We start from the raw sequence: 51846 nt of genomic DNA, 5'->3' as shown, positions 1-51846 counted from the left end.
AGGCTGAGGCAGGAGAATTGCTTGAACCCGGGAGGTGGAGGTTGCAGTGAGCTGAGATTGCGCCACTGCACTCCAGCCTGGGCGACAGAGCGAGACTCCTTCTCAAAAAAAAAAAAAAAAAAAAAATTATTACAGGCGTGAACCACTGTGCCCAGCCTTATTTTCCTTTCTTCTCTTAGTGCTTCCCCTGATTCTGGAAGCCAAGGCAATTCTCCTGCCTCAGTCTCCCGAGTAGCTGGGATTACAGACGTGCTCCACCACGCCTGACTTATTTTTGTGTTTTTAGTAGAGATGGGGTTTTACCATGTTGGCCAGGCTGGTCTCGAACTCCTCCTTGGCCTCCCAAGGTGCTGGGATTACAGTCATGAGCACAGTCATGATTACAGTCATGAGCCTGGCTGATTTATCCATTTTATATTTACCTAACTAGATTTTGATATTTTGGTTATCATCTGATATAGTAATATTTTACGTAAATAATTGTTCAGTAACGCTGGGTGTGGTGACTCACTCCTGTAATGCCAGCACTTTGGGAAGTCGAGGCGGGCGGATCACCTGAGGTTGGGAGTTCGAGACCAGCCTGACCAACATGGAGAAACACTGTCTCTACTAAAAATACAAAATTAGCCAGACATGGTGGCATGTGCCTGTAATCCCAGCTACTCGGGAAGCTGAGGCAGCAGAATCACTTGAATCTGGGAGGCGGAGGTTGCAGTGAGCCGAGATCGTGCCATTGCACTCCAGCCTGGGCAACAAGAGTGAGACTCTGTCTGAAAACCAAAACCAAAAACAAACAAAAAACAAACAAAAATTATCGAGTAACCAATAAATTGGTTTTTTTAAAAAAAAACAAGTAAATTTTTTTCAAACCAAAATATCTATAAAATCTATAAAAGGTAAAATTTAGGCAACTACTATATGGTACCACTGATGTTTTATTTTTTTGAGTTGTTCTTTAGTTCTAAAACAAATAACATTGGGAAGGAATACATTTCAACTCTAAAGATATTAAAATTCAGTAAAATATTTCCTGTATGAACTAAAATGTTTGCTTAACAAATACAAATATTATATCATACACTCTATCATTATTTTGAATGTTAAGCCCATGTAGATACTCTAAGTGTTCTCATAGAAGAACAGAATTGGAGTCCAGGTGCAGTGGCTCAGGCCTGTAATCCCAACACTTTGAGAGGCCAAGGCAGGTGGATCACTTGAGGTCAGGAGTTCGAGACCAGCCTGACCAACATGTATGCACCCTCGCCCCTACTAAAATTACAAAAATTAGCCAGTTGTGGTGGTGCACTGTAGTCCCAGGCTTTGGGAGGCTGAGACAGGAGAATTGCTTGAACCTGGGAGGCAGAGGTTGGAGGCTGGAGATCATGTCACTAAACTCCAGCCTGGTGATGAGGGAGACCCGCTCCAAAAAAAAAAAAAAAAAAAAAAAAAAAGGACAGAATTGAAGTAACTCAAGTTCTACTTCTTGGTCTTTGCAGTCACTGTGCTTTTCCTGCTTGTGTTGAATCTGTTTACACACAGGCATGGGTAGCACCCAGGAGGAGTTGAGATGAGAACCAACTCTGAAGCCACCTCCAAGGATTCTAGACCTTCACGAATTTACTCATGAAATGAGTTAGCTGGGCGAAAAAATGAGTAGGCAAAATGATGGCATTGTACCCTACAAATATAGAATTATTACTTGTCAAATAAATAAATACACAAATACGTATTTTTAAAGGACAAATGAACCTGCTGGGGATCACCCGTATAACTGGGAGTTCTGAGAAATAATTTCCACATCGAATATAATGTCTACTTAAAAATAAGTAATAAACATGTTAACTTCTATTTTGCATATGTTATTATTTTGAGACAGGGTCTTCTTGTCGCCTAGGTTGGAGTGCAGTGGTGTGATCACGGCTCACTGCAGCCTCAACCTCCCGGGCTCAAGCGATCCTCCTACCTCAGCCTCCCTAGTTGCCGGGACTACGGACATGTGCCACCATGCCTGGCTTCTTTCTTTTTTCTTTGGTAGAGACGGGGTTTTACCATGTTGCCCAGGCTGGTCTCAAACTCCTGGGGTCAAGCAATCCTCCGGCTTCAGCCTCCCAAAGTGCTGGGATTGCAGGTGTGAGCCACCCCTCCTAGCCTTATCATTGTTTTTAAAGTCTTTTACAGAAAGTCACTGGTCTCAGCAGGGACCAACTCTTAGTAACTCTTGCTCTTTACCTCCTGGCCACCCTGGGAATCCTTTTCTTGTCTGGGGGTGTGGTGGGGGTTCTGGAAGCCTGGCTCTTACACAAAACCAGCACCTGCAGGTCTTGCCATTCCTCCAAAGCACTGGGCTTTTGAACTGTACAGCCGGGGAATGACTCCCCCTTCCTCTATCACAGCCTTTCCCTGGGACTGCTGTGGCTTCCAGAATCAGGGAAAGCACTAAGAGAAGAAAGGAAAATAACGCTGGGCGCGGTGACTCACGCCTGTAATAACAGCACTTTGGGAGGGCGAGGTGGGCGGATCACCTGCGGTCAGGACTACAAGACCAGCCTGGTCAACATAGTGAAATCCCGTCTCTACCAAAAATACACAAAAAATTAGCTGGGCATGGTGGTGGGCGCCTGTAATCCCAGCTACTCGGGAGGCTGAGGCAGGAGAATCACTTGAACCCGGGAGGCAGAGGTTGCAGTGAGCTGAGATTGTGCCCCTGCACTCCAACCTGGGCAACAAGAGTGAGACTCCATTTCAGAAAAAAAAAAAAAAAAGAAAAAGAAAAAGAAAAAGGAAGGAAAATAAGAGGAAAGACAGTGTGGGTTAATGTTTCCAAAATTTCCCAGTGCAAGAGGATGGCTTGGACGGTCTCGGCAGCTACCTCTGGCTTGCCCCAAATCTGAACTCCTGGGAATTCCATCCTCCAGTCACTGCCCTGGAGGGAAGTAGGGAAGAGCTACTCCACCCTCTGCTCTGGAGAAGAGATCTCAGGCCTAGAGAGGAGCTGTAATTGATGGGAGGTTGCATCGAGAGTTAGGGGCAGAGCCAGGACTGGTACCAGGTCGTAGGGTGCTCAGTCTAGGAGTCTTCCTGTTCTGAGCTGCAGAGCACAGCTCTGTCCCTGCCGTTTATTGCTCTGCTGTAAATGCATGCAACATCTTACCAGCAAACACAGTTCAATGCATTTATGCTCTGAATTTGATGCAGCTGTGGGGCTTATAAACGCTGAATGACAAGCACTGCTGGCTGCTATTTGCTTTCCTCTAAAATCATCTGTGGGTCTTTCCTGGGGGGATTCATAATGCCAGAAAAATGATAACTGGAGAACATGCATCCCCCAGCCCCAAGGGCTGGAAGTGGAGAGGCCCTGGTCAGGCAGGGGAGTGTGGCAGGCCTGCCCCAGGGGTCTGGAGGGGCCAGGGCCTGGGTGAGGGGGCTACCTCTGGCTCAGCAGGGGATTCATGTCCAAGGTCGAGGTTGCCATCCACAGTGCCCCCATGAAGTGTGCTCTCCCCTAGCAACCACAGTGATTTTTTTTTCGAGTTCATTGTCACCCGTGGCTGAGTGCAGTAGCATGATCTCAGCTCACTGCAAGCTCCGCCCTGGGTTCACACCCATTCTTCTGCCTCAGCCTCCCAGGCTGGGACTACAGGCTCACCACCACGCCTGCTAATTTTTGTATTTTAGTAGAGGCTGGGTTTTACCGTGTTGGCCAGATGGTTTTGATCTCTGACCTCGATCCTACTCGCTCGGGCCTCCCAAAGTGCTGGGATTACAGGCGTGAGCCACCGAGCCCCGCCAGTGATCTTTTAAAAATGTTAATCAGGTCATGTCCCTTCTCTGTGTAAACTCTTCTTAGCCCCATAACATTTAGAATAAAACTGCGGACCTCATGTGATCTGTTCCCACCTGTCTCTCCAGCCTCATCCTGTGTCACTACCGCCGTATCCCTCTAGCACCCTGTGGCCACACTGGCCTCCTTACCTCCTGGGTACGTGGAACACCCTCGGAGCACCTCTAGTCTTCACTCTGGTTTCCCCTCTGCCTGCGCGCCCTCCTCCAAGTTACCTCCTGACTGCACCTTCTTCTCATCATAGGTAAACCTTCTCTGGTCACTGTGACGCACCCTCCCCAACCCCTCAGGATCCCAGCGTCTGACTTTCTTCCTTTCATCACCTTTGTCACCATCTGAAATGACTTTGCTTCTGTGTTTCCTTGTGTAATGATCTCTCTCTCCCTCTAGAATGTAAGCTACATTCTCACCTTCGATTCTCCCGGGCCCAGCTACCTAGTAGGTGCTTATGAAATATTTATTGAATGGATGATGAGCTCTGAGCCTTTCACCCTACAGCTGCATTTCCAGGTGTTCCAGGAGAATCAGTGGGGAGGACGTGCCCAGTGCTCAGAGCAGCGTGTGGTACATACTAATTACTCAGTGTCTCACCGTGACAACAACAGCGATAACCAACATCTGCATTCTGCCAGCCCTGTGCTAAATGCAGTATCTCATTTAACCTTCGAAATGATCCTCTGAGGTAGGCACTGCTCCTGTCCCCATTTTAAAGATGGAGAAACTGAGCCTCAGGAAGCTGCCCAAGGCCCTATGGTCAGCAAGGAGAGGAGCTAGGATTTAAACACCAGGAGGCTGCCCAAACCCACTGTCTATACCTGCCTGCTGGGTCCACTGTCCAAACCCACTGTCTACACCTGCCTTGATGAGTCTACCATCCTCCAGCCCCACCTCACCTCTCCCCTCACTTGTAGCACTGGTCCCTGCTGGATGCCTTCCATTAAGTGTCCTCATCTTGAGGCTGAGTCCTCCTTGCTGTTCCTAGAACCTCTGTACACCCTGAGTCTCAACAACAGTTGCTGGGTGAAATGGAATTTAATTCTGGCCCTTCTTCCCCCCAACTGAAGCCCTTTCTGTTTTGGTCCCCTTCTTTTCTTTCTTTCTTGAGACAGGATCTCCCTATGATGCCCAGGCTGGAGTGCAGTGGCACAATCTCAGCTCACTGCAGCCTCTGCCTCCTGGGCTCAAGTGATCCTCCTGCCTCAGCCTCCTGAGTAGCTGGGACTACAGGCATGCACCACCACGCCCAGCTACTTTTTGTAATTTTTTTGGTAGAGACGGGGTTTTACCATATTGCCCAGGTTGGTCTTGAACATTTGAGCTCAAGCGATCCACCCGTCTCAGCCCCCTAAAGTGCTGGGACTAATAGGCATAAGCCACTGTGCCTGGCCTCTTTTTTATTTTTCTTTAAGAGACGAGGTCTCGCTCTGTCACCCAGGCTGGGGTGCAGTGGCTTGATCATAGCTCACTCACTCCTGAGCTCAAGTGATCCCACCCACTTCAGCCTTCTGAGTAGCTGGCACTGCAGCAGCACCCCACCAGCTGATTTTTTACTTTTTTTTTTTTTTTTGAGACGGAGTCTCGCTCTGTCGCCCAGGCTGGAGTGCAGTGGTGCCATCTCTGCTCACTGCAAGCTCCGCCTCCCGGGTTTACGCCATTCTCCTGCCTCAGCCTCCCGAGTAGCTGGGACTACAGGCGCCCGCCAGCTGGGACTACAGGCGCCCGCCACCTCACCCGGCTGGTTTTTTGTATTTTTTAGTAGAGACGGGGTTTCACCGTGTTAGCCAGGATGGTCTCGATCTCCTGACCTCGTGATCTGCCTGTCTCGGCCTCCCAAAGTGCTGAGATTACAGGCTTGGGCCACCGCGCCCGGCCGATTTTTTTACTTTTTATAGAGACAGGGTCTTACTATGTTGCCCATGCTGGTCTTATGTAATCCTTCTGTCTCAGCCCCTCAGAGTGCTGGGATTACAGGCTTGAGCCACCACCCCTCTTTCTGAGGCTGGTCCTCTTTCTGAGGCAGTGATGGAGTTGACGGGGTGGTGACTGATGGGGTGCCAATATCATCCTTTGTTATATTATTCTTGCCAATAAAAATTGGCTTCATAGAATCAGATATAAAAGTTTTGAAGGAACAGATCATACCATGGGAGGGACTGACAGAACTTTGACCAACAGAAAGCAGTTGCTGTAAATGTCATCTGAGAATTTTCATGAAATCACAGACTTCTCTGTGGTCTAAGCTGCTGAAGAGTAAGTTTTAAAATACAGTCCTGATTAAAGTAATGAAGTCCTCTTTGTCTCTCTTTCTTTCTTCTGAAGGGTGGGACCTTCATGTGAAACGTTCAGGCCCTAAGGCGGGCACTTCTGGGACTCCATCCCACAAGAGTCTACACAGTGCCAAGTATGTAGACGTTTGAAAGCTGAACTTTCCACTTTTTTTCTCTAAGCCTCGGAGGTCTTATCTGTAAATTGGGGCTGGTGGAGGCCACCAGCCTCTACATCAGAGGGGCTGCCACAGCTTGTTAAGTGAAGGGAAGAATCAAAGCTCCCGGAGGGTGTGGGCTGGTGTGGCCGAGGGGCTGGCGTGGGAAGACACTGTTGTGGGTCGGGCCCAGGGGTTTGGTACCGTCTCAAGGGTCTCACAGTTGAATGGGGAGACAGAAGGACAAATCTGACCATAGTTCATGAGAAGTCCCCTAAGAATTGCTCAGAGGAAAAAAACACAACTTCTGGGTGGGTGCAGAAGGCTTCCTGGAGGAGGTGTCTGGGCTGGGTCTGGTGGGGGCTGGGATAGACCTCATGGGAGGAAGCAAGGTCAGAGCTGTGAGAGGCCAGGAGCCTCTGTTCGAGGCTCTTTCATCCAACACACAAAAGAAGGCCACGCCTGGTGCTAGCACTGGGCCACTGTCTAGTGGGGGAAACAGATGCTCATTGCAATGGTGACAGTTTCCAGGAAGGAGAGATTCAGGGGTGTTGGAGGGATCACCGGGTGAGGGGGTCGGAGGAGGTGGCCCTGAGTGAGCTCTGTTGGTGTCTGAAGTGGGGAGGAAGAGCGCTGTGGGCAGAGGGAAGAGGGTGGAGCTCGGTGGTGGGAGGAAGTGGAGCACGTGGCACAGAGGCGCGGAGCGCTCACAAGGCTGGGACCCCAGGGCAGGGCCAGACCATAGCTGTGAGTGCCAAAGAGGCGTTGAGGTTTCACCTGGGAGTCCATGGGACACTACAAAAGGCATGAAAGTGGGGTCAAAGGAGGCGGGGCTGAGGTGGTGAGGGCAGCGGTCATGGGAGGAGGAAGTGCCCCCAGGGACTGGAGAATGGGGTTTGTTGGGGGGTGGGAGGGAGGTGGGCACAGCCAGGCGCCGGGGCCACAGTTCAGTTCAGGGTCTTTTTGAGATCTGCGTGCTGAGCTCTCCTGGCCAGCAGCGGGCCGGCTGGGATTGGGGTGGAGTTTGGTTTCATTGTTATTTCTGCTTTGTGGCCATGGCTGTTGTTATGTTTGTTAAATGAATGTGAATGATCCCTCTGCCTGGGCTCATGGACTTGGATCCCACCCCGCTACCACCCACGCAGGCCTGAGCCCTGCCAGTGCCTCCCCTTGCTCCACACAGCCTGGCTCTGCCCTCAGTCCCACGGGCCTTCCTGTAGGCAACAGTACCTTGTGCACAGGGCCAGTGACTTGGGGGCTCTCAGGTGTGTACTCCTGTATCCCCCTGTTCTGCTCTCAGCTTCTTACCACCCCCACATTTGCTCCCTCCACCCCAACTCTCATTCCCATGGAGCCCTGCCCTCTCTTCCTGCAGGCCCTGACCTGCAGGGGACCCTCCTGTGAGAGCTTCACCAGTGACTGGGGGCTGAGCTCTTGTCCTCAAAGGCAAGGGAGGGAGTGAGGGCAAAGGGACCCCAACCCTGCGAAGTGACTGGTGTGGATAGGGTTGCCCTGTAGGCTGTGGGTTTGGAGGGCTGGTGGGCAGGGCTGGCTGTGTTTCCCAGGCCTCAGGGTGGGCTTGCCTCAACCAGGCACCTTCGCAGCCGGGGCAGAAGCAGCTGTAATCCCGCCTTCTTCAGGATGAGTGAAGGACGCACCTAGGGATTCATTCTTCCTTTTCACAGATATTTATTGCTCACGGTGCCGGAGAATGGCTATGAGCAAGGCAGAGGTGGTCTCTGTCCTGAAGGCAGCCACAGAGGGAGAGCCGCTCCCCCAACCCCCAACTATGAGCTTCCCAGAACTGGCCTGAAGGTGCAGCTGCAAGGATATGGGCTCACATCCTGGCATCCTCATTTGCTAGCATGAAAATCGCATTTCTCCATACCTCGGTTTTCTCATCTGAAAAACAGGCACAGCACCTAGTTTGCAGGACTGGGAAAGTTACAGAGGGTTAATGGCCATGCGGCTGGCCTTGGGCACGCCTTGTTCTGACCTCTGGAGTTCGGCTGCCCTGCGGTCTGGCCCTGGCTCCGTGGAGAGGCTTTCCCAGGCCGAGGGGCTCACCAGGCCTTCCCTAGTGAGGAGCTCTTTCTGCCAGAGCTGAGCTCATGGGCAGGGCGGGCCGCAGAGGCCACATATCGGCCAGCTGTCCTCCCCTTCCTGGGAGCCGGTCCAGGGACGAGGGGCAGGGCGTCTGGCTTTCACTGTGCGGCCGTCTCTAATTCCTCTGGCATCTGAGCTGCTTTTCAGAAGAAGGGAGATGCACTTAACTGGTTGTGACCCAGCTCGGTGCTGAGGAAGAAGCCCTGGGCTTGGGATCGAGCAGAGCTGGCCTCGAAGTCTGCCTCAGCCACTCAGCTGCTGTGTGACGCGGGTAAGGCACTCCACAGCCCTGAGCGTCGGGGGCCCCGACTGGAAAATGGCAATGACGATTTCTGCCCTGGCTACTCCACAAAGTAGAAATAGGTGCAAACATATTTCATAAAGCATAAAATATGAAGCTGGGGTTCTCCTCTGTGTTCATAGCGTAGAGGGTTGGGGTTCTGCCCAGTGGCCAAGCCCCGCACAGAAATAGCCGCGCCCCCACTGGTCCACATGTCCAAAATCGTCAAAGCAACTTTGGGTCCACGGAACAGAGGTGCATTTCAGAAGCTGCTGGCTGGTGAACATGAGGGCCGGGGCTCAGAAAAGGAAGGGCTCACTCTGGTTGGTATGGTTAATAAAATAATAGCTAACATTTACCGAGGGCTTACGAAGGGGCAGGCCCACTTCTGAGAAGTTTCCAGTTGTTAATCAATCCTCATAACAACCCTCTCAGAGAGGTTACTATTGCTGCCCCTGTGAGGACCTTTGAGGGAGGAAAGGCATTTCTGGAGAGGGAATTGGGTGTGCAAAGGCTTGGGGAGCCCCTTATATCCTGGGGGTCAGTGGGGGGCCCGGCCTACAGCCAGGAGAGGCTGGCCTATGGGACCCTGAAAGGCAGCCAAGGGGTTTAGACTGGATCCAGGCAGCAGGAGGAGCCCCTGGAGCCCCCTGCGTGACCTCATTCTGGAGGGTGGGTGGGATGTGAAGGGGTGGCCTGCCCCTCCACACCTGTGGGCGTTTCTCGTTAGGTGGAACGAGAGACTTGAGAAAAGAAATGAGACACAGACAAAGTATAGAGAAAGAAAAAGTGGGCCCAGGTGACTCGCGCTCAGCTTACAGAGGACCCACGCCGGCACCGGTCTCTGAGTTCCCTCCGTATTTATTGATCATTATCTCTACCATCTTAGAAAAATGGAAGTGGCAGGATAATAGCATCATCATAGGGAGAAGGTCAGCAGTAAGACATGTGTATAAAGATCTCTGTGACATTAAAAGTTTCAGGAAAAGTGCTGTGACTTGATAGGCATATGCAAACATCTCCATAAACCTTTTTAATGCATAAAGAGCAGCATTGCGCTAGCACGTCCCACCTTCAGCCCTACGGCGGTTTTCTCTTTTCTCAGTAAACAGAACATACACCGAGATGTTCCATTGCCCAGGACAGGCAGGAGACAGATGCTTTTCTCTATTTCAACTGTCCAGAGGCCTTCTTTTCTCTTATACTAGTCCTCCTCAGCACAGACCCTTCATGGGTGTCAGGCTAGGGGATGACCAGGTCTTTCCCTTCCCACGAGGCCATATTTCAGACTATCACATGGGGAGAAACCTTGGACAATACCTAGCTTTCGTAGGCAGAGGTCCCTGGGTACTTGAGATTAAGAGAATGGCGATGACTTTTCACAAGCATACTGCCTTCAGGCACTTGTTTAACAAAGCACACCCTGCACAGCCCAAAATCCGTTAAACCTTGAGTCACCACAGCACGTCTCTTGCAAGGACAAGGTTGTAGGTAGGGTCACAGATTAACAGCATCTCAACTATAGAACAAAATGGAGTCTCTTATGTCTATTTCTTTCTATATAGACACAGTAACAGTCTGATCTTTCTTTTCCCCACAGGATGGAGCTTCTGGGAGTGGCGTAGGTAGAGAGTTCATGGAAGGGGTGGGATTTCCTCACTCTTGGGTCTTCATCCTTGAGAACAGGCCCAGCTGCCACTCTAGTGGCCGCCACGGGCAGCCTCGATGCTGAGATGGGCTCAAAAGCCAGGCTGTGTGGTATGGGGTCTCAGAGCCCAGGCAGGGCCAGGGTGGCAGCCAAATGGCCTGCAACCTGGTCCTCAGCTGCTTGTGCCCTAGCCCTCACAGTAGCTCTCCCGGGGCCACTGCACCCCATCCTGGGAGCTGACCCCAAGCAGGTCAGGGCAGTGCTGCCCGCTGGGTCCTAGGGGTGACTGGAGCATCTTGCTCACACCAGCAGGACACTCATGCCTTCCCCATCTGAGCCTGCTGCAGGCAGAGCCTGGCCAGGGGCTGGCCGAGTTGGGGAGGAGGCAGGAGGGCCGTAACCATGGTGGTTAGAGACAGGAGCAGTGTTGATACCCTTTCTCTCAAATAAAATGAAGCCCCCTGCCAGGGAGGCCACTGCAGAGCTGGCACGATGGAGGCGTCCTGTCTGAAGGAGTTGGTGCAGACACACTGGTGGGGCACCCGGCAGAACAGCAGCAGCGGATCTGCAACCACACGAACTGGCTGCCTGTTCTCTACAGAGTCCAAGTGCGAACTCTGGGCTGGGAATGCTAAGGAGGCGAGTGTGGGGAGAATTCTCAGTTCTGCAGGGTGCCTTGCCCTGAGTCCTGACCCTTTGTGCTTGAGAGCAGTGGACAAATATGTTGGAAGTTCTTTTATTTTTTCTTTATTGGTTTTTTTTTGAGATGGAGTTTTGTTCTTGTCGCCCAGGCTGGAGTGCAGTGGCGTGATCCCAGCTCACTTCAACCTCGGCCTTCCGGGTTCAAGCAATTCTCCTGCCTCAGCCTCCTGAGTAGCTGGGACTACAGGCGTGTGCCACCACGCTCAGTTAATTTTGGACTTTTAGTAGACACGGCGTTTCACACCACCACATCCAGCTAATTCTGTATTTTTAGTAGACACGGGGTTTCACCATGTTGGCCAGGTTGGTCTTGAACTCCTGACCTCAGGTCATCTGCCTGCCTTGGCCTCCCAAAGTACTGAGATTACAGGTGTGAGTCACTGCGTTCGGCCATATATTGGAATTTCTAGGGAAGACAGGGAAAGGATTTGGGGAAAGCGACGGACTTTTAGTCGTGAGGCATCCAGGGTGTGATATTTGTGCCAGAGCCAGAGATAAGACAACAAAGATGGCCGGGAAGATTGTGAAGCCTGACAGAGAAAGGCCAGATCCGGGGTGAGGTCACCGGGGAGGCATGCGGGCCTGCAGTGAGCTGGGGCGGAGGGGGCCCAGGGGACGGGTGGGGAGCAGATGGGAGGAGGAAGGGAACTGGCCTTGGTGTTTCTCACTTTTAAAAAAGACGAAATACTTGGTGTCTCAATAGAAAGTTGGGAGAATTTGGGAGTTCAAGCCCCCGGGATCTTCACTGGGTAGCCAGGGGAACGTGGTTCTCAAAGACAGGGGAACCATGGGATCCTGAGCTCAAGGTAAACGTTCCTGGATTTGGTGGGAGTGGCCTCCACCTGAGCTAATTTGTAAACACTCCTGAAAGTGGCCCTTTGGCCAACACGTAGTGCGGTAGCTCCGGCTCCTAGCTGTGTGGGAAAGGCTGAGGCGAGGGGAGCTGGGAAGGGAGCACAGATGCTTTTTGTACGAGGGAAACTGACCTGGGAAGAGGCCGCTGAGGAAGGGTGGGGACAGATCCTTTCCTGGTGGTGGCGCAGGGCGGACTCGCTCCCCACCTGCTCTTCTCACTCTAAGTCACCCTTTGCCAAACTTCTGGGTGGGGCCTTGTGCTTTGGCACAACCCATATTTCCCTTTCCAAACCCTCCCCAGCCCACAGGCCAGCGCTGCATGGCTCCTGCGGCGGCAGGGTGTCCATGTTTCTGTTTGGAATGGTCGGCCTGGCCCCCAGTGCCTGTGACGGTGTTCAGCCAGGTGCTTCCCTCACTCAGCGAGGGGCAGCTTGACCAAGCGGAAGACGTGACACTGAGGGGCCCGGGGCGCTAACTACCCAGCAAGCAGTGCCAGTAAGAAAAGTGCAGGATTTGAATTCTGCTAAAAAGACAATTTTTGAGAAAACTGGGGAAATTTGAATATTGACCAAATATTAGGTAAGGTGAACATTTCTTGGCAAGGAAAGGTGGAGAGTGTTAACTGAAACATATATGGTATGGTCTCACGTTTGAAAAAATAATTATGCATATACACACCCAGAAAAAAATCTAGAAGAACATACAGTAAGATCTTAATGGTGATATTCACCGGCTGATAGGAAATTTCCCCCCCTTTTTTTTTTTGAGACGGAGTTTCATTCTTGTTGCCCAGGCTGGAGTGCAATGGCGCGATCTTGGCTCACCACAACCTCCACCTCCCAGGTTCAAGCGATTCTCCTGCCTCAGCCTCCCCAGCAGCTAGGATTACAGGCCACCATGCCCAGTTAATTTTATATTTTTAGTAGAGACGGCGTTTCTACATGTTGGTCAGGCTGGTCTTGAACTCCTGACCTCAGGAGATCTGCCCACTTCAGCCTCCCAAAGTGCTGGGATTACAGGCGTGAGCCACCATGCCCAGCATCCCCTATTTTTTGTTGTTGATGTTTCCTCACATGTGCTTTAAATTTTTCATTATTCTTGTCTGGGCGCGGGGCTCACACCTGAAATCCCAGCACTTTGGGAGGCTGAGGTGGGTGGATCACAAGGTCAAGAAATCGAGACTATCCTGACCAACATGGTGAAACCCCATCTCTACTAAAAATACAAAAATTAGCCGGGTGTGGTGGCGCGTGCCTGTGGTCCCAGCTACTCGGGAGGCTGAGGCAGGAGAATCGCTTGAACCCAGGAGATGGAGGTTGCAGTGAGCCAAGATCGCGCCACTGCACTCCAGCCTGGGCGACAGAGTGAGACTCTGTCTCAAAAAAAAAACCAAAACAGTTTAATAACTGCCGCCCTGCAAGGTGACAATCCAGGGCCCAGGGGGGCAGGCATGAGGTGGTGGCCGCTGAGGGGAGCGGGCCAGGGTCTTACAGGGACAGGACAGGAAGATCCAACCTCTTTTCTCCTTGGCTCCCCGCTGTAGATAAGAACTCTAACCCTTATCTGAGTTCTGCACATGATCCAGAAAGTGCTGATAACTGCATAGCAAAAAAGGCAACTCTTGAGATGATAAGTGATTAAAAAAAAAAAAAAAAAAAAACCACCCGAGGCTGGTTTCCCCTATCAGCAGAGTCCATGGCTGGCCCCTGCCTCTTTCACTGAAAATCCAACTTCATTGAAGTGGTGGTTTGTAAAAACCCCAGAATTTGAAAGCTAGGGCTGTCCATGTGTGCTGGTCTTTCCTGCTTTCGCCTGGGGCCCTTCTGGGGCTGCCCCTGGATCTAGGAGCAGCAGCTTAGCGGTGAGAGCCACAGGATGTGGAAACAGGGGAGGCTGAGTGGAACTTCACTTTCACCTTAGAGGGAAGGGAGCCTGGGGAGACTCCAATTTTTCTAGGCCTTATTTTCTCAACTTCCAAAAGGGTAGAATAATCCCTGTGCCTCCCCCTGCATATTTTTAACTTCTCAGAAGAGACGTACTATGGACAGCTGTGGCTCAGTAATTTGTGGGGGTGTGGATGTGGGGTGGGGTGAGGTGGAAAGGCTGGTTTTCTGTTTAATGGCATTTACACTCTGGATGCAACCACTAATGGGCACCCCCCCAACCCCCACCACCTCCCCCAACCTCCACTGTGTTGCAGGCCCATACTTCCACTCCCATTCCTAGGCCTGGTTCTGCCTCTGTCCTTCTGCCTATCCCCATTCCTCTCTGGGTCACACCTACACCTATGCAAAAGGGAGAGGACACCTGCATTTTTCTTAGCCAGACAAGGTTGATGGGGCCACTTCCTTGTTCCCATGAAACAGCTACAAAGGCTGGGTGGGGTGGCGCTGTAATCCCAGCACTTTGGGAGGCCGAGGCGGGCGGATCACTTGTGGTCAGGAGTTCCAGACCAGCCTGTCCAACACGATGAAACTCCGTCTCTACTAAAAGTACAAAAAAATCAGCTGGACTTGGTGGCGGGTGCCTGTAATCCCAGCTACTCGGGAGGCTGAGGCAGGAGAATTGCTTGAATCTGGGAGGCGGAGTTTGCAGTGAGCCAAGATCGTGTTACTGCACTCCAGCCTGGGCGACAGAGCAAGACTCCGTCTCAAAAAAAAAAAAAAAAAAAAAAGAAACAGTTACAAAATCCAAACGCAGTGATGGTTTCGTGCAAAGATGAAGGCTGATGGGAGGACTTCAGAGGAGCAGGTGGGGGCGGGAAGAATGAGTGTCCCTTCCCAGCCTTCCCCACACACCATCACCCCTGAAAACAGGACACTGAAGGGGACTAACATGCGCCCCACTCCTCCTTTTGCTCTCAGAGTTTACAATCCCTCAAGCTAGAGAGGAAGAAGTCTAGGAATATTATTTGAGAAAAATATGTATTATGCAACAGCTACAAGGTCAAGGCCCTTCCTTACCCAGGATTCTTCCCTGCAGCCCAGCAGTGGGCCTGAGTCCTGACTGCAGCATCTCTTCCTTGGGGACACTTGCCCTTGGCTTGGGGCCCGTCTTGTGCTCCTTATTATCCTACCATTTTGGTGGGTGCAGTCACATGACGATGTATCTGTCTTCCCGGCTGGAAGGAGCAAGTGGGGGCAGGGCCTGGCTGCCAGAGCTTGCTCACCGTGGGATCTGGCATCCGGCATCTGGCAGCGCCCAGGGCACAGCAAGCTTCCATTGTTGATCTGGATGGGTTCTTCGGGCCAATTGCTAGCGTTTGTGTTTTGGACAGTTCTGCTCTAAAATAAATTGTAGTATTGGGACGAAAATGAAGGTCAGGAAGAAGAATGTTCTTTTGGTTCCACATTTTCTAAGTAGACTGCTCTGATCCAGATAACAGTACCTTCCCTTTAGGCGGCTGAAGCCATGGATAGTTTACAGTTTGCTGCCCTCTTGTGGCACAGAAGTGATAACAAGATTGTCTTCCCCTTTCAGATGCTATCAGGCTCCTTTCTCTGTTTGACAATGAGCAGTCCATGGACAAGCTGTGGGGCAAAAGCAAGAACTGTACGTGGTCTCCACTTACAGAACTCCCAGGCTGGTGGGGGTGGCTTTTGGCACAACTCAGGTCTGAGGGCAAAAATACACACTTTGGCTTTGCACAAAGGGGCTGACGACCCCGTACGTACCCTAGTACCTGGGCTGCCCAGCCAAAGAGGCCAAGTGGCCACATGCTGAGCCCACGGTAGTCTTTAGTAACTAGAGCCAATTTCCTTGTGAACTGGAGAACTGATGAGACAAGCTCAAAACCAGATCTTTCAGCTGGCCTCCCTATCCCCCAGCTTCCTCCTTCCTTGTTTCTTTTTTCTTTTCTTTTTTTTTTTTTGAGACAGTCTCACTCTGTCACCCAGGCTGGAGTGCAGTGGCACAATCTCCGCTCACTGCAAACTCCGCCTCCCGGGTTCAAGCCATTCTCCTGCCTCAGCCTCCTGAGTAGCTGGGACTACAGGCGCCCGCCACCACGCCCAGCTAATTTTTTGTATTTTTAGTAGAGACGGGGTTTCACCACGTTAGCCAGGATGGTCTCAATCTCCTGACCTCGTGATCCACCCGCCTCAGCCTCCCAAAGTGCTGGGATTACAGGCGTGAGCCACCGCACTCGGCCCCTCCTTCATTTTTTCTATCTACTTTGCAATTGTTGTCTTCTCCAAAGGGTCTCCCCTTTCCAAACCCCAATATGATTCTGTTTTGCCTCCTGTTATGGGCTGAATTCTGTCCCCTCCCAAATTCACATGCTGAAAGCCCTGACCCCCAGCACCTCAGCATGTGAGTGTATTTGGAGACAGAGCCTTTAAAGAGGTGATGAAGGTTAAATGAGGTCATTAGGGTGGACCTTAATCTAACATGACGAGTGTCCTCATGAGAAGAGGGGATTAGGACATGCAGAGACAGACGGCAGGGCTGTGCATGTCGAGGAAAGACCACGTGAGGACACAGCGAGAAGATGGCCAGCTGTTAGACAAACCACGGAGAGAGACCTCGGGAGAAACCAAAGCGGCCAACACCTTGATGTTGGACTTTCAGCCTCCAGAGGTGAGAAAATATTAATACATTTCTGTTGGTTAAGCCACTTAGTCTGTGGAATCGTGTTGTGGCAATCCTCAACTAATGCACCTCCTAATAAAATTCTTGTTTCTAAACGGGGAGCTGTTGCATGTTGAGGTTTTTACTGTGCACCTCTGTCTGGGATGGATGCTGGCAAAGTGCAGGAAGACTGAGCCATAAACCCTATCATGGTTTGACTTCTTCCTTGACCCACTCAGAAAAAGTTCAGTTCTTCTGGAAAACTCACGAGTACTCCACAAGGCGGCACATATCACCCCCCACACCATCCTCATCTCCAGGTCTCTGTGGCACACCTGTCGGAACTGAGACCAAGGGGAGAGCTCGTGTACATTCTGGTCTTTGTCAACAGTGACTCCCAACCACACCCCTATTCTTTCAAAATAGATTTTATTAGCGGCACGTGGAATGTCAAGTTAAGCAAATTCTTTCCAGCGAGAAGGTGAGCCCTGACAGACTAAAACCTTGAGCATGGACGATACAGCAGAAGTCACATTTCCAGTGTAATGAGAGATAAAGGGGAATACTGTCCACCAAAGAAATGACTTTCTTCACCACGCTGACCACACTGCACAGCGCCCGATCCAGCTGGGGGGATGGGGAGGTGGGAAGAATCTCAAAGCACTGGACAGGGTGAGGACTCAGGAAGACATGGGGCCAGCTCTACAGCAGTCAGCTCCTCTCTGTTGTTGGAGAGGCCGTGAGCCCCACTACTCACTATATGAGGACCAGAGTGTCTTTGGCAGGTGGAGGCTGGCTCGCGGGAGAACAACAAGTGAGGGGGCTTCTCTGTGAACCCAAGAAACTTCAAGAAATCCCACAGCATCTCCATTACGACCTCCCATCTCCAGGTTAGGGAGCTATGGGTTCCCACAGGGTCCTTTGGAAGTATCTAGAAATGTCCAGGTAAGTCAGAGAAGAGCTGAACCTTCTTAGAAAAATCCCTTTACTCTCTTGTACATGAAGAACATTTCCCTTAAAGGATTCTGGTTCTTTCCCCCGATGCTCTTGTGCAACATTCTGAGGGTCACCTGGACTTGGCCCACCAGTGCCTCTGCTGCTGCTGTCTCACTTTCAAACGCCTCCACCTCCATTGGCCTCTCCCTTCCCACCTTTCAGCCCACAGTGTCTGCATGCTGTGGGTCTCCCACATCTGTGGTGTCAGGATCATGCTGCTGCTTTCTTTTTTTCCTTTTTTTGGATACAGGGTCTCGCTCTGTTGCCCAGGCTGGAGTGCAGTGGAGTAATCATGGCTCACCTCAGCTTTGACCTCCCAGGCTCGAGCACTCCTCCTAAAACAGGCATTTCTCTCATCGCTTCAGAACCCGCCCCTCAACCAAACATTCAGATGCTTATTAAGGCAACAAAACAAGTGACAGACGGGACAATTTTTCCAATTCTAGATCTAATTGATTAGGCTACGTCTCATGAGGAGACCGTACTTGACCTCTCAGCTAGCATCTGGAATACAATCTTCCAGGGGCTTAGGGCAGGTCCGTGATAGCAGTATCGTCAGGATCAATTCCGAAGTGCAGCTTGCCGTCCTTGGCGGCTGCCCAGGGCATGGAGGTGGAGGTCCACTTTGCCACCCAGTCTCCTGTTTTGCTAACCACGATGAGGCCACCTAAACCTTTAACCCTTGACTTCATATAACCCAACGATAGGTCCGCAGCCTCTTCTACCGTCTTTCCTGAAAACAAGGAGGGGTTGAGAGACAACACACGTTACTGAAAGGAATCTCACGGGAAAGTCATTTGCCATTTGAAATGCCCAAGTGAGCTAGCAAGGATTTTTGGTAAATGAACACCTGAACGCTTAAAAGGAGGGTCCTCACCTCCTTGCCCTGAGACAGAGCCCTAGCATTAGCCCAAGTGGAGGCGTCTTCCCTCCCACACCCAGGCTCAGGGTCTCTTTACTGGCCCCTTCTCCTGAGATGGGGAAGGTAACAGTACTCAATGCTCTCCCATTCCAGACCTAAGGGAAGGCGGAAAGTCAAAACAAGGTGTTAAGGACCTGAAAGCAACATCGTAGCCAACAGGAAAGGGTTTCCTACACTTCATACGCTTACTTATCAAATACCTTCTATGCACTTATCTTCACAAATTATGTTACTTGTCCTGTGGTCTGTGTACCTTGTTCTATGTGGAACAGGGTGAGTCTGGCCAGGTTCACCTTCAGGATGCTTTCCCCATGCCCTGTGGTTGAGATGGCTCCGATGTCATTGTCAGCATAACCTCCAGCTCCTGCTCAAAAAGGGTGATTGTTCTGAGCAGTAACAGTCAAGAAATTCAAATCCATATTAGAAGTCAGACACTACATAAAAGTTAAATCGCGAAGGGTGCTCAAGTACAGACAAAGGTCAGGTTAGTAGCCATGATCCGCGGATGCAAAGGTGGACCAGAAAGCATCATGTAGATGCCCCAGAATTTAGGAGGATAAAGGAAGCCTCAGAGGGGCAGGCCGGACCTTTCACAGAGCAGCTACAGCAGGACAGCGTCTCCTTGGCCCCAAAGCATAGCCACTCCTTTTTGCTCAATGAAGCCACCCTCTCCCTGTCTCCTCCTCATGCCCCACCTACTATGAAGGAGGAAACAGCATGGCTGCATTACATGGATCTCTAGCAAGGCCATCACGTTCCAGAGATTTGGGGAAAACGTGTACCCACAACCTAACAGCCATGCACACTGTCCGATGGGTGGCAGCTGCATTTGTTGAGGGTGGGCATAACTGGACCTGAGGGAACTATTCTGGGCTATCCCCTTAAGTGGGGGTCTGGAGTGAAAGCTACTTTGGTAAGATTTCTTCCCTATTTTGGTCTTGGATTAAAGAACCTTATAGCTTTCTCTAAGTCATTCTTGTATCTGTTCACACACTGCTACCAGCCTGCGAGTCCTTTAGCCTTGGAAGGGTTTGCCTTTACCCTCCCGCAGTTGATACAGAAGCATAGATGACTGATATGTGCCTTGCTTACTGATGCTGGGCATGGGCGAGGACTCAGAAGTTGAGATGTTGCACTGGACTGTCACAAGGCCCCACAGGTTCTCAAAGGCAGAGAATCCCTGGCTCTCGCTCGGGAGGGAGCTGACATTGGGCAGCAAATGAACTGCTGCAGTGGGAGGAGGCGCCTTTACTTTTCCTTATAAGCTTCTGCTGGGGAATTAACTGACCAGGTCCCATGGTGTCAATGTGCCCTAATATTTGGAAGCAGCCAAGTCTTTGCTTACTTTCCAGTTACTCTAGGACCACAGAAGGCCAGGTGTCTCCAAGGGCGATCCTGGCACAGGCATTGGGTATGTGAAGGCGTCCTCCCCGCCACATGCATTTCTCAGGACAAGTGCATTGCCTGAGGTGACCACTGATGTGCCTAGCACTGTCCTTGCTGACTGTCCAGGCGGGGGCCTGGCCAGCGGCAGGGCTCCTTGGAGAGGCTCCTCAGAAGGCCAGGCAGAGAATACCTGGTGCTCACGGCTGGACAAAGACTTCTGAGAATTTAGCTTATGCCATTTCTTGTCAAGATTTACCACTGTAACTCAATTTAAAATTAATTTCTAGGATCTAACCTGGAGTGGCCCCGTGGCCTGGTCTGAACCCAGCTGAAGCAAGCTGCACTACTGACCAGGCATAGTTTGGTGGGATTTTTGCCAAGGAGAAAGAAAGGTAGACTACTTCACATCTCTTGGGTGATACACCAAGGAGTAGAGGAGTTGCCAAGCCCCTACTCTTTAAGGAAGCTTCCACGGTCTCTGAGTTCATGACGGAAAAAGGGTGTCAAGAATTGTCAAGAGTGTAGATTATTACTAAAGACTAGAGCAACATATTAAAAAGGGAAGGTAAGGCTAATTTTCCTCTGAAAGAATAAGCTGCTCTTTAGGGCAGATGGAACAACTTAGCTGCTTCTCAAATCTTCAGTCACCTGCAGGGGTTCATGAGGATTCCTGCATGAAAAGTGTGAAAGTGCACGGAGTGAAACATACAGCCCCCCGGCCCCGCCTCTCACCCGCTCCCGGGAACGAGATGACGCGCTTCCCCGTTAATGTAAACGACATCTCAATCTGTAATGTGTCTGTAGAAGTATGTCACTTTCAGGCTGCTCAAATCTAATAACTGCAGTCTCAGATTTCTCAGATTGCCCATGTCTTGGGAGTAAGCCTTACTCAAGTAAGTCTGCAGATCCTGAAACTGCGGCTAAAGAGAAGACAGAATCACTACAGGGTAGACTGGGGGCAACGTTAGCATCCTGTCTCCACTTCTCTCCCCAGGTTGTTCCAAAAATGCATGCAATCTAGGAAAAACAGTGGCGCCAGATACAAACACCCTCTCAAGGCAGCACCCCGGATAACCCCTTCCAACCCCGTTGTCACTCCCAGACATCCTGGAGCCGCACCAAGAGCAGAAAGGCAACGCATCAAGAAAGGGAGAGGGGCAGGGAATAGAGAATGAGGAGAGCCTGAGGGTGGGAGAAAAGGAGAAGGGGCAGGAGCCATCCCTCGGTCCTACCTACACACGGTGTGTCCCCAACTCGGCCGACCATTTTATTAATGATACCCCCTGTGGAGGTTGCGTAGGCTACATTCCCTTTGGCGTCCAAGGCAACAGCACCCACGGTTCCCAAGTTTCTGCCAAAAATAAACAGGAAAAAAGCGACAGGTTGAAAATGAGAATGAACCCCATAACCAACAGCATAGCTTAAAACCACTTAAAGTCTCATGTTAGATGTTAATGGCAGATGGGGCACCCATTCCAACATTCTGGACAGAACCTGCTTGCTTCTCATTCTACGTGGAAGTTACAGGAGGATCACTGGGCACTCCTCTACCACTCAGCTTTAAGAGCACATCCAATCCCAACACCACCGTTTTCTAGCTGTGACCTTAAGTTTTGTGTCTCACTGTCCCCATCATAAAATGGGGATAAAAGTAAGAGTGCATCTCAAACTTTAGTGCGTATAAGAATCCCTTGGATCCTTGGGCCCATAGAGATTCTGAAGCTGCCACCAAGAGGAGAAAGGAAAGGAAAAAGTGAGTTGGTAGATACCGGGTGGACCCAAAATCCTGCAGGTTTTTTTTTTTTTTGTGAGATGAAGTCTCACTCTGTCGTCCAGGCTGGAGTGCAGTGGCACAATCTTGGCTCACTGCAACCTCCGCCTCCCGGGTTCAAGTGATTTTCCTGCCTCAGCCTCCCGAGTAGCGGCGACTACAGGCATGCACCACCACACCTGGCTAATTTTTATATTTTTAGTAGAGATGGGGTTTTCACCATGTTGGCCAGGTTGGTCTCGAACCTCTGACCTCAGGTGATCCGTCTGCCTTGGACTCCCAAAGTGCTGGGATTACAGGCGTGGGCCACCTCGTCCGGCCGATCCTGCGTTTCTGACAACCTCCAGGATGTTGCTGATGCTGCCTGCCTATGCACCCTGTGCACGGGGTTGTTGTAAAGATGAAATCAGTTAATTTTCCCCTAACATTTTATTATGAATTCTCGAATACAGTCATGTGTCACCTATGATGTTTTGATCAACAGATTGCATGTCCCATGAGATTATAATACTCTATTTTTACTGTACCTTTTCCATGTTTAGATACACAAATACTTACTATTGTGAGACAACTGCCTACTGTATTCAGGACAGTCACATGCTGCACAGGTTTGTAGCCTGGGAGCAACAGGCTGGACCACACAGCCCAGATGTGTACTAGTCTCCACCATCTGGGTTTGTGTGAGTGCACCCTATGGTGTTTGCACAGCCATGAAATTGCCCAGCTATGCACTTCTCAGGATGCATTTCTCGTCCTGTCATGCGACGCGTGACTGTAACGAAGTTGAAGAAATTGTACACGAACACCCCGTACCCACCAGCAAGATTCTATAATGAGAATCTTTGAGGCATTCTATAATGAGAATATTTGAGGCACTGTTTTAAGTGCTGGGACACAGTGGTAAGCTAAACAAAGTCTTTCTCCCATGGAGCCTGCGTTTGGCATAGACGGTGGTAGTGACAGGGCAGTAATATGTCAGGTGACAAAAACAAAACAACAAAACAAAAAACCCAAACAAAAAACAAAGCAGCACCAGGGAAGAGTGATGGTGGGGAGGTGCTGTTTTATACAGGGTGTCTCTACAGGACAGGGGAGCAATCATGCCATGCCAGCTACTGGGGACGAGTGTTCCTGACGCACAAACATGCCTGTCACGTGCATGGAATTTGAAGGAGGCAAGCGCGGTGGCAGAGAATAAAATGAGGGAGACCGTGGTAGGAGAATGATCGGAGGGACAGCCAAGGCCAGATCACAACATCTCTGACAAGTGGGGTGACCACACACACTAGTTACCCAGGCCAGTTCAAATTTATGCCTGCTGTCATGGCTATATTATTATAGTGCCACTTTTACTCTCAAAATTAAGTTCCAGTTTAAACATTAAAGAATATAATCATCCTACCTTTAGGCCATTGCAAAGGCTTTTATTGTGAGCTAAATGGGAGGACACTGGGCAGTTTGAGTTAAGAAGTGACACAATCTCAGTTCAATCTTAAAAATAATCATTCTTGGCCAGGTGCGGGGGCTCACGCCTGTAATCCCAGCACTTTGGGAGGCCGAGGTAGGCAGATCATCTGAGGTCAGGAGTTTGAGACCAGCCTGGCCAACATGGTGAAACTCCATCTCTACTATAAAAAAAAAAAAAAAAAAAATTGGCTGAGTGTGGTGGCGCGTGCCTCTAATCCCAGCTATTCGGGAGGCTAAGGCAGGAGAATCGCTTGAACCCAGGAGGTGGAGGTTGCAGTGAGCTGAGATTGTGCCATTGAATTCCAGCCTCGGTGACAGAGTGAGACTCCATTTCAGAAGAAAAAAAAAAAAAAAAGCATTCTTTCCACTCCACCCGCCCTCCAGTAGAATGGCTAAAATGAAGAGGCACATCAAACCTGGCAAGGATGTGCAGGAACCGGAACTCTCATTCAATACTGCTGTTAGTGTCGACTGTACCAACATCTTTGGAAAACCATTTCACAATGTCTACTGGAACTGATCATATGCACATCCCATGACTCAGCAAATTATACACTTGTGTATCTATCCATCAGAAATGTGGACAGGTGTTCACCAAAAAAGCTTACACAAGGTGTTCACAGCAGCAGTAGATGTAATACAGTAGTCCCCTCTTATTTGCAGGGGATACGTTCCAAGACCCTCAGTGGATGCCCGAAAGCTCAGCTAGCACTGACCTCTACAAACACTATGTTTTCCCCTATACTGTATGTACACACCTATGATAAAGTTTAATTGATAAATTAGGCACAGTAAGAGATTAACAATAATACAATAATACAATTATAATGATATACTGTAGTAAAAGTTATGTGAATGTGGTCTCTTTCTCAAAACATCACACCACGGTTGGGTGTGGGTAACTGAAAGCACGGAAAGTGAAACCGCAGGTAAGGGGGAGATACTGTAATCCTTTTTTTTTTTTTTTTTGAGACAGAGTCTCGCTCTGTTGCCCAGGCTGCAGTGCAGTGGCGCCATCTCGGCTCACCGCAACCTCTGCCTCCCGGGTTCAAGCTATTCTCCTGCCTCAGCCTCCCGAGTAGATGGGATTACAGGCGTGTGCCACATGCCCAGCTAATTTTTATATTTTTAGTAGATATGGGGTTTCACCACAGGCTGGTCTCGAACTCCTGACCTCAGGTGATCTGCCTGCCTTGGCCTCCCAAAGTGCTGGGATTACAGGAGTGAGCCACCACCACTCCCCACCTCTATCTTTCTTTTCTTTTTTTTTTTTTTTAAGATTCCATATGTAAGTGAGATCATGTAGTATATTTCTGTGCTGGCTTATTTCACTTAGTATCATGTTGTAAATGGCAGGATCTCCTCTTCTTACTGTGGAATTATATTCCACTGTATATACACATTATACTTTATCCATTCTTCATTGATGGACAATGTAGTTGTTTCAATATCCTGGCTATTTTGAATAATGCTGCAATGAACATGGAAGTGCAGATATATTTACTAGATGGTGATGTCATTTCCTCTGGGTATATGCCCGGAAGTGGGACTGCTGGGTTATAAGGTAGTTCTATTTTTAATTTCTTTAGGAACCTCCATACTATTTTATCTGGAAAAATATTGAAAAGCTGTGGTTTTCGCATGACCAAAAGTTGACAAACTACCAATGATGACTTAACTTAGTTATTATTGTGCATACCAGGGTCATTTGTTAATTGGCTGGTGATGGCAGATGAATGGTGCGCACACACGCAGACACATTTAATAAATTATGTATTTATTCCATAAAAATATTTTTTCTTGGCTTCATTCCAGGGAGTACTGACGATGTTTTTTTTGTTTTTGAGATGGAGTCTTGCCCTGTCACCCAGGCTGGAGTACAGTAGGGTGATTTCGGCTCACTGCAACCTCTGCCTCCTGGGTTCTAGCAATTCTCCTGCCTCAGCCTCCCGAGAAGCTGGGACTACAGGTGCATGCCGCCAGGCCTGGCTAATTTTTTGTATTTTTTAGTAGAGATGGGGTTTCACCGTGTTGCTTAGGCTGGTTGTGAACTCCCAAGCTCAGGCAATCCACCCGCCTCGGCCTCCCAAAGTGCTGGGATTACAGGCGTGAGCCACCAAGCCCGGCCTGATGATGTTCTTATACTTAACATGAATTCTACTGACAAAATGGCAAAAAAAAGAGAAAACCTTTCTTGAGTCAACATAGTTTTTAGCAAGTTTTTAATTAATTTTAATTTGGAGACGCTTCCTTCTGCTGAAGCAGCAGCAACTGGAATTACCAACAAAATTCTCAAAGCAGTACTTAGATTTAGAGACGAATCCTGATTTTCACATCATCACACTCAAATACTGTATGGATTTATAGATAAATTGTGACTGCAGAGAGTATTAAAATTTTTAACTTGATCATATAAATCACAATCACTTACAGTTGTTTTTATAATCTTGTAAACAGTATCTAGGTCTATGCAGATAAATTCTTTTAAGTTTTGATGCTGGTATATTCATATTGAAGAAAATCAAAAACAGGAGAATGTTTTTCAATTTTGTTCAAATCTCTCTTCAGATACTATGCTCTGATTTATAATGAATTGAAAAAAGTCTCTATGGAAACTGGTTTAGGGATTATCTATGAAGTTTCTTCAAGCCAGATAAATACTTTTGTTCCCTTGTTTCAATTTCCTTGGATTTTGTTGTATATCTCACATGCAGTTTCGGTTTTGTTTCTATAAACTTAAAAAAAATTTAAATCCTTTAAAGGTGAAGTAGCTATATATATGTGTGTGTGTGTGTGTGTGTGTGTATGTCAGATAAGGAAGGAGGTACTCCCAGAAAAAATATATACACATATATATATAGGTTATGGTTTTGTTAAATTTATTAATAGAAATCAGATTTATACTAAATACTACAAGTTCAAAATTTTGCTTTTTGCTAAAGTCCACCATTTGCTCTTTTGAAGACTTTTTATGGTTTTGCTGAATTCTTCTTCTTTTTTTTTTTTTTTGAGACAGAGTCTCACTCTGTCGCCCAGGCTGGAGTGCAGTGGCCGGATCTCGGCTCACCGCAAGCTCCGCCTCCCGGGTTCAGGCCATTCTCCTGCCTCAGCCTCCCGAGTAGCTGGAACTACCGGCGCCCGCCACCTCGCCCGGTTAGTTTTTTGTATTTTTAGTAGAGACGGGGTTTCACCGGGTTAGCCAGGATGGTCTCGATCTCCTGACCTCGTGATCCGCCCGTCTCGGCCTCCCAAAGTGCTGGGATTACAGGCGTGAGCCACCGCGCCCGGCCGAATTCTTCTTATCTAAATTCAATTTAATTACTTCAACAGCATTTCGTTGGTATTCTCATGGTGCGCCTGAGACTTGTTATAGGGTGAAATGTAAGTTTAATCAGGATATTCCATCTTTGGGCACATCTAGAAAACACTGCATGTATTCCCTCTATTGTTTCCAAGCATCAACACTAGTGGCACAGTGGAGGTCATGCATCCTAGAAACAAATTTCAAACGATGGCTGTATGTGTCACATAGTTTGCTTCTGGATTCTTAGCCAAGCTTCTTGCTTGTACATCTCTCATTTACCAACCACATTTGCTCCATTATCACAGGCTTGCCTTCAACAATCCTTGAATTAATGTCTAAAATGGAAAGTTTTCTTTCAATTATTCACGTAATTCAAAAATCACACTTTAAGGAGGAGATATAAAGCCAATGAAACATGGAATGATTTAGACTTTTCTTCAAGCAGTAATGGTACACTCATGGTACTATGAGTACCATGGTACACTCTAGTTGAACTGAGTAACTATTTTATTAAAAAATTTTGGGCCAGGCATGGTGGCTCACGCCTGTAATCCCAGCACTTTAGGGGGCCAAGGCGGGTGGATCACGAAGTCAAGAGTTGGAGACCAGCCTGGTCAATATGGTGAAACCCCGTCTCTACTAAAAATACAAAAATTAGCCGGGCGTGGTGGCATGTGCCCGTAATCCTAGCTACTCGGGAGGCTGAGGCAGAAGAATCTCTTGAACTTGGGAGGTGGAGGTTGCAGTAAGCCGGGATCATGTCACTGCACTCCAGCCTGGGTGACAGAGCAAGATTCTCTCTCAAAAAAAAATTTGGCCAGGTTTGGTGGCTCACCAAAGCACTTTGGAAGGCCAAGCAGGAAGGAGGATCCCTTGAGCTCAGGAGCTTAAGACGAGTGTGGGCAACATGGCACCACCCCATCTCTACTAAAAATAAAATTAGCCAGGCATGGTGCATGCCTGCAGTCCCACCTACTTGGGAGGCTGAGATGGGAGGATCACTTGAGCCTGGGAGATTGAGGCTGCAGTGAGCTATGACTGTAACACTGCACTCGAGCCTGGGTGACAAAGTAAGACCTTGTCTCAAAAAAACAAACAAAAGAATCCCACAAAACCAAAAAATTTATTGACAAAAAAATTTTTATATATGACTTCACATCTCACTTTATTCCCTATTAAACTCATAATCTGCTGGAATTCTCCATCCTAGGTAATGATCATTACTTTCATTATTTTTGTCTTAATTACGTTTGGCATTTTACCAAATTTTGAAATCTCTTTTACTAAACCTAGAAAATTTCCATTGTTTTTTGTACACACTGTACTAATGGTGTCATGAAAAGAATGATTAGGCTTGGCTAAATATTAGACACATTGTATTATTCTTTCGAGAATATTACATCAGTATTTTACATTGTGTTCTGTTTCCGGTAAAATCAATTGTCTGTTTATTTGGCCTCTTTCCCTCAATTCCTGTAACTGGATATGTGTTTTTTTGTGTGTGATTTTTTGAGATTAGCAATTAAATCTTCCTTTAGTAAAGAAGATGAAGTTACAAAGGATTTCATCTGACTTGTTCAAACTGGGATTTGGTGAGAATAATTTTCTTACTAATTTTCATTGCTTTGATTAACAAGTAAATCTTCATTTAACAAAACCTTTGTAACGTCTGGTTAGTGAATTTCATGTGGGTCACCCTCGAAGAAGACCGCTTACTTCTATTGCTTCCAGTGTTGGAAAATGCAAGCAGCCTGCTTCTTTGAAGATTTTTACTTCCTTTTTCATTTTTCTTTTGTGAGCTCCACTTTAGCATTCTTATTCTACCAAAATCTTGACTTATACTCATTTTCAATAATCTAAGGGATTAAAAGTAAAATGTACTTATATCCAAAGTATAAAAAATGAGAATGTATTTTCATCAAAAAATAAAGAGCTAATCTAAAAAAAAAAAAAAAAAAAAAACAGTTGGCCGGGCGCGGTGGCTCATACCTGTAATCCTAGCACTTTGGGAGGCCGAGGTGGGCAGATCACGAGGTCAGGAGATCGAGACCATCCTAGTTAACACGGTGAAACCCCGTCTCTACTAAAAATACAAAAAATTAGCCAGGCGTGGTGGTGGGAGGTCGAGACCAGCTTGGCCAACATGGTGAAACCCTGTGTCTACTAAAAATACAAAAATTACCCAGGTGTGGTGGTGCACACTTGTAATCCCAGCTCCTCAGGAGGCTGAGGCAGAATTGCTAGAACCTGGGAGGCAGAGGTTGCAGTGAGCCGAGATCGTGCCACTGCACTCCAGCCTGGGCAACAGAGTGTGACGGTGTCTCAAAAAAAAAAAAAAGAAAAAGAAAAAAGAAAAAACACAGTAATTTGCAGATATAATTTCCAAAAAGTTATAAAAGTAATTATAAAATATACAAAATTTTATTAACATTAAAACATGAATTATAATTAGTAAATACAATACATAAAAGCTAAAAATTTTAACACTATAGTTTTTAAATTAACTACATCTTTTAAATATTTTCATCAAAATAAAACCATTCATAATTCTAATAGTTAACGTCCATGTAGTTGCTAACATGGAGAATTAGCAACTACAGGTGCTTTTCGTTTTTCTCTGTTATCAGTTTTTCTCACACAGGTTCTGTCTAGACCTGTGCTGTGCACTTACAGAAGCTACATCTACATGTGGCTACTGAGTGGCTGCTAGCTAAATGTGGCTGTTCTCAGTGAGACGTACTGTAAGTGTAAAACACATCAAACTTTGAAGATTTAGTATAAACAAAGAGCAAGACATTTCATAATTTCTTATATTCATTACATGTTGAAATGATATTTTGGATACATTTGGTTAAATAAAATATATTATTAATTTCACTTTTTTTCTTTTTGAGACAAAGTTTCGCTCTTGTTGCCCAGGCTGAAGTGCAATGGCGTGATCTCGGCTCACTGCAACCTCTGCCTCCTGGGTTCAAGCGATTCTCCTGCCTCAGTCTTCTGAGTAGCTGGGATTACAGGTGCCCGCCACCACACCCAGCTAATTTTTGTATTTTAAGTAGAGACAGGGGTCACCCTATTGGTCAGGCTGGTCTTGAACTCCTGACCTCAGATGTGATCCACCCTCCTTGGCTTCCCAAAGTGCTGGGATTACAAGCGTGAGCCACTGTGGATGTGGCCACTAGAAAATGTTAAATTACATTTGTGGCTCTCACAGTATTTCTATTGGACGGTGCTGTTCTAGACCTACCCATACACAAACTGAAAAGTAACAGTCCCCATGTGCAACTTCCGCAGACACTATACGAACTCATGAAAATCTTCAGAGTCCAGCGTGCTAAACCATTACACCACAGAACCCTCCCTGTGAAAATCTTCAGAACCACACATTCCAACACGTAGAGAGGCAAGAAAATGGATACCTGGCACTACAGGGAAATAATACTTTGTGAGGCAAGAATCTATTTCACCAGTTAATTAATTAGTCTTTTTCTCTTACCTAAGTCCTTCTGCTGTTTGAATTTTCCCCACACTCCAAAGCAGTGTCCATTTCTGAGGTCAACAGTGGCACTACCCCCAAACTTTGAACTCAGGTGCCTTTTGCTTCCAAGACACAGAGCAAGGGATGTGGAGATTTCCTCGGTGGCTGAATGGTGTTAGTCACAAGAGCAATGATTAGGGTTATGGGTCAAGCTGTGCCAATGTTGAGTGACAAAGGGGTCCTATGTGTTCTGGAATAAGTCAATTGTTTTGTGTGTTTATGATATGAAGGTCCTTAAAGTGCGGGGCCCACGGCAGGAGCCCCTCTTGCTTACGTGAAAAAGCAGCAGGGGCTGCTGGAGAGGTGTTACTGAATTTCTGGAAAGCAATGTGGTGACATCTTTCAAAATGAACGTAAATCATGAAAAAGGCAACCCCACTCCTATGACTCTAGCCCACAGACACAAAAGCACACTCAGTCAGGTCGTCAACAGCTGCCAACGTAAGGTCGATCTTTTTTTTTTTTTTTCTGAGATGGAGTCTCGCCTTGTCACCCCGGCTGGAGTGCAATGGCGGGATCTCGGCTCACTGCAACCTCCGCCTCCCGGGTTCAAGCGATTCTCCTGCCTCAGCCTCCCGAGTAGCTGGGATTACAGGCATGTGCCACCAAGGCTGGCTACTTTTTTGTATCTTTAGTACAGACGGGGTTTCACCATGTTGCCTAGGCTGGTCTTGAAGTCCTGAGCTCAGGCAATCTGCCTGCCTCGGCCTCCCAAAGTGCTGGGATTACAGGTGTGAGCCACCGCGCCCGGCCAAGGCCAATCTTTTAAAACAGAGTCTGAACCTGAGGAACACATCAGAATGACCTGGGAACACTTTTTATAACATACCTGTCTGGCCTTTCCACCTCAGATCTATTTAAACCTGATTCTTCTGGCGGGGTGGCCTAAACATGTATATTTTGAAAAAGCTCCTAGGTGATACAAGGTATACCTCTGGTTAAATATTATTACTCTAAAAAGTACGCAGAGTCAATAGATTAAATTCCATTATAAACTCCCAGGCCATATTCACATTTTACTTTCAAATTTTGCTTTAAATAAGTGGTCTTTTATTTGGGATTTAAAAATCTGTAACAGAAAACTGTAATTCAGAACATGACTAATTTGAATTTCTAAGAGTTGTGCTGATTTCTCTAAACTATGAAAGAGTACTTACGTTTATAAGATACACTAGATCACAGATAACCTATTTAGTCTATTTAAGATAAACTGATCAAGAAGAATCCAGATAACTGATACATTAATACATGAAATTCTTCTGCTAAATCATGTCAGAGGCTGGGCGCGGTGGCTTACGCCTGTAATTCCAGCACTTTAGGAGGCCAAGGCAGGCGGATCACCTGAGGTCAGGAGTTTGAGTTCAGCTTGGCCAACATGGCGAAACCCCATCTCTACCAAAAATACAAAAAAAAAAAAAAAAAAAAAAATTAGCTGGGTGCGGTGGTGTGCACCTGTAGTCCCAGCTACTCAGGAGGCTGAGGTAGGAGAATCGCTTGAGCCTGGGAGGCAGAGGTTGCAGTGAGCCAAGATCAGGTCACTGTACTCCAGTCTGGGCAACAGAGGGAGACTCAGTCTCAAACAAACAAAAAACATAACATAACAAATGAATTGTAGATAACCAGGTATTTGCCAAACTTTCATATTTTAATAACTCCCAAATAATGTGAGCCGCAGGTAAGACTGACTGTTGTGGGAAGTCAGGGACCCCGAACGGCGGGATCAGCTGAAGCCATGGCAGAAGAACATCAATTGTGAAGATTTCATGGACATTTATCACTTCCTCAGTCAGTACTCTTATAATTTCCTATGCCTGTCTTTAATCTCTTAATCCCGTCATCTTCGTAAACTGAGGATGTATGTTGCCTCAGGACCCTGTGACGATTGCGTTAACTGCACAAATTGTTTGTAGAGCATGTGTGTTTGAACAATATGAAATCTGGGCACCTTAAGAACAGGATAACAGCGATTTTCAGGGAACAAGGGAGATAACCTTAAAGTCTGGCTGCCTGTGGGCTGGGCAGGACAGAGCCATATTTCTCTTATTACTGAAAACGGGTAAGATAAATATCGCTGAATTCTTTCCCCAGTAAGGAATATTAATAATTAACAGCCCTGGGAAAAGAATGCATTCCGGGGGGGCTCTAAAATGGCCACTCTGGGGGTGTCTGCCTTATGCAGTTGCAGATAAGGGATGAAACACGCCCTGGCCTCCTGCAGCCCCCTCAGGCTTGCTAAGATTAGGAGATTCCAGCCTGGCGAATTCTAGTCAGACCAGTTCTCTGCTCTTGAACCCTGTTAAGATGTTTATCAATGACAATGCGTGCACAGCAGGACACGGAAGTTCATCAGTAATTCTAGTTTTGCCCTGACCTTGTGATCTTGCCCTGACCTTCTGCCTTGTGATCTTTTGTTGCCCTTGAAGCATGTGATCTCTGTGACCCACACCCTATTTGTACACTCCCTCCCCTTTGAAAATTGCTAATAAAAACTTGCTGGTTTTATGGCTCAGGGGGCATCACGGAACCTGCTGACATGTGATGTCTCCCCCAGACACCCAGCTTTAAAATTTCTCTCTTTTGTACTCTTTCCCTTTATTTCTCAGACCGGCCGACACTTAGGCAAATAGAAAAGAAACTACGTTGAATTATTGGGGGTGGGTTCCCCTGATAACTTACTTTTCACAATCTGTTTTCTGAGCACCTTTTTCGTGCTTCTCTTTTTCCAGGCGCTTTTTGTTTTTCTCTGTTACCAGTTTTTCTCCAGGAATCTCTGGAACCCCCATAGCTGCTGCAAACTGTGCTGCACCTTGGTCAGTGAGAAAGCAATGAGGTGTCTGAGGCCAGAAAGAAAAGAGAAAATGATTGTTTTTTTGAAAATTTTAAATCTTGTTAACTGTTCCAACTGTGTTGAAATAATTACTTCTCTCTGCGTGCAAAGGATCCAAAATACAAATTCCAGTGGTTTGCTTTTCTGTATGCTGAAAAAAGCCTGACTGAGTTTTTGCATTAAAAAAGAAAAGACCCCAATTGATGGAACATTACTAGAGATGCGATTTACATATTACGTTAAATTTAGAGAACTCAATCCATCTTTAACACATGTATTAAATAGCTGGTCTGGTCAGTTTGTATGTGGTATGAAGACAATACAGGAAGATAAAGTAATCACTCACTGGTCAAGTGATTCTTAGTCAACAATCTTGGCTGATGTGAGAAACTCAAATACACTGCTTCTGTTTTGTATATATATTTTAGGAGAACAGTGATCTCAAGTATTTCCACACAGTTGGAGCCCTTATCACTGAAGTATAGTGATAACAATTCATAAGAAAAGGCTGCTTTAGTCACATATACCTTTTCCATGACAAGCCGAGCAAGTTTAATGGGATTTGCTATACACCGGACTGCGGACACTGCTCCTACTGACAGGTCTTTTCCATCCATGATACTAGCATCCATTTCAACCTCACCATCTGTGTTCAAGACAGACCCACAACCTAAAACCAAAAAGAAGTTGAAAAGCAAGAATTAAGAATTTAGAAATGGCTCCAGATTTTCCTCTACTTTGCCCCCTTTAATCCATCCTCTATTCCATTGCCAGAGGAACATTTTTTTTTTAAGAGAGAAATCTTGGCTGGGCACCGTGGCTCATGCCTGTAATCTCAGCACTTTGGGAGGCCGAGGTGGGCAGATCACGAGGTCAGGAGATTGAGACCATCCTGGCTAACACGTGAAAGCCCGTCTCTACTGAAAATCCAAAAAATTAGCTGGGCATGGTGGCCCGCACCTGTAGTCACAGCTATTTGGGAGGCTGAGGCAGGAGAATGGCTTGAACTTGGGAGGTGGAGGTTGCAGTGAGCCGAGATCACGGCACTGCACTCCAATAGAGCAATAGAGCAAGACTTTGTCTCAAAAAAAAAAAAAAAAAAAAGAGAGAGAGAAATCTTGACTTGGAGGCTGGATGTGGTGACTCATGCCTGTAATCCCAGCACTCTGGGAGAAGGAGGTAGGTGGATTACTTGAGGTCAGGAGTTTGAAACCAGCTTGGCCAACATGGTGAAACCCTGTCTCTACTAAAAATATAAAAACTAGCCAGGCATGGTGGTGCGTGCCTGTAATCCTAGCTACTTGGGAGGCTGATGACTTGAACCCGGGAGGTGGAGGTTGCCATGAGCCAAGGGTGACGAGTGAGACTCCGTTTCAAAAAAAAAAAGAGAAATCTGACTTGGCACTCCATGACCTACAAAATAAAAAGTACAAAGCCCTTCCTAACCTGGCCTTTAACCTGCTTTTCCAGCTTCATTTTCTCTCCTTGGCTATATTTTACTGAAATACTAGCTTTCCCTGAATACAGTAGTCCCCTTATCTATAGCCTTGCTTCTGGGGTTTTAGCTATCCTCGGTCAACCATGGCCCCAAATTATTAAATGGAAAATTCCAGAAATAAACACTTCTTGCACCATCATACTCCATCCTTCAGAGGGATGTGATTCCTCCCCTTGTCCAGCATATCCACACTGTATAGGTTACCTGCCTGTTAGTCACTTAGCAGTTGTCTTGAATATCAAGCAGATCAACTGCAGTAGCACCTGTCAGTGCTTGTGTTCAAGAAACCCTTATTTTACTTAATGATCTCAAAGCACAAGAGTAGTGATGCTGGTATACTGTTACAATTGTTCTATGTTATTATCAGTTGTTATTAATCTCTTACTGTGGCTAATTAATGTATATATGAAAAGAAAAAAACCAAACCAGTTGCTAAAAGGTTGAGTATTACTGGTGGTTTCAGGCACCCACTGGGGGTTTGAAACACATCCCCCAGAGATAAGGGAGGGCTACTATATACCAGGAGCCTGTGTGTCTCTGTGCCTTTGCACATGCTGTTGTTTTTACCACTAGCACCCTTTCTCCATACTTCTCTGCCCAGATAATGCCTACCAATCCAGCTATGCTTCTCGATCTCTTTGTGCTTGTTTCCTCATGAGTAAAATGAGTAAGAACATCAACTTGTTTAATCCTTACAACCATCAATGAGGTAGGTATTGCATATTAAACACTTGGAATAATGTCTAGCACGTGGAGGTAAACAGTAAGTGTTTGCTGCCCTGATTACATGCCAATTTCACAGGTGGGGAAACCAAAAAGGCAACTTTCCCAGTATCAAATGTCTTCTGGGTAAAGAGCAAGGAATGAAATCCAGGTGTGTGGCTTAGACATCTACTTTCTTCTGCCAAAGCAGCTCACACCTTTTCCATCTGGCAATGACAAGGCAGCATCCCCTTACACTGATCCACACAGGTTAGAGAAGACCTGATAAAAGATTTAAATAAATAAGATCCAAAGTCTTAAAACATAATATGCAAAATGTCTAGAATCCAAGAGAAAATCACTCATCATACGAAGAACCAAGAACAGCTCAACCTAAGGAAAAACAATTAACAGATGACAATACCAAGATGACACAGATGTTGGAATTACCTGACAGGAATTTTAAAGCAGCCATTGGCCAGGCATGGTGGCTCATACCTGTGCTTTGTAATCCCAGCACTTTGGGAGGCTGAGGCAAAAGCATATCTTGAGGCCAGGAATTCAAGACCAACTTGGCCAACATAGCAAGACCCCATCTTTAAAAAAAAAAAATTAGCTTGGCATAGTAGCACACACTCAAAGCCCTAGCTACTTGGGAGGCTGAGGCAAGAGAATCACTTGACCCAGGGGTTCGAGGTTGCAGTAAGCTGTGATTACACCACCATACGCCAGCCTGGGGAACAGACTGAGACCCTGTCCCTTAAAAAAAAAAAAAAAAAAGCAGCATCATAAAAATGCTTCAATGAACTTGAAATAACTAAAAAAATTATTAAGTTTCAGCAAAGAAATATAAGATGTAAAGAAAAACCAAATGGAAGTTAGAGCTGAAAAAATGTAATACTGGACTTAGAAATCACTCAGTCTGAACAGCAGAACAGGGCCTGGAAAACACCAAAATGAACAAAGCCCCGCAGACCAGTGGGACCATAACAAAAGAACTAACATTCAAGTCATTAGACTCCCAGAGGGGAGGAGAAATGGGTGGGAATGAGAAGTATTCAAAAAAATAATGGCTGAAAATTCCTTGTATTTGGCAAAAAGCATAAATCTACCAATTTAAGAAGGTGAGCAAGCCCTAAATAGGACTAAACACAAACACATTCACACTAAGACACATCATAACCAAACCACCAGTGAACTAAGGACTAAAAAATATTCAAAGTAGCAAGAGAGAAATGACACCTTACCTATAGGGGAGAAACCAATTTTAATGACAAAACAATTTGTCACCAGAAACCATGGCGGCCAGAAGGAAGAACAGCATTTTCAAGTGCTGAAGAACAGAATTTTCAAGTGCTGAAGAAAAGAACTATCAATCCAGAATTCTATATCCAATATTCTTCAGGAACGAAGGAGAAATCAAGACACTCTCAGATTGTATTAGGAAGGTGCCAAAAAGGGGTAGGTTTCATTCTGAGGCTGCTGCTGCTTTTTTTTTTTTGAGACAGAGTCTTACTCTGTTACCCAGGCTGGAGTGCAGTGCTGCAATCTCAGCTCACTGCAAGCTCCGCCTCCCAGGTTCATGCCATTCTACTGCCTCAGCCTCCCTAGTAGCTCGGACTACAGGTCCCCACCACCACGCCCGGCTAATTTTTTGTATTTTTTACTAGAGATGGGGTTTCACCGTGTTAGCCAGGATGGTCTTGATCTCCTGACCTCGTGATCTGCCCGCCTCAGCCTCCCAAAGTGCTGGGATTACAGGCATGAGCCACAGTGCCCGGCCTTTTTTTTTTTTTTTAGACACAGTTTCACTCTGTTGCCCAGGCTGGAATGCAGTGGTGTGATCTTGGCTCACTGTAACATCTGCCTCCTGGGTCGAAGTGATTCTTGTGCCTCAGCCTCCTGAATAGCTGGGATTACAGATGTGCCACCACACCCGGCTAATTTTTGTATTTTTAGTAGAGACAGGGTTTCGCCATGTTGGTCAGGCTGGTCTTGAACGCCTGACCTCAAGTGATCCACCTGCCTCAGCCTCCCAAAGTGCTGGGATTACAGGCGTGAGCCACCGCGCCCAGCCTTGAGGCTTCTTGTCTTGGTTTGTAGGTGGTGACTATCTCACTGCGTGCACACTGCTCCATGACCTCTCCTTGTGCCCATGAGAGCGGGCAAGCTCTCTGGTGTCTCCTCCTATAAGGACACTAATCCTATTGGTTCAGGACTCCATCCTTACAACCTCACTTCATTTTAATTACTTCCTCGGAGGCCATCTCCAAACACAGCCAGGTTAGGGCTTCAACACTTGAATTTTCGGGTGGACACAAACATTCAGTCCATAACACATATAAGGGCAAATGGAAAGAATTTGTTGCCAGCAGGCCTAACCTAAAAGAATGACTAGGGGGCCGGGCGCGGTGGCTCAACCCTGTAATCCCAGCACTTTGGGAGGCTGAGGCAGGTGGATCACTTGAGGTCAGGAGTTCAAGACCAGCCTGGCCAACATGGTGAAACTCTGTCTACTAAAAATACAAAAATTAGTTGGGCGTGGCAGTGCATGCCTGTAATCCCAGTTGCTCAGGAGGCTGAGACAGGAGAATTGCTTGAACCTGGGAGGCGGAGGTTGCAGTGAGCCGAGATCATGCCATTGCACTCCAGCCTGGGCAACAGAGCGAGACTCCATCTCAAAAAAATAAAAGGTTCATCAAGCTGGGGGAGGAGCGGAACCTGATTCTAATGAGGTGTAGACACAGACTGCCAACCATTCCTTCAGATACCACCACTACTGCAGACTGGCCTTTTGCAATATCTTTTTAGGTTTTTATGCATGTCTGACATGCATGGCTCTACCTGGACCTGCCAACCCCCTCCCCTGTGGCCTCACCCAGAAACAATTCAGTGCAAAAGAGGACAGTTTTAGCCCCCTTTCATTTCTCTTTTTTTTATTTTGAGAAGGAGTCTCGCTCTGTTGCCCAGGCTGGAGTGCAGTGGTGCGATCTTGGCTCACTGCAACCTCCATCTCCCGGGTTCAAGTGATTCTCCTGCCTCAGCCTCCCGAGTAGCTGGGATTACAGGTGTGAGCCACGACGCCCGGCTAATTTTTGTATTTATAGTAGAGATGGGGTTTCGCATGTTGGCCAGGCTGGCCTCGACCTCATGACCTCAGGTGATCCACCCGCCTCAGCCTCCCAAAGTGCTGGGATTAGTCATGAGCCACCACACCTGGCCTGCAAAGGCACGCTTCTATGGATTTTTTTCCCCCAAATATTTTCAACCTGAGATTAGGTAAATCCACAGATGTGGAAGGCCTGGACACAAAGTTTGGTCTTCCTGTTTCCTGACACACAGCTCTCAAAACACTTGGAAGCTCCAAAGTGGTAAAGCATCTTTTTGTATGCCAACGAGATGACCGATGGTTAGGGGCTGGATAGCCTCCAAATGGGGAGCTGGTTGCCAGGGAACCAACCGTGTGATTAGAGGGCCAGAACTTTCAGTCTCACCTCTCTACCTCCGGGGAGAGAGGCTGAAGGTTGATAACTAATGGCCAACGATTTAATCAACTGTGCCTATGCCATGAAATGTCAACTAGAGAAAAAAATAATTGAGCTTTTAAAGAATTCATTTTATTTAGAAATCTTACTGAGGACTACAGACTGATGACTACAGTACGGAGGGGTCCTTCAGAGAGGTGCTTCAAACTGCTCCCAAACCGTGTCTCCGCTCACAGCTGATACACAGGTTGTGGAGGGTTAGTACAGGCTCAGAGGTTACATGAGACTTGCTCAGAAGTTACATTAAAGCAGAATCACATCACAGTTTGGGTGCAAGAGTGCATCTGGCTATAGATGACAGAGGTATGTATAATCACTAATCCTGTCAGATGTTATCCTTTTTTTTTTTGAGACGGAGTCTCGCTCTGTCGCCCAGGCTAGAGTACTTGGCGTGAGACAAATTCAGCTCCATCCTGGCTCACCACAATCTCCGTCTCTTGGGTTCAAGTGATTCTCGTGCCTCAGCCTCCCGAGTAGCTGGTATTACAGGCACTCACCACTATGCCTGGCTAATTTTTGTAGTTTTAGTAGAGACGGGGTTTCACCATGTTGGTCAGGCAGGTCTCGAACTCCTGACCTCAGGTGACCCACCTGCCTCAGCCTCCCAAAGTGCTGGGATTACAGGTGTGAGCCACCACACTCGGCCCAGACATCATCTTAAGTGTAGGAAAAGGCAAGGACTAGGATCATATATCATTTACCATTTTTTTTTTTTGAGACAGTCTCATGCCCAGGTTGGGAGTGCAGTGGCGTGATATCAGCTCACTGCAACCTCTGCCACCTGGGTTCAAACAATTCTTCTGCCTCAGCCTCCCAAGTAGATGGGATTACAGGCACCCACCACTATGCCTGGCTAATTTTTGTAGTTTTAGTAGAGACGGGGTTTCACCATGTTGGTCAGGCAGGTCTCGAACTCTTGACCCTTCAGACCTTGCCTGCCTTGGCCTTCCAAAGTGCTGATTACAGGTGCATTTCATCACCTCGGCCCAGATGCTATCTTGTCTTATGTAGGAAGGCAAGGACTAGGATCATATATCATTTACTTTTTTTTGAGACAGAGTCTCATGCCCAGGCTGGAGTGCAGTGGTGTGATCTCAGCTCACTGAAACCTCTGCCGCCCCGATTCAAGCAATTCTTCTGCCTCAGCCTCCCAAGTAGCTGGGATTACAGGAGCCTGCCACCGCACCTGGCTAATTTTTATAGTTTTAGTAGAGACGGGGGTTTCACCATCTTGGCCAGGCTGGTCTTGAACTCCTGACCTTATGATCCACCCACCTTGGCCTCCCAAAGTGCTGGGATTACCGGTGTGAGACACCATGCCCGGCCCATTTATCTTTTAAGACATACAGTGACTCAGGCAAGCGACATGGAGGCCGTGTGCTCTATCCAGTTTTGTCTTCAAATCATTCTTTCAGAGAGCGGCACATCTGCACATCGTCACAGAGTCTGGGGCTTTGTGAAATGACGTTGGCATGTAGAAATGAGCAAACATGACTTCTTACATTTGTTACTCAGTTGCACAGAAGCCTTTACTAAAAACCCATAGGGCTGATGACGGGAGAGCTTCTGGATTGCTGGATATGTGAAGGTGCCAGGAGGGTGGTGTGCTGAAGAGGGCAGGGCAGTTCCACACCCCTTCCCCCACACCTGGCCCTCTGCATCTCTTCATCTCTCTGTCTGTATCCTCCATTATATCCATTATTCATATAATAAACCGGTAAACACATTTCTCTGAGTTCTGCGAGCTGCTCTAGCAAATTAACTGAACTCGAGGAGGTAGTCCCGGGAACCCCGATTTATAGCTGGTTGGTCAGAAGTAGAAGTGACAAGCTACTACTAAAGATTGGCATCTGAAGTAGGACACAGTCTTACGGGACTGAGCCCTGAACCTGTGGGATTGGACTCTGACCCCAGATAGACAGCGTCAGAACTGAATTGACCTCGCCCTGTGCAACTCTTCATCTGTATCCTTTATCACAGGGGTCCCCAATCCCCCGGTACTGGGACTGGTCTGTGGTCTGTTAGGAACTGGGCCCCACAGCAGGAGGTGAGTGGCAGGCGAGTGAGCATTACTGCCCGAGCTCCGCCTCCTGTCAGATCAGCGGCAGCATTAGATTCTCATAGGAGTGTGCACCCTGTTGTGAACTGGGCCAGCGAGTCTCTGTGGAAAAACTGTCTTCCACGAAACTGGTCCCTGGTGCCAAACAGGTTGGGGACCACTGCTCTATCATATTCTTTATAATAAATTGGTAAACATAAATGTTTTCCTGAGTTCTATGAGCCATCCTAGCAAATTATCAAGCCTGAGGAGGGGGTCATGGTAACCCTTGATTTGTGGCCACGTTGGACAGAAGTGTGCATAACCAGGGGACTTGCAATATGCCTTTTCAACAATTGGTGCTGCGCCAGGGGTGGTGGCTCACGTCTGTTATCTCAGTACTTTGGGAGGCTGAGGCGGGTGGATCACTTGAGGTCAGGAGTTCAAGGCCAATCTGGCCAACATGGTGAAGCCTTGTCTCCCCTAAAAATACAAAAATGAGCCAGGCATGGTGGTGGGTGCCTGTAATCCCAGCTACTTGGGAGGCTGAGGCAGGAGAACTGCTTGAACTCAGGAGGTGGAGGTTGCAGTGAGCCGAGGTCATGCTACTGCACTCCAGGAAAAAACAAAAACAAAAACAAAAAACAACCCTGAGTTCCTTAAAAAACTAAAAATAGAGCTACCATATGATACAGCAATCCCACTGCTGGCTATACACCCAAGAGAAAGGAAATCAGTATATGGAGGAGTTATTTGCACTTCTTGCTTGCTGCAGCATTGTTCACAATAGCCAAGATTTGGAAGCTAACTAGGTGTCCATCAACAGATGAATAAAGAAATGACACATATACACAATGGAGTACTACTCAGCCATAAAAAAGAATGAGATTCTGTCATTTGCAACAACATGGATGGAACTGGAGGTCATTATGGTAAGTGAAATAAGTCAGGCACAAAAAGACAATCTTCACACTTTCTCACTTATTTGTGGGAGCTAAAAATCAAAGCAATCGAACTCATGAACATAGAGAGTAAAAAGATGGTTAGCAGAGGCTGGGAAGACAGTGGGATTGGGGCAGAAGGGGGGATAGGCAATGGGTACAAAAAATAGAATAAGAGTTAGTATTTGATAGCACAACAGTGACTATAGTTGATAATTTAATTATGCATTTCAAAATAACTAAAAGAATAGAATTGTTTATAACACAAAGGATAAATGCTTGAAGGGATGAATATCCTATTTACCCTGATTATTACGCATTGCATGTCTGTATCACAGTATCTCATGTAGTCCCACAAATAAATACACCTACTAAGTAGCCACAAAAAACCCAACAAAAATAAAAAATGGAACCTTGATATATACCTTGCATCTTATACAAAAATTTATTCAAAGTGAATCACAGACCTAAAACTTCTAGAAGACAACATAAGAAAAATGTTTGCAATGCTGGGTTAGGCAAATATTAAGATATAACACAAAAAGCATGACTGATTTTAAAAAAACTGATAAACTGGACTTCTGCAAAATTGAGAACTTCTGCTTTTTGCAATAAAATATTGAGAAAGAAAAGACAAACCACAGCCTGGAAGAAAATATCTGCAGACCACATTGGCGCATCTGATAAAAGGTATATCTAGAATATATCAACTCTTAAAACTCAATAGTAATCAACAACACCAACCAAAAATCAGCAAGACTTTGATACTTCACTGAAGAAATATGAACAACAGGCCAAGCGTAGTGGCTCATGCCTGTAATCCCAGCACTTTAGGAGGCCGAAGTGTGTAGATCACAAGGTCAGGAGTTCAAGATCAGCTTGGCCATCATGATGAAACTCCATCTCTACTAAAAATACAAAAATTAGCCAGGTGTGGGGATTGCACATAATCTAGCTCCTGGAAGTAGTGGGTTGTGGTGAGCTGAGATCACGCCACTGCTCTCCAGCCTGGGCAACAAGAATGAGACTCCATCTCAAAACGAAAAAAAAGAAATGAACAACAAAAAAGCACACGAAAAGATGTTAAATATCTCTTCCCATTTAGGGAAATGCAAATCAATACCATAATAAGATTCCACTAAATGCCTACTGGAGTGGCCAAATTAAAACATGCTGACACTAGTTAGTGCTGGTGAAGATGTGGATTAAGTGGAACATTTTTTTTTTTTTTGGAGCTGGAGTCTTACTCTGTTGCCCAGACTGGAGTGCAGCGGCGTGACCTGGGATCACTCCAACCTCTGCCTCCCAGGTTCAAGTGATTCTCCTGCCTCAGCCTCCTGAGTGGCTGGGACTACAGGCGTGTGCCACCATAACTGGCTAATTTTTGTATTTTTAGTAGAGACAGGGTTTCACTATGTTGGCCAGGCTGGTCTCAAACCCCTGACCTTGTGATCCACCCATGTTGGCCTCTCAAAGTCTTTCGTTAGGCATGAGCCACCGTGCCTAACCTGTAAGAGGGCTTTCATACATTGCTAGTGGGAATGTACAAGTTTGGCAGTTTTTTTTTTTTTTTTTGAGACAGGGTCTCACTCTGTCAACCAGGCTGGAATGCAGTGGCGATCTCAGATACTGCAGCCTCACCTCCCAGGTTCAGCGATTCTCCTGCCTCCAGCTCCTGAGCAGCTGGGACCACAGGTGCCACACTGCACTTAGCTGGTACATGTTGCTTTGGGGACAGGGTTTCGCCATGTTGGCCAGGCTGGTCTTGAATTTCTGATGTCAGGTGATCCACCTGCCTTGGCCTCCCAAAGTGCTGGGATTACAGGATTGAGCCACCGGACCCGGCTGGCAGTTCATGAGGTGAAATTCTTGCCACTTAATGACAGTCCCTCCCAGAGTATTCACCTAAGGAGATAAAACTTATTCACATATTACCTGTATGCACATGTGTACAGTGATTTTATTTATAATGGCCCCAAATGGAACATGTCCTTTAGCTGTTACATGGTTAAACCAACTGTGGCATATTCATACAGTAGAATACTACTCAATACAAAGGAAAAACTACTGATACCCATGTCCACACGGGTAACACTCTAATGCATTATGTGAACCGAAGAATCCAGACTAAGGCTACACATTGCATGACTCCATTTATGACTTTTTTTTTTTTTTTTTTTTTTTGGGACGGGAATACGCTTGCTCAGGCAGAGTGCAGTGGTGTAATCTTGGAGTGCAGCCTCCACCTCTGGGTTCAGTGGTTCTCGTGCCTCAGCCTCTGAGTAGCCGGGATTGCAGGTGTGCCACACCGGCGTGGCGGCTAATTTTGTATATTGAAGTAGGGACAGGCGTTTTTGCCATGGACAGGCTGTTCAGCCCGGGAACTCCCTAGCCTCAAATGATCCACCTGCCTCGGCCTCCGAAAGTGCTACCATTTATGTGTAAAAAGTAAAGTGGAGGTTCCTCTTCAAAGACTTTCCTTCCTGTCTAATTAGGAATAAACAGCAACTTCTCTTAGAAGCAAAATGTATTCAAAGACCTGCGCTAACGTTCTTAAGCATCTGCTAGCCGAAATAAACAAATCACTGTACTTTACGTTCTTAGCTCCCACAATGTAGCCTAAATATTTGCCCTGGCAGGCTTATATTGGTCCAAGCAAGCATTAGGTCATAGCCTGTTCCTTTTCCTTATTTAAAGGTGTTTTTACCTTTCTCAGCATTCCACAGGTTACTTCCTCCTTCCTTTGTTCTCCTCTACCTTTGCCTCTTTTAAGAAATTCTAAGTTGCTAGCCAATCGAAACAAATAAAAAATGTAAGGTCCCGTTCCAGCCAATAGAAACTGGACACAGCAGTAGGGTAAATGCGTCAGGTTATAAATAACCCTGTCCCCTGTGTTCAGTATACTCTCGTGACGAAACTGGTGACACGTGTACCCTTTCTACAAAAAATAAAAATGGCCTTACTAAATAAATTTATGTTCGAGTACTATTTCTTTATGGCACCAAAAAACAAACATTTCAAACATATGACATTCTGGAAATGACAAAACGACAGGCATAGAAAACAGATTAGTTGCTGCCAGAGGCTGGGAGTGAACAGAGGCGTGGACTCAAAGGGATGTGGGAGAGTAATATAACTGTTTTATATCTTGATCGTGGTGGTAATTGCATGACTATATGTATCTGTCACTCCTATGGAACTGTATACTAAAAAGGGGATCTTACTGTGTGCAAATTATACCAACAAACCAACACCAAACCCATTAAAGTTGTATGGTGTTAGGCTAGTAGATTCTAAACCTGGTTGTATCTCAGAATCGCCTGGGAATCTTCAAAACAAAGAAATGAATCACAATTCCTAGACCCTACCACAGATTTTACCTCATTGATTCTACATTGTAAGTCCAGAAAGAGAGTGGATAAATGAAAAAAAATCCCGTTTTCAGCCGGGCGCAGTGGCTCACCTCTGTAATCCCAGCACTTTGGGAGGCCGAGGCGGGCGGATCACGAGGTCAGGAGATCGAGACCATTCTGGCTAACATGGTGAAACCCCATCTCTACTAAAAATACAAAAAATTAGCCAGTCGTGGTGGTGGGCGCCTATAGTCCCAGCGACTCGAGAGGTTGAGGCAGGAGAATCACTTGAACCTGAGAGGCAGAGCCTGCAGTGAGCCGAGATCGCACCACTGTACTCCAGCCTGGCCAACACAGTGAGACTCAGTCTCAGAGCAAGACTCAGTCTCAAACAAAACAAAACAAAACAAAACAAAAAAAAAAAAAAGAAAAAATCCTATTATCTCAAAGATTCTCTAATAGCTTATAAAATTGAATTGTAGAGAGAATATCTCAAGTGTTGTGTAAATATCGTTGAACTCTAGTGAAAGCAAATGGTCATTTGGTTGCCAATCTAAGTAAGGTTTTAAAGAATATTTCTAGCATTCAAATTTAAAAGTTCAATCTTTACAGTGTTGGTATCTAAAAATCAACTACTTTTTAATAAACTATTATGAAATAAGCTTTAAACATAAAGTAAAATCCATACTGAAACAGGAGTAGAATGTAAATAAACAATGTTTTTACAAATGTTCAGAGAAGTTGTCATGAATGCTAATCACTGCCACTGAACTCAATATCTACTGAGAGTCAGCTTTTTGTACGAAGTTCCCAAACAGTTATTTATTCTAGAGAATTATAGCAGAGGCTGCTGGGAATGTTGCCTGCCTGTACTGACCTCGGGAAAAGCCAAGGTACACAGTATGCCGTTAAAAGTCCCACCTTTCCCCCCATAATCTTTGCTTTCCTTCTTTTCAGCTCTACTCTTTTCTTCCTCAATGTGCTGAATAGACGACATTTGAAAGATGAGAGGGCAGACATTGAGAAGGAAGGCCTCTGGATACAGAGCAAAAATAATGAGAACTAGCTGCTCCAATTCCCTAATCTGTGCTTCCCAATTCATGCACATGACAAATGGTTAGAATAAGAGATGGTCGGAAACCAGAATGACCATTTCAAATGAAGGTCCTGTATAAATAAGTGAGGGTTTGTCAGCCCAGGGGGCTCTGAGTGCTAAGAGGCATATGGTTTAACAAGTCACCCACAGAAAGAGCTGGCTGCTCCCTCTGCTGGCAAAGTCAGTCCCTATCTGGTAAATTCTGGCTCTACAAACGGAGCCATGAAAGCACACTATTAGGTCTCATTTTAAATTCAGATGGACTTAGTTTTATTTTCAGAGACAGGGTCTCACTCTGTCACCCAGGCAGGAGTGCAGTGGCGCAGTCTTGTCTCATTGCAGCCTCCACCTCCCGGGCTCAAGGAATCTTCCCTTCTCAACCTCCTGAGCAGCTGGGGCTATAGGCTTATGCCACCATGCTCAGCTGATATTTGTATTTTTTTTTTTTGTAGAGATGGGGTTTCGCCATGTTGCCTAGGCTGGCGTTGAACACCTGAGCTCAAGTGATCCACCCACCTCAGCTTTCCAAATTGCTGGGATTACAGGCGTGAGCCACTGCGCCAGTCTCAGGAAGACTTACACAATTTTTCACAAGTGTTAAAGAGTGTTGCGTAAAGGGGACAGAACAAACAGTAAATATTTGATGATTAATTAAGATTTCCTGAAATTCTTTTCCCTGACAGATGTTGGGTGGGTGGTATAATTCCAAGAAGTATTTCAATCCCTAGCCTAGATGTTAGGTATTCCATTTTAAAACAAAGAGATGAATGTCTTCCGGCAAGTTAATCTTTTTGTGCCTTAGTCTGATCTGAGAAATGAGGATAATAATTATTCCTAACTTATACCTAACTCATTTAACTCAAGTGAGTTTAAGTGATTAACTCATAAGTGAGTTAATCATTTAATGTTCATTAAGAGTTAGCATGAGTTAGTTTAACACAAATTAACCAACTTAACTGAGTTAAATGATCAACTCATTTAATGTTCAGATTAAATAAATCAAGTAAATTTCTTAGACCACGTCCTGATACATGGTAGACACTCATATTAGCTATAATGATTAGTATTCTGAAAAAGGGTGAACTGAGTGAAAGAAGCGAAACACAAAGGAATACACTCTGCATTCCAAGGTTAACCTGAAAACTTTGGAACCTTCTCGGGGGAGGTAGGATATGCCTCATTATTCCCTCCTCCCTTTTGGAATTCAAGCCCAGTTGACTAGCATTTACAATAAAACAGATCTTAAGACGGACAAAGCAGACTTTGTAGCAATAAGATACCAAATTGCAGCGGGACTCTAGTATGACATCACATGACAGTAAGCCCTGAAAGTGAAGTATTTTACCCCAAATTATGTTTCTTTGACATATCTTGAAATAGTCCTACAAAGTTATCTCTTGTGGGGAAAATCTACATTCTGAAGAGAATCCCCTTCCTCTTCCTGATCCTGAAATTCCCCTAGCCCTTTTTCCTGATTCAGAAGAGATCAACTCTGGTAAGAAACATTTACAATCTATTCTCTCAATAGCCTGCTACCTGGAGACTTCCTCTGCATAAAGGAAATCTTGGTCTCCCCAACCCCTTATCTTAAGGCACACCTTCTTTTTTCAGCTTTTTTTTTTTTTTTTTTTTGAGACAGAGTCTTGCTCTGTCCCCCAGGCTGGAGTGCAGTGGCATGATCTCCGCTCACTGCAACCTCTGCCTCTCAGGTTCCAGCGATTCTCCTGCCTCGGCCTCCCCAGTAGCTGGGGTTACAGGCTCCTGCCACCATGCCCGGCTTTTTGTATTCTTAGTAGAGATGGGCTTTCGCCTGTTAGCCAGGCTGGTCTCAAACTCCTGACCTCAGGTGATTCACTGGCCTTGGCCTCCCAAAGTGCTGGGATTACAGGAGCGAGCCACCATGCTAAACCGCCTTCTATTACTTCCATCTGCAGTCTCAAGTCCTTATATAATCCAGACATTCCCTTCTGTGGATTCCAGGTCTTTAGACAAAACTTTAAACCACTGTTCATCAGAAAATCTTTGAATCTTACCTATGACCTGGAAGCCACTCCCCCTCCCCTAGTAGTCTCACCTCTCCAGATGGAACCAATGTACCTCCAGTATGTATTGATTGACATCTTATGTCTCTAAAAGCACATGTTCTCAGGGTTTCCCAAGAGCTGTATCACAGACCATTGGTCACTCATATTTGGCTCAGTATAAATCTCTCCAAATATTTTAGCGTTTGACTCTCTTCATCACAGGTAGAAAAATTAAATATTGTTTCTTTTTTACAGAGTTCCACCCCAAGGCTCATTAGATTCCCTAACGCTTTACGTAGGTTATATTTATTCTGAAGAAGGAGCTTGACCTGACTCACATTATTTACTAGCTGAAAGGCACATTTACCTGCGTTGAACTCGGGATCGTCTTCCAGGGCGACCACAGCTCCCTCCACGGCATCCACGGCGCTCCCGCCCTCCCGGAGGATGCCGTAGCCCACGGTGGCGGCTCTGACGATGCCCTGGTGCATTCGCTCCTTCCGATCCTTGGAGATGGGACCGGCTCCGCCGCCGTGGACCACTACGATGGGATTCATGTCGGCGGATCCTAGGCAGTAGGAAGGCGAAAGCGTCGTCCAAAGCCAGCCCAAGGAAGTCGCGCGGGCACAAGGTCCTCGGGAGACCCCGGTGGGATAATGCCCAGTCTCTATTATGCGAGGCCGGGTTCGCAGCTGGGGGTGCGTAGGGGCAGCTCGGTCGAGCTTGGTACGAACAGGCCAGGGGCCCGGCGCCCTCCTGCGTTCATCTCCGCCCCCGGCCCGGACCTGCTGGGGTCTCAGTTTCCCCGGGGACGTTACCTCGCGCCCACCGCCGCCCCCCTCCAAGCCCCGGCGCCGAGGGAGGATGTCTATTTCGCCTTCGGGAAAATGTCTATTTTGGTTTATTTCGTTCGCCCTCCCGCGCCTCGGGCGGCTGCTCCGGGAGGGCCGCCGACTTACCCAAGGCACCGCGGGAGGCGGACGCCGAGGCCTCAGGCTGGGTCGAGCCGCCCCCGCAATCGCCCAGTACCGCCGCTCCCGGACGCCGGCTTGAAACCGCTCAGTCCGCAACCGCTCCGGCCACAACGGTTCTGCGCCTGCGCACGAGGGCGGGGCCGCCGCACCGCCCAGTTCCCGTAAAGCCCCGAAGCCCGGCCGGGACGCACCGATCTCACTCTTATTCTGAGTCTCGGCTCTTGGCCCGCGCGAGCTTAGTAGTGGCATGCGGGGACCCTCCTCCTCCTGACCAGCGCAGGGGCTGGGTGGTTGGGTTGGTGGCGAGAAGCGTGAAGTGGCGTGCCACAGTTTTGTAATTGCAGATTGAAAATCTACGCTAGACTGTGCACAGTGGTTCAAGGCTTGTAATCCCAGCACTTTGAGAGGCCGAGGCGGACGGATCACCTGAGGTCGGGAGTTCGAGACCAGCCTGACCAATATGGAGAAACCCTGTCTCTACTAAAACACAAAATTAACGGGGCGTGGTGGCGCATGCCTGTAATCGCAGTTACTCGGGAGGCTAAGACACGAGGATCGTTTGAACCCGGGAGGCGGAGGTTGCGGTGAGCCGAGGTCACGCCATTGCACTCCAGCCCGGGCAACAAGAGTGAAACTCCGAAACAAAAGAAAAAAAATTATACTGGGACAATGGGCATAAACAGGGACAGATCCAGGCAAACTGTGATTGATCTCCTGTGGATTGGAGAATCCCTTCCCTTCTTGTTTACCCACACTAATAACATATTTTACCACTCTTGGGAATTCCCTTTACTCCTTTTTACCTTCGTTTCCTGCCTTAAGGCCCAGTTTAAATGAACCCCTCCTGCAAAGCCTCCCTGGCATCCCACTAAGGATCGGTCATTCCCCTTCTAGTGACCTATTGTGAGAGATTACCACAAATTTATTGGCTTCAAACAACACACATTATCTTACAGTTCTGGTGATCAGAAATTCAAACCGAGTCTGCAGGCTTGAGTCCCTTGGGGAAGCTCCAGAAGAGAATCCGTCTTTTCCTGATTCTACAAGCTGCCTGTATCCTTGGCTCATGGCCTCGTCCTCCATTGCCAAATCCAGCAGCCTAGCATCTTTTAACTCTCTCTCCCTCTGGCCTCTGTTTCTGCTGCTGTGTCACTTCTCTCTCTGTCACCATAATCACGATTTTCTTCTCAGACTCTGACTGTCCTGCCTCCTTCTTTTTTTTTTTTTTTTTGAGACAGAGTCTTGCTCTGTCGCCCGGGCTGGAGTGCAGTGGCCGGATCTCAGCTCACTGCAAGCTCCGCCTCCCAGGTTTACGCCATTCTCCTGCCTCAGCCTCCCGAGTAGCTGGGACTATAGGCGCCCGCCACCTCGCCCGGCTAGTTTTTTGTATTTTTCAGTAGAGACGGGTTTATGGTGTTCGCTTTGTGGATGGTCTCGGATCTTCCTGACCTCGCGGATCCGGCCTGCCTCGGCCTCCCAAAGTGCTGGGATTACAGGCTTGAGCCACCAAGCCCGCCCTTTTTTTTTTTTTTTGAGACAGTTCGGTTTCTGTCAGCCAGGCTGGAGTGCAGTGGCCAGATCTCAGCTCTCACTGCAAGCTCCGGCCCCGGTTCACGCTATTCTGCCTCAGCTCTTCCAGAGAGCTGGGACTACAGGCTCGCCACCACGCCCAGCCAGTTTTTGTATTTTTATAGAGACTGGTTTCACCGCTAGCTAGGATGGTCTCTGATCTCCTGACCTCGTGATCCGCCTGCCTCGGCTTCCCAAAGTGCTGGGATTACAGGCTTGAGCCACCGCGCCTGGCCTCTGCCTCCTTCTTAAAGGAAGTCCCTAGGGATGACATTGGGTCCACCCAGATAGTCCAGGATAGTCTCCCTTTCTTACAATTTGTATTCTCATCTGCAAAGTCCCTTTTGCCACGTGAGGAACGTTCACAGGTGGAGATGCGGATGTGACACCTTTGAGGGCCATTATTCTGTCTACCACACTCACCTCTTGGAAGAGGATTATTTTAGCACGTGTCTCGTTTGTGAGCCTGCTTGTGTCATCGTAACACAGCTCACCATCATTTGGGTTCAGCTATTTATAGGAACCTGAACCCTACCCTATGCCCAGCCCTAACTCAAACTCCATCGCTACTGTTTTTCCTGATGGATCTGGAATGTAAGAATCTGTCGAGGCTGGGGATGGTGGCTGGTGGCCCAAGCAGGTAGAGTGTTGGTTTCCATTTGATCCTCCCATCTCAGCCTCATGCCTATATCTACTTCTCTGATGGGCTTCATATTCCCTGTCCCAGTGCAAAGTCTCTTAGATAAATTCTCTAGAAAATAACCTTCTGGTCTTTGAGGAGGAAGGAGGAAGCATCTTTTTGTCTGACTCTGTGGGATAGGAGAAGGAACCTGGCTAACTCCTCTGTAGACGACGTTCCAGCAACAACCATTTTATGGATTAAGGATTGTATTCAACTGTCCCTGACAAAATGTGACCACAGTGGTTTAACCAGATAATTTGAAAATAACAACAACAACAAGAAATCTAGTGGTTGCTGCCCAGGCTGATGCAGCAGCTCCAAGGTGACACAGATGTCCCATCTCCTTCTCTTTCCCTTCGGCGTGTGGCTTTCACCCTTGTGGCACTGCTAGGTACTTTGATCACTATTGGGGCAGGAGGAATGCGGAAAGGCAGAGGGAAGAAGGCTTTTGCTTGCTCCCCTTTGCTCCTTTAATTCAGGAAAGCTCTTTAGCTTTCCTGGAAGTCCTCCAAGTGGACTTTCCTTGGCCAGAACTGGATTGAGGGGCTGCCTGTAGTGGCAAGAGAGTCTGGGGAGTGAGTTTTTATTTCAGTAGAGTACATTATGGCCCTGGATAAAATCAAGGTCTCTTGGCAAGAAGGAAGGGTGACAGGCTATTGGATAGACAGCTGGGAACACCTGCCACGCCTGCCTCCCCATCTTTGAGATTCCTGTGTATCTAGGCACTGAGTCTCTCAAGCATTCTCCAGAACAAATGGATTCACCTCTCGAGTAGATTATAACTTCCTTT

The 51846-nt window shown here is 47.1% G+C and overlaps 1 protein-coding gene across 1 annotated transcript; it reads right to left on the bottom strand.

Moving 5' to 3' along the window:
• Nucleotides 1-16835: 16835 nt before the first annotated feature.
• On the bottom strand, nucleotides 16836-49056 carry ASRGL1 (asparaginase and isoaspartyl peptidase 1). Its single transcript, XM_003909704.5, has 7 exons — nucleotides 48791-49056; nucleotides 48199-48399; nucleotides 33162-33304; nucleotides 32484-32641; nucleotides 20960-21078; nucleotides 18595-18705; nucleotides 16836-18152 (listed from the first exon to the last, which is right to left on the bottom strand). The coding sequence occupies exons 2-7, from the start codon at nucleotides 48386-48388 to the stop codon at nucleotides 17947-17949; spliced, it is 927 nt and encodes a 308-aa protein (XP_003909753.1). The 5' UTR covers nucleotides 48389-48399; nucleotides 48791-49056; the 3' UTR covers nucleotides 16836-17946.
• Nucleotides 49057-51846: the final 2790 nt, after the last annotated feature.

The sequence above is a fragment of the Papio anubis genome, chromosome 12 (genome assembly GCF_008728515.1).
Source record: "Papio anubis isolate 15944 chromosome 12, Panubis1.0, whole genome shotgun sequence".
Classification (NCBI taxonomy): Eukaryota; Metazoa; Chordata; class Mammalia; order Primates; family Cercopithecidae; genus Papio; species Papio anubis.
The sequence above is the reverse complement of the archived record's forward strand: the minus strand, read 5'-3'. Positions and strand labels throughout refer to the sequence as shown.

What these genes read in the sequence shown, in the direction of transcription:
- ASRGL1 (XM_003909704.5), bottom strand. Translation starts at nt 48,388, where the DNA reads ATGAATCCCATCGTAGTGGTCCACGGCGGCGGAGCCGGTCCCATCTCC. An exon ending in CTCGGCTTGTCATGGAAAAG is followed by an intron (nt 32,642 to 33,161) that starts GTATATGTGACT and finishes TTCTGGCCTCAG; the next exon opens with ACACCTCATTGCTTTCTCAC. An exon ending in CCTGTTCCACATAGAACAAG is followed by an intron (nt 18,153 to 18,594) that starts GTACACAGACCA and finishes CCTTGTTTTCAG; the next exon opens with GAAAGACGGTAGAAGAGGCT.